Here is a 72,089-nt window from a genome sequence, read left to right as displayed (position 1 = left end):
TGTGAACACAACACAACAAACACACCACAGTGAACACAACACAACAAACACACCACAGTGAACACAACACAAACAAACACAACCACAGTGAACACAGCACTGTGAACACACCACAACAAACACAGCACTGTGAACACAACACAACAAACATACTACAGTGAACACAGCACTGTGAACACAACACAACAACATACTACAGTGAACACAGCACTGTGAACACAACACAACAAACACACTACAGTGAACACACCACAACAAACACACCACAGTGAACACACTACAAGAAATACACCACAATGAACACACCACAACAAACATCACAGTGAACACACCACAACAAACACACCACAGTGAACACAGCACTGTGAACACAGCACTGTGAACACACCACAACAAACATACTACAGTGAACACAACACAACAAACACACTACAGTGAACACACCACAGTGAACACACTACAAGAATACACCACAATGAACACACCACAACAACAATCACAGTGAACCAGTGCACCCTTGTGGATGGGGGAAGAGAGAGAGAACTTGATAACTGCTGTTCGAGAGGACGTTATATTGGGTTTAAAAAATGAAGTGGAAATATGCTTCGTAGAAGAGCCTCTAAAATGACATTTATCACAACAACATGAATCCCATCAGTCACACGAAATCAGTCAGTGAAGGTATCACGACTGATGGTGACACTATGGCCTGTGTAACTGTGCTGCTTATAGGACATGTCACAGGCAAATCAAAACAATTTAGATTTAGGCTGTTAGTGATCATCCGATGATCCTCCAGATCACTTTGTGCACTTACTGCAGAGGTGGTGAAGTGGTTAGTGCACTTAGTCTCAATTTGGAAGGTTCCTGGTTCAAACCCCACCCCTGCCACATTTCTCCATGCATTGTGAAGTTGCGTCAGAAAGGGCAATCCGGCGTAAAACCTGTGCCAATTCGACATGCACATCCGCCTTAGATTTGCTGTGGTGACCCCAAGTGTAAACAAGGAAGCAGCCAAAGAGACTAACTTTTTACTTTGTGCACTTCATGAAAGGTTTCAAAGTGTAGCGGGATGAAAAGTCCCGGGTCCCAATTGAAAAGACGTTCCCGCTAGCTTGGCTAAAGGGAGTTCCCCTTTGGCTGACCTGGTAGAGGAACTGTCTTTTTGGTGCGAGCCGCGTGGGTTCGATCCCCCACCGTCGTCCCGGCCACGAAGGTCCTGCTGCTTCAATCGTATTCAGCATTCACATTTAACAGCTATGGAGACTGCCGAAACAAAGTACTCATGAGTAGTTGTTTTTCCGAGTGTTTCTGACAGCATTTACAAAGCTTTGAGGAAGCGTCCCAGCATGCGCATGAATGGAATGTAGCTGGTAACATTAAAAAAGGATATTCATCAATGTTCTGTCAATGCTTATGGAAGCCCATTTGCGCCACTTGAAAAAGTTTTTTTTGATTAATTGCGAGATAGTATCTCACAATTCTTACTTATTAGCTCACAATTCTGACTTACTATCTCGCAATTCTGAGTTACTATCTCGCAAGTCTGAGTTACTATCTCGCAGATTCAGATCAGGGAGACAGACACCCTCTCTACTTTTAAGATTAGGCTTAAAACTTTCCTTTTTGCTAAAGCTTATAGTTAGGGATGGATCAGGTGACCCTGAACCATCCCTTAGTTATGCTGCTATAGACTTAGACTGCTGGGGGGTTCCCATGATGCACTGTTTCTTTCTCTTTTTGCTCTGTATGCACCACTCTGCATTTAATCATTAGTGATTGATCTCTGCTCCCCTCCACAGCATGTCTTTTTCCTGGTTCTCTCCCTCAGCCCCAACCAGTCCCAGCAGAAGACTGCCCCTCCCTGAGCCTGGTTCTGCTGGAGGTTTCTTCCTGTTAAAAGGGAGTTTTTCCTTCCCACTGTGGCCAAGTGCTTGCTCACAGGGGGTCGTTTTGACCGTTGGGGTTTACATAATTATTGTATGGCCTTGCCCTTACAATATAAAGCGCCTTGGGGCAACTGTTTGTTGTGATTTGGCGCTATATAAAAAAAAAATTGATTGATTGATTGATATATGTATACATTCTTTATTTTTTATGGTATAAGGGGAGGGTATTTATAAGCTTTGCTTCTCCCTTCACCGCTTCAGCCACACGGGTTCACTGTACATTGTTCTTTTTATGTGTTTTGATCATCTGTGTGCTGAAAAATAAATTAATTAATTAATTCCATATTCCTGCAGCACCTCCCACAGTATCTCCCGGGGTACCCGATCATACACTTTCTCCAAGTCCAATAAAGCACATGTAGACTGGATGGGTATACTCCCAGGACCCATCCAGGATCCTTGTGAGAGTGAAAAGCTGCATGGTCTGTTGTTCCACAACCAGACAGAACTCACATTGTTCCTCTTCAATAAGAAGTTAGACTATCGACCAAACCCTTCTTTCCAGCACCTTGGAGTAGACTTTACCAGGGAGGCTGAGTAGTGTGATGCCCTGTAATTGGCACACACTCTTTGGTGTGTGTCCTGTGAGCGGTGCGCTGCAGGTGACAAGCCAACAGTGCAACAAATACACCACTTTCAGTCATGTATCAGCAAAAATACACCATAACAAACGGTGTTTGGTCAGATATTGTGGAGCTTTTTTCACCATAATTAAATATGACAAAAACACCTCTTCTATACATTGTCTTTAGGCTTTTTACACTCCCCATTATAAGACAGCAATTGTAGCGGAGTGGTAAAGTTTCCGTCTGTTCATCAGAGCTTTTGTAAAGTGCAGGTTCGAATCCTGTGAATGGCATTTATTTTTTATTTAACCAGGGTTATTTAACCACAGGGTTCTGTATTGCATCCTCTTTTATTTATATCAACCCAGTGATTTTCACTAATTATACACCAATATCTACTCTATCAGTGTCCGGTGATTGCAGTAATTATTTATATACCCAGCTGGACATAATAAGACATAATGAGAGCGCATTGCTTCATTCATGTCATTTCATGACTGTACGTCTGTGACCATGGGTCATATACAGAGGCACAGACGGGTCATACTTGTATTGTCCTCTTGATAAGAGGGATTCAATAATTGCGGTGTTTTTATGGTGTGTGGTTTAATTTTTTCCTACACAGCAGCAGTGAGATGTGGTTTCACATGTTCCAGCTGCTCAACACTGTTTGTGCGTGCGCACAAGTGTGCACGAGCCTTCGCCAGTGTATCGTGCACACCTGTCCGAACGTGCATCCCTCCCAAAAGCAGGTGGAATGTTTCATGATGCCCCATTTCGTTCTTGGTTTGTGGATTGTCTTCTGGTTTCTACATCTTTTTGTGTTATGTGTGCTGTAGACTTAGACTGCTGGGGGGTTCCCATGATGCACTGAGTGTTTTCTTTCTCTTTTTGCTCTGTATGCACCACTCTGCATTTAATCATTAGTGATTGATCTCTGCTCCCCTCCACAGCATGTCTTTTTCCTGATTCTCTCCCCTCAGCCCCAACCAGTCCCAGCAGAAGACTGCCCCTCCCTGAGCCTGGTTCTGCTGGAGGTTTCTTCCTGTTAAAAGGGAGTTTTTACTTCCCACTGTCGCCAAGTGCTTGCTCACAGGGGGTCGTTTTGACCATTGGGGTTTTTCTGTAATTATTGTATGGCTTTTGCCTTACAATATAAAGGGCCTTGGGGCAGCTGTTTGTTGTGATTTGGCGCTATATAAAAAAAATTGATTTGATGTGTGAAGAGGCCCTTAATAGCGTGGTTCGTTTAAGTGGTGTATTGTAGTCTGAATTCATCTGAGCCCTGAGGACCATGGCGACCTGCTAAGAACGTGGTTGATGACCACTCTAATGAACCCAACACCGACCAAGAGGCGGTACAATGAACTCCATACCCACACTCAGCTGTGGAGAGAGCAGTCAGCCTGCTGAAGGGACGGTGTTGATGCCTGGACAGGTCGGGGGGTGCTGCTGCTGTACTGACCTGAGAAGGTGTACTGCATTGTGATGGCTTATGACGTTCTCCACAATGTGGCACAGCATCACGGTATACCACTGCCAGAGGAACCTGATTCCAGACCCGTCAACTTCAACCCACCCTTGTAAACCATACGGGCCCGGGATGTGATTTCAACCATGGAAAGAGGCATGGACAGAATTCACTTCTTCACAAGTTTATTGCTTTACTGTGGTATCACTAAAGGAATTAATCATTTGATCCAGATGATCATTGATATCATCATTTGCTCTCATGGTGTCCTCTTGTGGACTTTGCTAACTTCATATCATAATAATAATAATAATAATAATAACTTCATATCTCCTTATATAAATACTACTGCTACTAATAATAACTTCATATTTCCTCTGGAGTGACAGGCAGGTTGGTCAAAAACATTGGACACAAATGCAAGGCTCACCCAAACAGCCCTGGTTGGCATAAGACTTCAGTGAGGTGGATAGCTATGGTCAGGACACAGAAAGGCAGTCCAAAAACACAGCAGAAGTACAAAATCAGGCAATGGCGAGGACGGAAAAACAGGCAGGAGGTTGAAAAACACAGTGAGGCACGCGGGACTATGGAACATGAGAGCTGGAGAGAAGGCACAAGGCACATCAATCTGACGAGGACTAAACACGCCCAGTGATCTTATATAACCCAGGTGATGAGCTGCAAATTAGGAACAGGTGTGTGTGGAAAACACCAGAACAAGGGCGTGGCTAGAGAAAGAGAAAAACGCCCACCACCAAGAACCCAGGGACAGATAAGAGATAGAGACAGACAGACCCAAGCAGAAAAACCTATCAAGAGAATAAACACACAGAAAACCAATGAATCAATGAAATAACAAAACAGACCAGACAAAATAAAACAGACAAGCAAGCATAGACTCAAACCGAGATGCCATGATGTTCTTCTGCTTACCACGCTACACGGACAAAACACAGTTTTACTTGTACACATACCGTTTAATACAACGCGAGCAATCACTGCATATAAAGGTAAAAATGCAACAACTTTCAAAACATCACATAGCTTTACACATCGAGGACAAACGGCCCGCCCATCTGGGGGCGGTGCTGGAGAGCAGGAACAAAGGCAGGGAGAATGCTGTGGGGGCATCAGTCTGCAACTGAAAGAGCGATTACCTGTTTAGTGAAGGCGTCTGTTCAGTATAACATCTAAATTGAAGTCTGTTTCCTATTGGTTTTGATAACTGGGACAAATCGGGAATTACAAACCAACAGACATGGAAGACGTGGGCTTTGAGCAAGATTCTGCAAAAATCCACAGCAGTTTTAACAAATCTTATGGGTGGTTTCACTTAAGCTTGTAAATTGGAGTCCAGAGTTTGATGGAGGCAATCTTAAGGTTCTGGGTGTGAAAATTAATGGACTGATATTGATGAGGTTTTCCTAATAGAACCTTCATTGAACAGGGAGTTGCTACTGTTTATGTTGGTTATGCTGGTGGTGGTGCATGTTTACACCATCAGCGGTTTGTGTTAAATAATGAGCTGTTTGAGAATAAAAACAGTCTGCAAACCATGTGGGCTATTTAACAGTGCATGTGACGTTATTAGACCCCAGGGATGAAGAGAAGGTCGGTGTAGCGAAATTCTAAATCGCCTCACACGTGGGCACCATTATACATGTAGCAAAATTACATGCCTCGCAACAGAGGGACCAATAAATACGTAGTGAAAGTATGCTAAAGTCCCAAATTGAATTAGATTGGCCTAGACCTCATTTAATGCGTCACCAAAATAATTAACAATTTGAGGGTTTATAATTATTATTGATTAGATGTTATTCTAATGTCCTTGGGGGCTCCACCTATTTGAAGCATAGGTACTTTTATTTAAACATTCATTAATTTATCAGTCTCAAATTAGTCATCAGTCTCAATTTAATTAATCAGTCTCAGGTGTGAAAGTCTGAATTCTATAATATGATTGACCAAGGGTTTCCTTCTGAACACATTTACATTATACAGAATGAACAGTTTACTGGCATTTTTGTGGACAGTGATTAAATAAGTTCATTTATAGAACCAATTTGCTTACTCATGAGACGTTGAAAAGAAAGTAGTGAGATAAAGCTTAAGACTTTAAGTAAATAAATCTGATTATAATTTAGTGATAAAATTTGAAGCCAATTAATTTTAAGAAAATTATTAGACAAACATATGAATATGTTAAATAGAAACCACTTTGCATCCGTTGACAGCAAAAACCTTTTTCTGGAACCTTTAACTGGGTCACTTAGCTGATTTGTTGAAGAGGTGGTTCGGATGACCCGTCCGTCCATCGTTGAATGTAGGCTCTTGCAGTGTGCTCACTTGGGTCAGGGGTTAACTCAGTGGTCTCCCTTGTGATCCCAAAGGCTTGTGTCGGCTGACTCTACCAACAGGATGGCTGCTTGCAGTCAGGTCGTCAGCTTGTTGGACCCCAGAGGTGGAAGGCTTTGTTGAAAATGGTTTCTGGTAGCTTTTAAAAGTTTGTTGGAGCCAGATTAAAAGTCTTTGTGAATTTAGAAAAAAGTCAAAACTTTAAAAACAGCGTTGTAAATTAGCCTACAGAAAAAGAAAGTCACTTTTCTGTAAATTCGCTATTATTTTGAAAAATTCAGCTCGGAAGTTCTCTTAAAAATTCGAAAGACGATGCACCTTAAAGCGTCAGGCTATTACTTTGTTAAAAGTTTGTCAAAGAATAACAATGAATCAATGAAGCCCTGTGGTAGTTTTAGCTTAGTTAGCATGGGCCTTGTTGACCCAAAATGAAATTAAGCATTTTAAAGAAAGGAAGAGAAAGGGTTGCAGAGAGCTCCAAGAGCAGGAGACGAGAGAGAGTCCAAGAGAGAGTCGTTAGAGAGCAGGCAGAAATCTATTCTCACTTTTTAAAGGGGACTTATGTCATTAAACTGCGCCCATTTAGGGTGTGTAATTTCACAGAAAACTTCATGTGTTAGACAGGCAGATTATTTAAACACATTACTATTTTGCATACTATTTGTTCTAAGACACTCGAATGGATACACATTATTAATAGTCACTTAAACACATCCTTGGATACAGAATATTTCACCATCAACATATTGATAATGCAGAAAGATCACACTTAAACACAATCAGTTACAAGGAACACATGTAATAAAATAGAATGATTATATGCAAAGCATTTTGTTTGATTAATCAATACAAACACATTAGAAGTTTTTATATATGAATAAAAGAATACTGATGCAATTCTTTTTTATTTTAAGCAAATGTCTTTCCTTTCACTTAGACCTAAAGATAATAGCTGGTTGTCAAATCAAATCAAATCAATTTTATTTATATAGAACCAAATCACAACAAACAGTTGCCCCAAGGTGCTTTATATTGTAAGGCAAAAGCCATACAATAATTACAGAAAAACCCCACGGTCAAAACGACCCCCTATGAGCAAGCACTTGGCAACAGTGGGAAGGAAAAACTCCCTTTTAACAGGAAGAAACCTCCAGCAGAACCAGGCTCAGGGAGGGGCAGTCTTCTGCTGGGACTGGTTGGGGCTGAGGGAGAGAACCAGGAAAAAGACATGCTGTGGAGGGGAGCAGAGATCGATCACTAATGATTAAATGCAGAGTGGTGCATACAGAGCAAAAAGAGAAAGAAACACTCAGTGCATCATGGGAACCCCCCAGCAGTCTACGTCTATAGCAGCATAACTAAGGGATGGTTCAGGGTCACCTGATCCAGCCCTAACTATAAGCTTTAGCAAAAAGGAAAGTTTAAGACTAATCTTAAAAGTAGAGAGGGTGTCTGTCTCCCTGATCTGAATTGGGAGCTGGTTCCACAGGAGAGGAGCCTGAAAGCTGAAGGCTCTGCCTCCCATTCTACTCTTACTCTTATGGGTGAAATATGCTCTCTCCTTCTAGTCCCCGTCAGTACTCTAGCTGCAGCATTTTGAATTAACTGAAGGATTTTCAGGGAACTTTTAGGACAACCTGATAATAATGAATTACAATAGTCCAGCCTAGAGGAAATAATGCATGAATTAGTTTTTCAGCATCACTCTGAGACAAGACCTTCTAATTTTAGAGATATTGCGCAAATGTAAAAAAGCAGACCTACATATTTGTTTAATATATAATGCTGTTTCTGTACTATGATGAATTCTAAAACCTGACTGAAACTCTTCAATAGACCATTCCTCTGCAGATGATCAGTTAGCTGTTTTACAACTACCCTTTCAAGAATTTTTGAGAGAAAAGGAAGGTTGGAGATTGGCCTATAATTAGCTAAGACAGCTGGGACAAGTGATGGCTTTTTAAGTAATGGTTTAATTACTGCCACCTTAAAAGCCTGTGGTACATAGCCAACTAATAAAGATAGATTGATCATATTTAAGATCGAAGCATTAATTAATGGTAGGGCTTCCTTGAGCAGCCTGGTAGGAATGGGGTCTAAATTCTTCAATTAGTGATGAGTAGTAAGATGTCCTAGCTTTATGGAGGGCTTTTTTTATAGAGCAACAGACTCTTTTTCCAGGCTAAGTGAAGATCTTCTAAATTAGTGAGATGCCATTTCCTCTCCAAGTTACGGGTTACCTGCTTTAAGCTGTGAGTTTGTGAGTTATACCACGGAGTCAGGCACTTCTGATTAAGGCTCTCTTTTTCAGAGGAGCTACAGCATCCAAAGTTGTGCTCAATGAGGATGTAAAACTATTGACGAGATAATCTATCTCACTCACAGAGTTTAGGTAGCTACTCTGCACTATGTTGGTATATGGCATTGGAGAACATAACAAAGAAGGAATCATATCCTTAAACCAAGTCCAGGCCCAAAGTTTATGACCATGTCTTATCATGGGGGGAGATCTTCCTGCAGTCTGGAGAGGTTCTGGCCTTGGCGTGAGGCCATAAAAGATTGGTTCTTTGGGCCTGGGGAAGTTCATTTTCTGACGTGAAGCAATTATGTCATGTAATTCATAGTGACCAAAGTTTAACCGATAAAAGGGCTCCTTTGAAGAACTTTGAGTTACAGGCCTTTTGTGGAGCAAGAGTTGGGGCCCTTGGGGGGTAGGTGTCCAAAGCTTGTCTTCCAGATGGGCAACAGGAATTTCTCAGTTGAGAGTGAAAACACAGTCTCTGTCCTCAGTTCAAACCTCAGGATTTTGTTGAAAAAGCATTAATGTATTTATTTAATTAGGGCGAATCAAGGCCATGCAGTGAACCGTTTGGGGTGGTGACGGTGCATCTGACGTCATCAGATGGCCAGCAAGCCGTGGGCTTGGTAAACGGTGCAGGAGACGTTGCCAGGGCGCTCCCAGGAATAAAGAGAAGTTTGTAATAACAGAGATAAGAGAATAAGAGATAAAGGAACAAGGGAATAAGTGTGTGTGTGTGTGTGGGGGGGGGGGGTCCACAGTGCATGAAGACGGGCACACATATCCACAGATATGTATCTATATTTTTAATTGTGGTCTATGCATTGAGGCTGGAATGATTAAGTGGAGGTGATGGTCTAGTGGTTAAGCGTTGGGCTTAAGACCAGAGGATCCTGGGTTCAAATCCCAGCCTGCCGAGACAATCACTAAGGTGCCCTTGGGCAAGGTCCTTAATCTCCTAGTTGCTCCCGGTGTGTCATTGGCACCTTGTATGGCAGCACTCTGACATCAGGGTGAATGTGAGGCATTACTGTAAAGCGTTTTGAGCATTTGATGTAGATGGAAAAGCACGATATAAATGCAGTCCATTTAAGTGAGTTCTTTGTTCACAAGGCTCCACTTTACGCTGTAATACTATGCCAGGCCTCTGTGCAACACTGTCACATTCTTGTAGAAACTAGAGAACAAGCCGACGGGCATGCGCAGTATGGTGTAAGTGCTAACTGTTGTAGCCATTGACGCTACTTTCTTACAACCCCGCAATATAGACTAAAATAAAGTCTTTAAGACAACGAGGGGTCTACGTGGGTCAGGGCTGGATCCAGACTGAAAATCTGACATGCATTTTTGCCCAATGATAAAATAAAAATCGTACTCATCTTGTTATTCAATAATCATTCTTTTATTCTGCTTTTTCTTATCATGCATCCGCTCTGTGGAACGGTCTTCCTGCGACCGTGAGACAGTCAGAGTCCGTGGACATTTTTAAGTCAAGCCTTAAAGCCTATTTTTATTCTCTTATGAATAATTTTTATTTTTTATGTTTTATTCTTTTACTTCTGTTTTTAATTATGTATTTTAATTTTTAATTTTTATTTATTTATTTTCATTTTTTATGTTGAACTGTTCTATGTGAGGCGCCTTGAGATGGATTTTGTTGTGATTTGGCACTTTATAAGCCAATGAAATTGAAACTGAACAACATTTTATTGAGTCTTAAAGTAAATAAATATGAAATTGGTTACTGGATCCTTAAACTTTGGACATAATAAACTCTACATGGTGGATAGAAATAAACAAAATCTGTAGTTTTTGTCAAAAGCATTTCCTTTCAGACATTATTGCCATGAATGTCTTTCCATATCTGAGCTGAACTTGGCTAGAGGAAAAAACGTTTTACTCAATTGTAGTTTCTTGTCTGTATTACAACGTTTGTAATGCTGCGTTTACACATAACGACAAGTCACGAATGCCACGAAGTCACATTCTTGGCCGTTGATCACGAATGTGATGATTCGGGGCAGAGGCGTCAGGTGTCCTCAGGAACTGCTGCAACCTGTTACCACACGTTATGATTAATGGCACCTGTTGCTGGAAAATTATCAGGAACCATTACGCACGGTCAAGAATAGTGTTCCGCGTTGTTGCGTGCTATTTCCGCGCTATTGTGCGTAACAGCGCATCGTTAAGTTCTGTCACGTTGTGAACGAGGTGAATTGTCTCCACACACACACCCATATTCATGCACTCATTCACTTTGTGACTGCATGCGTAGTTGGGCTCTGTGCCATGGAGTGGCGCAGAGAGGAGGAGGAGGAGGACAGAGCCAGATGTGTGGCTTCATGCGGCTCTCGTCTTGTGCATTTTCCCAAACATCAGGCACATGCAGCAGGTGGAACACCTGCAGGAGCGCGCTGAAGAGCACTGAAATTAGATTTTTAGCCGACTTGGTGTCAGCAATCAAACTGAATGCGGTGCAGCAGGGTTTAATTATGCGCGCGCTTCTTCCTCCGACGGACTGGAGGAAGTGCAGAGATGTCTGGCTGCACGTGAGTCTCCTCTCACTCCTCTGGCTCAGACTCGTTCTCCCGCTCATCGGTTACAACAGCAGGTGGAACACCTGCAGGAGCATCCTGAGGAGCTTCAGCAGGAACTGTGGAATGACATTTGGAGCCGAGTTTAACTGTGTGCACGTGACAGAAAACTGATTCGTCGTGGCGCGCAATGAAATGTGACGCCGCGTTACAAGTCGTGTCAAACTTGACAGTTTCTGTGTCACTTCATAATAACGCGTGACAGTTTGGGCTCCAAGAACCATCACAGGAACCACTGCAAACGTTGTCACGTTCTATTAAGGATTAATACTCATCAAGACAGATCAATACGCTCAGTTGCGACCTCCACGACGTGAGACCAAATGAGGGTGGTGTGTGACATTCGTGGAAGATTTTTTCACAGACAAAAACATGCTCCACGAATATCAAGACTATCACGCAACCAACACGCACTATTAAGAAACCTATTCAGATGCGTTAAGTCACATTAAGAATGTCAGGAATGTGTCACGAATGACAGAAAAATGACATTCGGAACACGTCTTGGTTATGTGTAAAACGCACCTTACGAGGTGTCATTTTATTAAAGCAGAAAATGACTCTGTCTCAGCAGAGAGCCGTGCAGTGTTTGGAGCTGTGCCAACTGAACGGAGGGTGATTCTCGTTTGCTGACTGCAACAAGACAAGAGTCCCAGTTAGTGACTTTACACAAAACTGACTCATGATATTTTAATGGCTTTGAGAGGAGTTAAGAAGCGAACTTGCTGTTTCTGAAGAGCAGAGAATCAAAAAACCAACAAACTAGTGGATCGAAGCATTGCTTTAATGGTTCACGCTTCAAAGTGGAGTCACGCTGCAGAAACGGTTGATTACAGATCCGCTGCAGACCAAACCCTGAATATCCAACTTTATTTGTACGTCCATATGACTCTTAAACTTGGAAAAATCCATATAATTTACATACAATCCGTATAGGTTGACATGTATGGTCAGAAAACTACCAAAATGTAATGTCAGTCATCATAGAATGCCTTTCAAACACACTATTGTCTGAAAACTATTTATAAACTGCTCACGGTTTCTTGCTGAAATAAGCGCCCAATTTTCCTTGCACAACTTTTTTCCTGGATGCTATGATCATCGACTCGACTGGACTGACGCTATGTTTGTTTCATCCGGTTTGAATTTTCCTGTGTACACCTGCGTGGTGCATTGTGGGATCAAATCAAAAGCTGTGTTCACCACGGGGACGCGTTCGGCACTATTCAGGATTATTTGAGTTTTTTTTTTTAACCGATGATGAACGATGCGTAAAAAATCTGACCGATGCAACTGCATCGGTCCAAACTGGTCTGGATCCGGTCCTGTGGGTTATCTAATCTGATATGGAAATTAATGTGTACTTTTTTAAGTTAAGTTATTATGAATGCAATAGGGGATGGTTTTACAATGACAAAACCAGATTTTCTCACTGTAACATAAACCTCACGGTGAAATCATTGCTTTGGGGTCATTTCAACTTGTAAGCAGGTCAGAGCATGTCATTGCCTTTAATGTTGTGATCAGGGTAGAATAATTTCTGAAATATGTATTTAATTAGTGATTATGGATGTTTTAAAATGCACAACAGGGGCAGGCTTCTGCGACCTCATGGACATGTTTAGTGGTTCATTCAATGTTAAAATGTAAATGAAAACAGTTTCTTTAAGGGAAAAAATTAATAATAAAATATGTTGTGGTTTAAAAAAGCTTAAAAAGCCTTTAATTTATTTTGCTGGACTCTCAGGACATTTGACTAGATGACAGTCTCTGTCAGCTTTGGCCTCTGGTGACCCGGCTGGACTCCAGATGTGTCACTGGGAGTTTTTGAAGTGTGTGTGGGTTTAGGTCGTCTGTACAGTAGGGTTGCACCGATCCACAATTTTTCCCTTCCAATCAGATCCCGATACCTGAGTTTGGACATCTGTCCATACCGATACTTTTCTGATCTGATACCAGATCTCTGTTTGCTTTAATATTATTATCATTATTGTTGATTTTATATGAGGATTTTCTTAAAAGGAGACCTGAAAGTTCAGTTACAATTTACCAGAAGGTGTATCTATACTCAACAAAATATAAACGCAACACTTTTGGTTTTGCTCCCATTTTGTATGAGATGAACTCAAAGATCTAAAACTTTTTCCACATACACAATATCACCATTTCTCTCAAATATTGTTCACAAACCAGTCTAAATCTGTGAGAGTGAGCACTTCTCCTTTGCTGAGATAATCCATCCCACCTCACAGGTGTGCCATACCAAGATGCTGATTAGACACCATGATTAGTGCACAGGTGTGCCTTAGACTGCCCACAATAAAGGCCACTCTGAAAGGTGCAGTTTTATCACACAGCACAATGCCACAGATGTCGCAAGATTTGAGGGAGCGTGCAATTGGCATGCTGACAGCAGGAATGTCAACCAGAGCTGTTGCTCGCGTATTGAATGTTCATTTCTCTACCATAAGCCGTCTCCAAAGTCATTTCAGAGAATATGGCAGTACATCCAACCAGCCTCACAACCGCAGACCACGTGTAACCACACCAGCCCAGGACCTCCACATCCAGCATGTTCACCTCCAAGATCGTCTGTGACCAGCCACTCGGACAGCTGCTGAAACAATCGGTTTGCATAACCAAAGAATTTCTGCACAAACTGTCAGAAACCGTCTCAGGGAAGCTCATCTGCATGCTAGTCGTCCTCATCGGGGTCTCGACCTGACTCCAGTTCGTCGTCGTAACCGACTTGAGTGGGCAAATGCTCACATTCGCTGGCGTTTGGCACGTTGGAGAGGTGTTCTCTTCACGGATGATGTGAAGGAGATGTGTTGCACTGCATGAGGCAAATGGTGGTCACACCAGATACTGACTGGTATCCCCCCCCAATAAAACAAAACTGCACCTTTCAGAGTGGCCTTTTATTGTGGACAGTCTAAGGCACACCTGTGCACTAATCATGGTGTCTAATCAGCATCTTGATATGGCACACCTGTGAGGTGGGATGGATTATCTCAGCAAAGGAGAAGTGCTCACTATCACAGATTTAGACTGGTTTGTGAACAATATTTGAGGGAAATGGTGATATTGTGTATGTGGAAAAAGTTTTAGATCTTTGAGTTCATCTCATACAAAATGGGAGCAAAACCAAAAGTGTTGCGTTTATATTTTTGTTGAGTATAGAATCAGAATCACCATATTCTCATTGTAATTTGCATTGCAACGAGATTTGAGTGCAACTCCAAAAGGTGCTTTTCCGAGGTACAAGTAATTGTTAGCCAAATAAAGATAATGAATTTTAACAATAAATTATTTAAATATATGCACAACTAAATAAAATGTGGACCAAAGTAAAATGTAAAACGAGAATTATTTACAACTGTGGAATCATATTGCACAGGAATATTGCACATGGTTTACAGATATTGCACAAGAAACTTGAAGGTGCGGATTAGAGTGATTTGTTATTGTTCAGTGCAGTGATCGCTCTGGGGAGAAAGCTGTCCCTGAGTCTGTTTGTCCTAGTTTTGATTGACCTATACCATCGACCGGAGGGTAGTAGGTCAAACAGGTGGTTGCTGGGGTGGGATGTGTCTTTGCTGATGCTGGCAGCTCTGCTAATGTAGCGATGTCTTCCAGGCTGGACAAAGAGCAGCCAGTGATCCCCTGGGCCGTTTTGATCACCCTTTACAGCGCTCTCCTGTCTGCTGCTGAGCACCCCCCGTACCACACTGTGATGCAGTACGTCAGGATGCTCTCGATGGTGGCTCTGTAGAACAACACCAGCAGCTTCTCCTCCAGATTGTTTCTTCTGAGCACCCTCAGGAAGTGGAGTCGCTGCTGGGCTTTCTTCACCACCACTGTGGTGTTGATGGTCCAGGAGAGGCTATCAGAGAGCTGCACTCCCAGGAACCTGATGGAGCTGACCCTTTCCACACAGTCACCTTGGATGTAGAGCGGGGCTGGGTCAGCCCTGTTCTTCCTGAAGTCCAGGATTATTTCTTTTGTTTTTGTGGTGTTCAGCGGCAGGCTGTTAGCTGAACACCACGCTGTCAGTCGGTTGACCTCATCTCTGTAATCAAACTCATCCCCTCCTGAGATGAGCCCAACCACGGTGGTGTCATCTGCAAACTTTATGATTGTGTTTGAGAGATGGGTCGGAGAGCAGTCGTGAGTGTAAAGTGTGAACAGGAAAGGGCTCAGCACACAGCCTTGAGGGGAACCGGTTGTGGCTGGAAAATAAATCCCATACACTTTGTGAGACGCAGTCTAGTAGCTGGGAGAGTGCTCCCTCAGGCCAGGTTTGGATTGTCTTTCGTTGTGGCTTTGTTCGCCTCAGCAGGGGGGTGTAGGTGGGGGTGAGGGACAGGCAGAGATGGTCTGATCCAGTGAGATGGGGGAGGGGAGTGACTTTGTACGCATGTTTTATATTTGAGTAAACATGGTCCAAATTATTTTCCCCTCTGGTGGCACACTTCACATACGGGATGAACTTAGGGAGCACAGTCTTTAAACACGCTTGGTTGAAGTCACCAGCAACAATACAAATGCCATCCGGGTGGGCCAGCTGCTGTTTATTTACACAGGCAAGCAAGAGGCTAAGGGTCGTGCTAACATTAACATTGGGTGGGATGTAAACAGCAAACACGACGACTACTGTGAACTCCCTGGGGAGATAAAAAGGTCTGCACGACCCTGCTAGCACCTCTAAATCAGGAGAACAGTGAGAGTCAATGACGCTGATGCTACAGCACCACTCGCGGTTCACATAAACATAGAACCCTCCACCTCTGCTCTTACCCGAATCACTGGTTCTGTCCTGCCGGTGTAGCGTGTGGCTACACTGGCTCGACTGCAGCATTGGGGATCAGCGGGTGAAGCCACGTCTCCGTGATGAAAATAATGCTGCAGTTCTGCACAAAGCTGTTTGTAGCCATCTGTAGCTCCAATTCGTCCATTTTGTGGGTGATGGATCTGGTGTTTGAGAGGAAGAGGCTCGGTAATGCTGGCCTGTGACGTTGTTTATGTAGCCTAGCATCGGTGCCGGACCGACATCCTTGCTTCTGCTTCCTGTCTCTGCGCTGCCTTCTTCGCCTGCTGGGCAGGCTGGAATTAGCTTGTAACTGACAATTTGTACCTCAGACCGAGGTCAATAAAGTTCTGACGGCTGAAACTGTGGGTCGCTTTACAAAACTCAAAGGATATATGTGAAAAAAGTAACAAAAACAAGCACCAAATTGGAGAGCTAAAAGCTGCTGCACCTGTGCGCGCCGCCATCTTGATCTCTAAGCCTAGATTTGATGTTTTGGTGAAAGAATTAAGTACTTTTATTTTTTATATAGACGTTTATAGCCTTATTTTTCTAGACTTAAAAAGAAAAGATGCCCCCCCCCCTCTCTCTCTCTCTCTCTCTTGCTTGCATGCTCTCTTTCACTCATTTTCTCTCTCCTTCAGTCTCTTTTTCTTCCTCTCGAAAACAGCAGTTTTTGTACTGCGCAAACCTCTGACTTTTTGGAAATATGAAGTCTTTCAGCTGTAAACGCTGTTGACGCTCACGTGCAGGATTTTAATGGAGACTTTTTTCCTTTTCAGCAGACAGAATCTCTGTTTGCTGTCCTCCTCGACTGCACGCTGGATAACTTTTTAGCACACATTTTCAGCAACAATTCAGTTCATTTTTCAGAAGATCCGTGCCTGAAAAACAGACAATTTGAACCCAAGATCCAGGCAGAAACTTGCCGCTAAGTGCAGCTAGAACACTGCGGAAGAGAGTTCTCTGAAACAGCCCGGCTTCAGAAACACCCGGCTCGGCAGTAAACAAGCAAAACAACAACAGATGAGAAGATTCACAGTAGCTCTTCTCCACAATTGGAAAATGTCGCGAGTTGGATCTGTATTTTCCACTACGTGAATTACATCGGTATCAGAACCTGATACTGATCCAGGATCGGATCGGTCCCAACCCTACTGTACAGCAGATGTTCCTGAGACAAATACAAAAATAATAATAATAATACTTACATATCTTTCTTACTTAGATTTCTTACACTAAACAGTTACAAAACACATAGTAACAAACTGGAAAAAACAAACAAAAAAAGGAAAAGAAATGGAAGAAGCTCTAAGTTATTCAAAGTTGAGTTTTTGTGGCTTCAGACTTCAGCTTGACACAAGCTGGTCTTAGTTGGTAAAAATAAATATAGACTGCAAGTCTACCAAGACCCATTTACTAATTAAAGCGTTCACCAGCTCAGCTAATTGAGCTGCTAACAAGCTAAGCTAAAGTTAGTCGAACATTAAACTATCAGCGGTGTCACGGTTTATTAACTTCAACCAAATAAGGAGGTCAATGACAGATCAAGCGGCTATGATGTTCTTGCACTGTATGATCTTTTCTCGTGTAGGTTCCTGTATAACCAGCTGGTCTCTAACCGGAGTGACAATTCTAAAACCGATTGAAAGGCTTCACAAAAGACCACTGAAAATTATAAAAACCATTTTCATATCATCATGGTAAAATTTTAACAAAGTATACCTTATTTAGTTTTGAAAATTTTATAAAATTTAAAAATGCATGTCTGATATATAAAACTCCTCCAACTCTTGCAAATTATATTAAATATAGAACGGTTGGTCCGAGGGTCACCAGGGCCGTGAGTAGAGGGGACTGTGAGGTGTCTGTGAGAAAAAACAGCTTTTACACAGAATGTTCTGTCCTACAAAAGCGGCGTCCAATGCAACGCTTTGCGAACGTCAGTGAGGGAGGCCCCAAGCTTTAAAGCTTTCAAGTCACTTAAATGAGGGGCTCAGATCGAATTAGAAAATGTGAACATTATGAACTCAATTGTAGAAACTAAGAAGAACCGTAGGGAATGTGCAATGCACTACAGCAATTTATAAGTTATTGTTCTTAAAGCTATTTTTAAACTCTTTTATTTATTTAACCTTCATTTAGCCAGAGGACAATCCTTTGACAGCTTGTTGCTGCACCCAAATGCTGCACAAAATGGACGGCATCACGCTGTCTCCGGCTCCAGGAACAAATAATAAAGAAAAATAAAAACACTGACATCAAACTTGTAAACATTTTGTCCAGCTTACTTCTGTGTATAACTGACACTGATCACTAACCCTAATGCATCGTTTAACGATTTTAATTATTTTAAAACAAATTAAGCTGGTACAATCCTCATTCTGATTGGAAATTAATCAATCAATCAATTTTATTTATATAGCACCAAATCACAACAAACAGTTGCCCCAAGGCGCTTTATATTGTAAGGCAAGGCCATACAATAATTATGTAAAACCCCAACGGTCAAAACGACCCCCTGTGAGCAAGCACTTGGCTACAGTGGGAAGGAAAAACTCCCTTTTAACAGGAAGAAACCTCCAGCAGAACCAGGCTCAGGGAGGGGCAGTCTTCTGCTGGGACTGGTTGGGGCTGAGGGAGAGAACCAGGAAAAAGACATGCTGTGGAGGGGAGCAGAGATCAATCACTAATGATTAAATGCAGAGTGGTGCATACAGAGCAAAAAGAGAAAGAAACACTCAGTGCATCATGGGAACCCCCCAGCAGTCTACGTCTATAGCAGCATAACTAAGGGATGGTTCAGGGTCACCTGATCCAGCCCTAACTATAAGCTTTAGCAAAAAGGAAAGTTTTAAGACTAATCTTAAAAGTAGAGAGGGTGTCTGTCTCCCTGATCTGAATTGGGAGCTGGTTCCACAGGAGAGGAGCCTGAAAGCTGAAGGCTCTGCCTCCCATTCTACTCTTACTCTTATGGGTGAGATATGCTCTCTCCTTCTAGTCCCCGTCAGTACTCTAGCTGCAGCATTTTGAATTAACTGAAGGCTTTTTAGGGAACTTTTAGGACAACCTGATAATAATGAATTACAATAGTCCAGCCTAGAGGAAATAAATGCATGAATTAGTTTTTCAGCATCACTCTGAGACAAGACCTTTCTGATTTTAGAGATATTGCGTAAATGCAAAAAAGCAGTCCTACATATTTGTTTAATATGCGCTTTGAATGACATATCCTGATCAAAAATGACTCCAAGATTTCTCACAGTATTACTAGAGGTCAGGGTAATGCCATCCAGAGTAAGGATCTGGTTAGACACCATGTTTCTAAGATTTGTGGGGCCAAGTACAATAACTTCAGTTTTATCTGAGTTTAAAAGCAGGAAATTAGAGGTCATCCATGTCTTTATGTCTGTAAGACAATCCTGCAGTTTAGCTAATTGGTGTGTGTCCTCTGGCTTCATGGATAGATAAAGCTGGGTATCATCTGCGTAACAATGAAAATTTAAGCAATGCTGTCTAATAATACTGCCTAAGGGAAGCATGTATAAAGTGAATAAATATACCTGTTTAATGATTTACTCCTTCACTTTAATAAATGTGAGGATACACATCTCTAAATCCACTTCATTTGTACTGTTCCCTTACCGGTATAATATCACAGTTGACTTTTCCAAATTATTTCTGTTTGAGTGTTGCTTTTTGGATATCTCCAATTAAAGGAAACACTCCTTAATTTCCTTTACTGATTTTAACCATTTTTCTTAAAACAGGTTGGACAGTAACTTCAGAGTAAATCAGAATCTTTGTATGCACCTGTCACTGGTATTTTTGTGCATAATTGTGTATTATGTATTAATTTTGTTTCATCAAAGAAGCAAGGAGGTTGCGTGTGCGAGTGGCTCTGACCACACGTACTTAGATGAATCATTCAAGCAGGTGTTAGTCTGACTACAGAGTTCATGCTGAGGACAGTGCTGAAGAAAGTGTGTGCAGGAATCACGACCTCATGTATACAAATGATAATGGGACTAGACTTTGTGATACCGGCCTTCACGAAACTAATGAATTAGGTTTTAATGGCTAAACTGTGGGACGCCAGGCCACAGTAAGTGACAAACACACGTGCATAGCGAGGGCTTACAGACTGCAGGTACAGAGACAGATCTTTGTTATAAGCAAATATATGTAAAACAAAAAAGAACAACAAAGAAAAGGAAAATAGTACAGAAACACAATAACTTTTGAATTGAGAATTCAGACGGATTACAGTTATGATACACATTAAAAAAAAGATAAAAGCTACATTAACTTAATTAGTTTTAAATGAGTTCAACACACTGGAAGAGGGTTATTAAGGGCTGCACTAACGAGTTCTTTCAGAGAACAGACCTATAACGGATTGTTTCAATGGGTACATTGAAACTGTGGGAAAAAACTTTATGCCAGTTTCATTGCATCTTCTAAAACGATTTCCAACAATGATGACAATACAATCATTATAACTTTGGACTCAGTGGTTATTACTGAAAGGGTTGGAACCAACATTATTGACATAGTTCATGAATTGAAAATTGTAATAAATCAGCGTATATTTGTAGTTTGTCGCTAATGATTAGGGACTTTCCTTCATAGATAAAACTGGCTGCAGGTGATAGCGGACCTCTCCTTCAACCTGTAGGCCGGTCTCACTGTTACCACAGCTTTCAACAGAGGCAGAGACTTGGGTACGGTATTTGCATAGGAAGTTGCATGACTTCATGGCAGCACAACAAAATACTCTGTGGACAGCGTTTTGGTTTGATACATGCAAATTTTCACTTTAAGACGATATGACAGGGCTTCTATTGGGAAAACACCCAAGTTTTCAGCTAGTAGTTTACCAATACTTGATGGTGCCAACGCACTTGAGGGAGGTGGTGCCATAAAATGGTTTGCAAGTTGGACTGGGATGCCAGCGATCTGCGTTCGCTTCAAGACTGCAGCCATACTCCCAACTGCCACTCTCAACAACAGTGCTGGGAGGAGTGAGAGACACGTGCCGTGGGCCCTTCTGGAAACAAGCTTCTCGCTTTCATTGGCTACCCATGTTAAATATGATTCTCTTCTTCTTTGTCACTGACCCGAAAATTAGGCTGGAATTATGCTAACTCCAAGATGTCCAAAATCAGTTGCGGGGGGATTTCAGGCACAGTGTACAGCCCCTGATTTCCTCTCTTATTGATCACTAATCTCTTTAAATTACTTTATTTTTAATTATATTGTTATTTACAGTGGGGTAAAAAAGTATTCAGTCAGTCCCTGATTGTACAAGTTCTCCTACTTAGAAAGATGAGAGAGGTCTGTAATTTTCATCATAGGTACACTTCAACTGTGAGAGACAAAATGAGAAGAAAAAAAAAAAAAATCAAGGAAATCACATTGTAGGATTTTTAAAGAATTTATTTGTAAATTATAGTGGAAAATAAGTATTTGGTCACCTACAAACAAGCAACATTTCTGGCTCTCACAGACCTGTAACTTCTTTAAGAAGCTCTTCTGTCCTCCACCTGTTACCTGTATTAATGGCACCTGTTGGAACTCGTTATCTGTATAAAATACACCTGTCCACAGCCTCAAACAGTCAGACTCCAAACTCAACCATGGCCAAGACCAAAGAGCCTTTGAAGGACACCAGGGAGAACATTGTGAATCTACAATAGTCAAGCAGGTTGGTGTGAATAAATCAACTGTGGTAGCAATTGTAAGAAAATGGAAGACATACAAGACCATTGATAATCTCCCTCGATCTCACGCAAGAGGTCATCCCGTGGGGTCTAAATGATCATGAGAACAGTGAACAAAAATCCCAGAACTACACGGAGGGACCTGATGAATGACCTGCAGAGAGCTGGGACCAAAGTAACAAAGGCTACACACTACGCACAGAGGGACTCAACAGCATACAGCAAGTGTCTGTGCATACATGTGTGAATCAGCACTTACAGTGCACCCTTATGTACACGTCAGGATGGTGTTGGTGCGCAAGTTCTTATGAGCTCATCTCCCCAAACTGATACTGGTAGCTATCTGAGAATGACTTCATCTGAAGAAGATGTTTTTTGTCTCAAGGCTTCAGTTAGGCGTGATCAAAACGGATTCAGAACACACTCTGTGTCCCTTTGAGTAAGCTGCATGAACAGTCTCTGGATTAAGCAAGGACATTTCACAGTGCATTCCCACAGTGATGCATACATGTCAACCTATACGGATTGTCCATAAATGATACAGATTTTTCCAAGTTTCAGAGTCATACGGACGTACAAATAAAGACTTATGGATATTCAGGGTCTGGTCTGCAGCGGCTCTGTAATCAACCGTTTCTGCAGCGCGACTCCACTTTGAAGCGTCACGTGAGTCATTGAAGCAATGCTTTGATCCACTAGTTCGTTGGTTCTTTGATTCGCTGCTCTTCAGAAACGGCAAGTCCGCTTCTTAACCCCCCTCAAAGCCATTAAAATACTGTGAGTCACTTTTGTGTGGATTGAAGTCACTAACTGGGAGTCAAGAAATGAGAATCATCCTCCGTTCCGTTGGGACAGCTCCAAACGCTGCGCCGCTCGCTGAGACAGAGTCTGGTCGGAATTAATAACTTCAAAATGAATCGCCGCTTTAAATAAAATGACACCTCTTACAAACGTTGTATTACGGACAAGAAACTACAGTCAACTAAAACTTTTTTTTTCCTCCCAAAATGAGACGTCCTGCATTCTTTATAAATCCTGACGTGCAGCACAGCAGCTGTAAAAGCTCAGCTCAGATATGGAAAGACATTCATACCAATAATGTCTGAAAGGAAATGCTTTTGACAAAAACTACAGATTTTGTTTATTCCTATATTTATGTCCAGAGATCAAGGAGCCACCATGTAGAGTTTATTATGTCCAAAGTTTAAGGATCCAGTAACCAATTTCATATTTATTTACTTTAAGACTCAATAAAATGTTGTTCAATTCAATTTCAATTTAATCGGCTTATAAAGCGCCAAATCACAACAAAAGGCGTCTCAAGGCGCCTCACATAGAACAGTTCAACATAAAAAATTAAAATAAATAAATAAAATTTTAAAAAATCAAATACATAAATTAAAAACAGAAGTAAAATAATAAAACGGATAAAAAATAAAAAATATTCATAAGAAAAAATAAAAATAGGCTTTAAGTCTTGACTTAAAAATGTCCACAGACTCCAACTGCCTCACGGTTGCAGGGAGACCGTTTCACAGAGCGGGTGTACAATAAGAAAAAGCTGTTTGACCCGCTGACATAGAAAACCTGTAAAGCCTATTTTTAGTACACAAAAAATTCACAAGAGGTATCGATAAGGAATTGGATCGATAAGCGGAATCGATAGATAAAATCTTATCGATACCCATCCCTAATAAACACACAGGGTGAAGTCAAGGATCATTGACATGCCAGTGTCCAGCATAGGCACTGGCGAGGCGATTTTCGATACACTTGATGAAGTTCTTGTTATGTGGGCCGCTGAAGAGGAAGTACTGCTGGCCTACCACCACCAGAGGGCGCCCTGCTTGGAGTGCGGGCTCCAAGCACGAGAGGGCGCCAGACCCAGAAGAAGTGACAGCTGTCACTCATCCTCTGCTCCAGCTGTCACTCATTCCTCATCATCACCATCACCATAAAGGCCGGACTGCAACTCCACCTCCTCGCTGAGGAAATCAACTACCGAAGAGGTAATTTTCTCTGCTGACTCGAACGTCGAAGAATAATCTGAACTTCTTTTGCAGCCGTTTTCCTGGTGTTTACCTTATCTGTGGGATTGGCGTTTGGTGTGACAGCGACGGCTTCGCCTCACACCCCAAACCAGATAAGTGGTTAAAACAGGAGCTGCACAAGTGTGTGATTGGAGGTGGAGGTGCTCCCTCCTAACTGAGTGCAGACTGTGGATTACTGAGTGTGCGAATTCACACTCATTCATCTTGTCTTTGCTTTCTGCCAGCAGTACCAGGGTCGACAGCCGAAGACAGAGGCCACCTGGGGACTCGGGACTTGGCGGCTCCGGTGTTCTTCAGACCGTTGGTGGTGGAAGCCGTGTGGGACGCGGCTCCTCTCTCGTCGGGGGTCTTCTATCTTCGAGCCTGCCCACACGTCACCTGGTGTTAATTGACTTTACTGATCTTGTGTGTTTAGTTGTGTGTTGTCACAACATTAAATTGTTACTTTTTGGCTTATTCATTGTCCGTTCTTTTGCGCCCCCTGTTGTGGGTCCGTGCTACGACACCTTCCCAACAGTTCTGAGGTACGTTTTATTGTGTTCATTATATTTTATTTATTTTTCATTTTATGAATGTATTTCCACTAGTGACACAGTTCTTGTTTCTGTGAAAAATAACTAAATTTGACACATTCATTTCTATAAAATTCAGCTTGATGCATGAATACTAGATCTCTATTGTTTGGCACCTCATATGTGGACAAAAACCCAGTTATGTGACGCTGCTATGCGGTTGTGTGTACTGTAATAAAACAGATTTTGGTGCGATTTGGAGGTTATAAGGATTTTGTGCTGATTTTATGGATTTTCTCACTTGGTTATATAGGTGAACCCTCAAAGGGGTTGACATGTATGGTGAGGAACACAATATGAAATAATATAATATGAAGTAAACATGGCATCACAAGGAGACAATTATTTTGCTTTCACACAGGCCTCTCACAGCTCTCAGTAATTTAAATCTGTTGCATCTTTTTATTGTCTTATTTTATTTTTGTTTTATTCTATTCTGGTGACTGTTTTTACTTTAAGATTTCCTGTTTTTATTCTCTTATTTATCCTTGGTGAGATTTTTATTAATGATTTCAAAAATGAAACTTATGACACTGTTGAACATAATGTCATTGAACATCACATTACAGTCATTTTGTGTAAAACAGTCAGTTCTGTTGACGAATATTTATCTAATCACATAAATCTGAAAATGCCATAATCAATCAATCAATTTTTTTATATAGCGCCAAATCACAACAAACAGTTGCCCCAAGGCGCTTTATATTGTAAGGCAAGACCATACAATAATTATGGAAAACCCCAACGGTCATTGGGGTGATATGGTACTACGAGGTCCCTAAGATAAGATGGGACCTGATTATTCAAAACCTTATAAGTAAGAAGAAGAATTTTAAATTCTATTCTAGAATTAACAGGAAGCCAATGAAGAGAGGCCAATATGGGTGAGATATGCTCTCTCCTTCTAGTCCCCGTCAGTACTCTAGCTGCAGCATTTTGAATTAACTGAAGGCTTTTTAGGGAACTTTAGTCTGTGAAGAAGATTCCCCATTTACATGAACAAATTGTAATCTATTAGACAAATATGATTCAAACCACCGCAGCGCCTTTAATACCTATGGCATGCTCTAATCTCTGTAATAAAATTTTATGGTCAACAGTATCAAAAGCAGCACTGAGGTCTAACAGAACAAGCACAGAGATGAGTCCACTGTCCGAGGCCATAAGAAGATCATTTGTAACCTTCACTAATGCTGTTTCTGTACTATGATGAATTCTAAAACCTGACTGAAACTCTTCAAATAGACCATTCCTCTGCAGATGATCAGTTAGCTGTTTTACAACTACCCTTTCAAGAATTTTTGAGAGAAAAGGAAGGTTGGAGATTGGCCTATAATTAGCTAAGATAGCTGGGTCAAGTGATGGCTTTTTAAGTAATGGTTTAATTACTGCCACCTTAAAAGCCTGTGGTACATAGCCAACTAACAAAGATAGATTGATCATATTTAAGATTGAAGCATTAAATAATGGTAGGGCTTCCTTGAGCAGCCTGGTAGGAATGGGGTCTAATAAACATGTTGATGGTTTGGATGAAGTAACTAATGAAAATAACTCAGACAGAACAATCGGAGAGAAAGAGTCTAACCAAATACCGGCATCACTGAAAGCAGCCAAAGATAACGATACGTCTTTGGGATGGTTATGAGTAATTTTTTCTCTAATAGTTAAAATTTTGTTAGCAAAGAAAGTCATTAAGTCATTACTAGTTAAAGTTAATGGAAGACTCAGCTCAATAGAGCTCTGACTCTTTGTCAGCCTGGCTACAGTGCTGAAAAGAAACCTGGGGTTGTTCTTATTCAATTAGTGATGAGTAGAAAGATGTCCTAGCTTTACGGAGGGCTTTTTTATAGAGCAACAGACTCTTTTTCCAGGCTAAGTGAAGATCTTCTAAATTAGTGAGACGCCATTTCCTCTCCAACTTACGGGTTATCTGCTTTAAGCTACGAGTTTGTGAGTTATACCACGGAGTCAGACACTTCTGATTTAAAGCTCTCTTTTTCAGAGGAGCTACAGCATCCAAAGTTGTCTTCAATGAGGATGTAAAACTATTGACGAGATACTCTATCTCACTTACAGAGTTTAGGTAGCTACTCTGCACTGTGTTGGTATATGGCATTAGAGAACATAAAGAAGGAATCATATCCTTAAACCTAGTTACAGCGCTTTCTGAAAGACTTCTAGTGTAATGAAACTTATTCCCCACTGCTGGGTAGTCCATCAGAGTAAATGTAAATGTTATTAAGAAATGATCAGACAGAAGGGAGTTTTCAGGGAATACTGTTAAGTCTTCTATTTCCATACCATAAGTCAGAACAAGATCTAAGATATGATTAAAGTGGTGGGTGGACTCATTTACTTTTTGAGCAAAGCCAATAGAGTCTAATAATAGATTAAATGCAGTGTTGAGGCTGTCATTCTCAGCATCTGTGTGGATGTTAAAATCGCCCACTATAATTATCTTATCTGAGCTAAGCACTAAGTCAGACAAAAGGTCTGAAAATTCACAGAGAAACTCACAGTAACGACCAGGTGGACGATAGATAATAACAAATAAAACTGGTTTTTGGGACTTCCAATTTGGATGGACAAGACTAAGAGACAAGCTTTCAAATGAATTAAAGCTCTGTCTGGGTTTTTGATTAATTAATAAGCTGGAATGGAAGATTGCTGCTAATCCTCCGCCTCGGCCCGTGCTACGAGCATTCTGACAGTTAGTGTGACTCGGGGGTGTTGACTCATTTAAACTAACATATTCATCCTGCTGTAACCAGGTTTCTGTAAGGCAGAATAAATCAATATGTTGATCAATTATTATATCATTTACCAACAGGGACTTAGAAGAGAGAGACCTAATGTTTAATAGACCACATTTAACTGTTTTAGTCTGTGGTGCAGTTGAAGGTGCTATATTATTTTTTCTTTTTGAATTTTTATGCTTAAATAGATTTTTGCTGGTTATTGGTGGTCTGGGAGCAGGCACCGTCTCTACGGGGATGGGGTAATGAGGGGATGGCAGGGGGGAGAGAAGCTGCAGAGAGGTGTGTAAGACTACAACTCTGCTTCCTGGTCCCAACCCTGGATAGTCACGGTTTGGAGGATTTAAGAAAATTGGCCAGATTTCTAGAAATGAGAGCTGCTCCATGTTAAGGATTTTATATATATATATATATATATATATATATATATGTTATCACTGTTAAACATTTGTACCTTCGTCTTCTTTCTTATGAAAACGGTGTTGTGCTGTTTGCACTTCACCCTGAGAATGTATGTGTTATTCAACCTTGTTTTAGCTTTGTCTTCTTTCTCATGAGAACGGTGTTGTGCTGTTTTGCACCTGTCTTAACCAAGCCTGAGAATTCAATTTTGTTTTAGCACTCTGGGGTCAATCTGAGCTGGGAATGAAGGGCTGGATGTACTTATTATTATAATATAACTTTGTTTTCGCAGCCTCTTAACGACTGGGAGTAAGAGAACGTTTTGACTGTTGTGATGTGGTGCTTAGTGTGAAGGAGTGTGAAGGACAGGACACTTCAGGCAGATGCAGAACAGCTGATAACTGCAACAGACGAACGAGATGTGCTGACCTGTGTAAAAGAAAGTGTCCTTCCTTACAGCTGCACTTATTGACGTATGCGTTTATGTTACGGGAAGAAACTTGTCTTGCGTCATCACCCCCACCCTTAGGACAAGTTTTTTGTTTATGTGATGAGGGCGTCTCTTAATAAAAAGAGCGGAAAAGCAGGCCAGACTTTAGTGTAGCCTTGGTGTACAGCCTGGCCGCACTCCGCGCGTAAAATTTGACTTTCTGTCTCACTGGTGTTTCTTGACTCTGTTTGTCTTGTTAAAGGTTTTAAAAATGTTTGGAGGAGAAAATACCCAACACTCCATCCAAAGTGGGATGGATGCCGTCTCTCCTAACAAGACCAGGTTTTCCCCAGAAGCTTTGCCAATTATCTATGAAGCCCACCTCATTTTTTGGACACCACTCAGACAGCCAGCAATTCAAGGAGAACATGCGGCTAAACATGTCACTCCCGGTCCGATTGGGGAGGGGCCCAGAGAAAACTACAGAGTCCGACATTGTTTTTGCAAAGTTACACACCGATTTAATGTTAATTTTAGTGACCTCCGATTGGCGTAACTGGGTGTCATTACTGCCGACGTGAATTACAATCTTACCAAATTTACGCTTAGCTTTAGCCAGCAGTTTCAAATTTCCTTCAATGTCGCCTGCGGCCCCCGGAAGACAATTGACTGGTTGCTGGTGTCGCTAATTTCACATTTCGCAAAACAGTCGCCAATAACCAGAGTTTGATCCTCGGCGGGTGTGTCGTCGAGTGGGGAAAAATGGTTAGAAATGTGAATGGGTTGGCGGTGTACACGGGACTTCTGTTTAGGGCTACGCTTCCTCCTCACAGTCACCCAGTCGGCCTGCTTTCCCGGCTGCTCGGGATCTGCCAGGGGGGAACTAACGGCGGCTAAGCTACCTTGGTCCGCACCGACTACAGGGGCCTGGCTAGCTGTAGAATTTTCCACGATGCGGAGCCGAGTCTCCAATTCGCCCAGCCTGGCCTCCAAAGCTACGAATAAGCTACACTTATTACAAGTACCGTTACTGCTAAAGGAGGCCGAGGAATAACTAAACATTTCACACCCAGAGCAGAAAAGTGCGGGAGAGACAGGAGAAGACGCCATGCTAAATCGGCTAAGCGCTAGTAGCTACGCTAACCTAGCGGATTCCTAAAAACACGCAAAGTGAATAATGTGTAAATAATTTAGAGGTGATTCAGCAGAAGGAGTGCTTTAGTTAAGGCACGTAAAGATTACACTGGGAAACAAATCATAATCTAGATAACTAGGTCAATCTAACTGCGCAGATTAAACAGCTAACAGATACAGAAAAACACCGCTGTGCTCCGGAACAGGAAGTGATACAATACCGCAGTGAGAGCCAACCACCAGTAGAGGCAAGCAAGAGAGAGTAAGTGTCTTAGTGCGGAAAACTGAAAGGATGATGTCATCGCCCTGCCTCTGTAACATGTTAACAGTCTAATTGTGCATATTTTGTTTTTTCCCTTCTTGTTGGTGGTGGGACAAAGTGCTGGCGTCCTCCAGCTCAGTCTGAGAAACTCACCCAGAGCAGACAAACACCGAGGGACCGCTTTAAAAACTCTTTAAAAAAAAAAAAACCCTTAACAAGTAACTTCCATCATAAGGAATTAACGCATTTCCAGACTTTAGCTTCCAAAACAAAGGTCAATCAATCAATCAATTTTTTTTTTTATATAGCGTTAAATCACAACAAACAGTTGCCCCAAGGCGCTTTATATTGTAAGGCAAGGCCATACAATAATTATGTAAAACCCCAACGGTCAAAACGACCCCCTGTGAGCAAGCACTTGGCTACAGTGGGAAGGAAAAACTCCCTTTTAACAGGAAGAAACCTCCAGCAGAACCAGGCTCAGGGAGGGGCAGTCTTCTGCTGGGACTGGTTGGGGCTGAGGGAAAGAACCAGGAAAAAGACATGCTGTGGAGGGGAGCAGAGATCAATCACTAATGATTAAATGCAGAGTGGTGCATACAGAGCAAAAAGAGAAAGAAACACTCAGTGCATCACGGGAACCCCCCAGCAGTCTACGTCTATAGCAGCATAACTAAGGGATGGGTCAGGTCACCTGATCCAGCCCCAAATATAAGCTTTAGCAAAAAGGAAAGTTTTAAGCCTAATCTTAAAAGTAGAGAGGGTGTCTGTCTCCCTGATCTGAATTGGGAGCTGGTTCCACAGGAGAGGAGCCTGAAAGCTGATTTAGCATGCCGATTTAGCATGGCGGCTTCTCCTGTCTCTCCTGCACTTTTCTGCTCTGGGTGTGAAATGTTTAGTTATTCCTCGGCCTCCTTTAGCAGTAACGGTACTTGTAATAAGTGTAGCTTATTCGTAGCTTTGGAGGCCAGGCTGGGCGAATTGGAGACTCGGCTCCGCACCGTGGAAAATTCTACAGCTAGCCAGGCCCCTGTAGTCGGTGCAGACCAAGGTAGCTTAGCCGCCGTTAGTTACCCCCTGGCAGATCCCGAGCAGCCGGGAAAGCAGGCCGACTGGGTGACTGTGAGGAGGAAGCGTAGTCCTAAACAGAAGCCCTGTGTACACCGCCAACCCATTCGCATTTCTAACTGTTTTTCCCCACTCGACGACACACCCGCCGAGGATCAAACTCTGGTTATTGGCGACTGTTTTGCGAAATGTGAAGTTAGCGACACCAGCAACCATAGTCAATTGTCTTCCGGGGGCCAGAGCAGGCGACATTGAAGGAAATTTGAAACTGCTGGCTAAGGCTAAGCGTAAATTTGGTAAGACTGTAATTCACGTCGGCAGTAATGACACCCGGTTACGCCAATCGGAGGTCACTAAAATTAACACTGAATCAGTGTGTAACTTTGCAAAAACAATGTCGGACTCTGTAGTTTTCTCTGGGCCCCTCCCCAATCAGACCGGGAGTGATGTTTAGCCGCATGTTCTCCTTGAATTGCTGGCTGTCTGAGTGGTGTCCAAAAAATGAGGTGGGCTTCATAGATAACTGGCAAAGCTTCTGGGGAAAACCTGGTCTTGTTAGGAGAGACGGCATCCATCCCACTTTGGATGGAGCAGCTCTCATTTCTAGAAATCTGGCCAATTTTCTTAAATCCTCCAAACTGTGACTATCCAGGGTTGGGACCAGGAAGCAGAGTTGTAGTCTTACACACCTCTCTGCAGCTTCTCTCCCCCTGCCATCCCCTCATTACCCCATCCCCGTAGAGACGGTGCCTGCTCCCAGACTACCAATTACCAGCAAAAATCTATTTAAGCATAAAACTTCAAAAAGAAAAAATAATATAGCACCTTCAACTGCACCACAGACTAAAACAGTTAAATGTGGTCTATTAAACATTAGGTCTCTCTCTTCTAAGTCCCTGTTGGTAAATGATATAATAATTGATCAACATATTGATTTATTCTGCCTTACAGAAACCTGGTTACAGCAGGATGAATATGTTAGTTTAAATGAGTCAACACCCCCGAGTCACACTAACTGTCAGAATGCTCGTAGCACGGGCCGAGGCGGAGGATTAGCAGCAATCTTCCATTCCAGCTTATTAATTAATCAAAAACCCAGACAGAGCTTTAATTCATTTGAAAGCTTGACTCTTAGTCTTGTCCATCCAAATTGGAAGTCCCAAAAGCCAGTTTTATTTGTTATTATCTATCGTCCACCTGGTCGTTACTGTGAGTTTCTCTGTGAATTTTCAGACCTTTTGTCTGACTTAGTGCTTAGCTCAGATAAGATAATTATAGTGGGCGATTTTAACATCCACACAGATGCTGAGAATGACAGCCTCAACACTGCATTTAATCTATTATTAGACTCTATTGGCTTTGCTCAAAAAGTAAATGAGTCCACCCACCACTTTAATCATATCTTAGATCTTGTTCTGACTTATGGTATGGAAATAGAAGACTTAACAGTATTCCCTGAAAACTCCCTTCTGTCTGATCATTTCTTAATAACATTTACATTTACTCTGATGGACTACCCAGCAGTGGGGAATAAGTTTCATTACACTAGAAGTCTTTCAGAAAGCGCTGTAACTAGGTTTAAGGATATGATTCCTTCTTTATGTTCTCTAATGCCATATACCAACACAGTGCAGAGTAGCTACCTAAACTCTGTAAGTGAGATAGAGTATCTCGTCAATAGTTTTACATCCTCATCACTTTGGATGCTGTAGCTCCTCTAAAAAAGAGAGCTTTAAATCAGAAGTGCCTGACTCCGTGGTATAACTCACAAACTCGTAGCTTAAAGCAGATAACCCGTAAGTTGGAGAGGAAATGGCGTCTCACTAATTTAGAAGATCTTCACTTAGCCTGGAAAAAGAGTCTGTTGCTCTATAAAAAAGCCCTCCGTAAAGCTAGGACATCTTTCTACTCATCACTAATTGAAGAAAATAAGAACAACCCCAGGTTTCTTTTCAGCACTGTAGCCAGGCTGACAAAGAGTCAGAGCTCTATTGAGCTGAGTATTCCATTAACTTTAACTAGTAATGACTTCATGACTTTCTTTGCTAACAAAATTTTAACTATTAGAGAAAAAATTACTCATAACCATCCCAAAGACGTATCGTTATCTTTGGCTGCTTTCAGTGATGCCGGTATTTGGTTAGACTCTTTCTCTCAGATTGTTCTGTCTGAGTTATTTTCATTAGTTACTTCATCCAAACCATCAACATGTTTATTAGACCCCATTCCTACCAGGCTGCTCAAGGAAGCCCTACCATTATTTAATGCTTCGATCTTAAATATGATCAATCTATCTTTGTTAGTTGGCTATGTACCACAGGCTTTTAAGGTGGCAGTAATTAAACCATTACTTAAAAAGCCATCACTTGACCCAGCTATCTTAGCTAATTATAGGCCAATCTCCAACCTTCCTTTTCTCTCAAAAATTCTTGAAAGGGTAGTTGTAAAACAGCTAACTGATCATCTGCAGAGGAATGGTCTATTTGAAGAGTTTCAGTCAGGTTTTAGAATTCATCATAGTACAGAAACAGCATTAGTGAAGGTTACAAATGATCTTCTTATGGCCTCGGACAGTGGACTCATCTCTCTGCTTGTTCTGTTAGACCTCAGTGCTGCTTTTGATACTGTTGACCATAAAATTTTATTACAGAGATTAGAGCATGCCATAGGTATTAAAGGCACTGCGCTGCGGTGGTTTGAATCATATTTGTCTAATAGATTACAATTTGTTCATGTAAATAGGGAATCTTCTTCACAGACTAAAGTTAATTATGGAGTTCCACAAGGTTCTGTGCTAGGACCAATTTTATTCACTTTATACATGCTTCCCTTAGGCAGTATTATTAGACGGTATTGCTTAAATTTTCATTGTTACGCAGATGATACCCAGCTTTATCTATCCATGAAGCCAGAGGACACACACCAATTAGCTAAACTGCAGGATTGTCTTACAGACATAAAGACATGGATGACCTCTAATTTCCTGCTTTTAAACTCAGATAAAACTGAAGTTATTGTACTTGGCCCCACAAATCTTAGAAACATGGTGTCTAACCAGATCCTTACTCTGGATGGCATTACCCTGACCTCTAGTAATACTGTGAGAAATCTTGGAGTCATTTTTGATCAGGATATGTCATTCAAAGCGCATATTAAACAAATATGTAGGACTGCTTTTTTGCATTTACGCAATATCTCTAAAATCAGAAAGGTCTTGTCTCAGAGTGATGCTGAAAAACTAATTCATGCATTTATTTCCTCTAGGCTGGACTATTGTAATTCATTATCAGGTTGTCCTAAAAGTTCCCTAAAAAGCCTTCAGTTAATTCAAAATGCTGCAGCTAGAGTACTGACGGGGACTAGAAGGAGAGAGCATATCACACCCATATTGGCCTCTCTTCATTGGCTTCCTGTTAATTCTAGAATAGAATTTAAAATTCTTCTTCTTACTTATAAGGTTTTGAATAATCAGGTCCCATCTTATCTTAGAGACCTCGTAGTACCATATCACCCCAATAGAGCGCTTCGCTCTCAGACTGCAGGCTTACTTGTAGTTCCTAGGGTTTGTAAGAGTAGAATGGGAGGCAGAGCCTTCAGCTTTCAGGCTCCTCTCCTGTGGAACCAGCTCCCAATTCAGATCAGGGAGACAGACACCCTCTCTACTTTTAAGATTAGGCTTAAAACTTTCCTTTTGCTAAAGCTTATAGTTAGGGCTGGATCAGGTGACCCTGAACCATCCCTTAGTTATGCTGCTATAGACGTAGACTGCTGGGGGGTTCCCATGATGCACTGTTTCTTTCTCTTTTTGCTCTGTATGCACCACTCTGCATTTAATCATTAGTGATCGATCTCTGCTCCCCTCCACAGCATGTCTTTTTCCTGGTTCTCTCCCTCAGCCCCAACCAGTCCCAGCAGAAGACTGCCCCTCCCTGAGCCTGGTTCTGCTGGAGGTTTCTTCTTGTTAAAGGAGTTTTTCCTTCCCACTGTAGCCAAGTGCTTGCTCACAGGGGGTCGTTTTGACCGTTGGGGTTTTACATAATTATTGTATGGCCTTGCCTTACAATATAAAGCGCCTTGGGGCAACTGTTTGTTGTGATTTTGCGCTATATAAAAAAATTGATTGATTGAAAGCTGAAGGCTCTGTCTCCCATTCTACTCTTACAAAGTTAATGGAATACTCAGCTCAATAGAGCTCTGACTCTTTGTCAGCCTGGCTACAGTGCTGAAAATAAACCTGGGGTTGTTCTTATTTTCTTCAATTAGTGATGAGTAGAAAGATGTCCTAGCTTTACGGAGGGCTTTTTTATAGAGCAACAGACTCTTTTTCCAGGCTAAGTTAAGATCTTCTAAATTAGTGAGACACCATTTCCTCGGCGTCGGTTTGAGAGAGGTGTCAAGGAAGTATTCTTTGAAAACCGTTGAAACCCAGCCTTAACCGGGGGGCGGGTCCAAGACACGCTTTGTCCCCTGTTTACAATGGGGTACTCAGGTCAAAGCAGTTTCAGTCTTTTGTTCCTGGTAATGAGTCATTCACGTCATCAGGAGAGTCGTCAAGGGAGCCATCAGGAGAGGCTTCCATCCCATCATTAGGAGAGTGGTAACTAGAGCACAATAGGTGCTAATTAGAGCTATTGTTTAGTCACTAGCCTATAGCAGTCGGCCCCTCGGTAGGAGGAGTCTGGTTAGGTTAAAAAAATCTCCAGCTTTTGTTGGCTTCTGGTTTATTCTTCTCTACAAGAATCAAGACAGAAGTCAGACTACCAGAGCAAGAATTTTAGCTGAGGAAGCTTCTGTGATTGGAAGCAAAACTTCCTCACGTCAAGCAACCCAGTCCAGTCGAAGATTCAAGCTTCTCTACTATGGAAACCACCTGGACAACTGAGAGCCTACATAGAAACATTTCATTGCTACATTAATTAGCCCACATCGTGTTATTCATTTTTTGTAGAAACGTTACAGTGCCACATACAGGCCTGGCATATGTACTACAGCATTTTCAATTTCAATTTATTTTCATTTATATACCGCCAAGTCACAACAGTTGCCTCAAAGTGCTTCACACAAGTAAGGTCTAACCTTACTAACCCCCAGAGCAACAGTGGTAAGGAAAAACTCCCTCTGAGGAAGAAACCTCAAGCAGACCAGACTCAAAGGGGTGACCCTCTGCATGGGCCATGATACAGATACAAATTATAGAACAATTCATGGACAAATATACAAGAAATGCTATTGGCGCACAGGAGGATCACCAACACAAATATTTTCACTTGGTTTCATAGGATCTGTGAGAACGGAGATAGTTGTTGAATGGAACACTTTTCAAAAATGACAAAGAAAAAGACTGTATTGGGGAAGTTCAGTTTCAGTGTAGACACAGCCTTTACAGGATAAAATCAAATTAAAATAATAATGGCCGTGGCTATTCGCACGGCGGCCGTGTCCGTAACTCTCATTTGGCTATTCGCACAGCAAGACTCTGGTGGCAAAGCTTGGAACTACTTGTATAAACAAACATACTGCATTCAAGATGTCATAACTCCTTTAATATTTTTCGACTGATTTTTTTTTTAATTATTATTCAGCCGTGTCCATAACTTTCACTATTTGCACGGCAGACTCTGGTGGCAAAAGGCCGACCCTATTCGAACAGCGGCCGTGTCCGTAACTCTCATTAATGCAGTATGTTTGTGTGACCTCAACAGCGGTGGGACAGAACCCAGACGGCTCGCACTAAATACCATTCCTTTAGCAGGTCAGCCAAAGGGGAATTCTTTCTCTTTTCTATCAGGATCCAGGACCTTCATCCCGCTACATTTGTTTACACAAGTAGTTCCAAGTTTTACCACCAGTCTTGCCGTGTGAATATCCAATTGAGTTATGGACACGTCAGCCGTGCGAATAGCCACTTCCAAAAATAAATGAATTATTTTCTTGAGGGTGCTGTGACAAGAGTTCTAGCGCCGCCCATTATGATAAATCTGACTTCAGAAATTGAATCTACGTATCTGAATTGCCTATACCCAAGTTTTCATGTTTTAAATATAAGTAACGGTGGAGAAACCAGCCAGAGAATCAAGTCTTTACAAGCACGGCGCATGCATTTTCCACTGACAGCGCGAGACCACCGCAGAGCTTCAACCTTTCAAGATGGCTGGGCCGTGACCCGCTAGGGGCAGACTTGACCCCATCAAGTAAATCTGTGGCGGATCACTTAGCTTCTGCTAAAGTTAGCTCCACTAACTTTTTTTTTTTTTTTTTTGCTGGCAGTGAATCAAAATCATACATTTTACTACTTACCTGTTGTGTTTTCTCTAATAGACAGCTGTGAGCTCAGTCCTCTCTCAGCATTAGACAGCGGAGCAGGACAACTGCTGTTACCCCAAAGTGGGGGGGGTCACTTTCAACATGCAAAAAAAAAAAAAAATTTCACTCATGGTTTTTTTTTTTTTTTACTCATAAATAACTAATTCCAGACAGTTTGTCAATATTAATGGTACCTCTCGTTTTTACAAAGAGAAAGTGTCACACATGACATCTTTTGAAGGAATGCACCAAGTTCTGAAGGTTTGAGCTTTAACACACTTGCTGAAAAGTACTATGGAAAAATGAGTCTCCTTCACTGGTTGGTTTAGCTATTTGTAAAAACCAACACACAATACTGTGTGTTGGTGTATAAATACGTCATTTTTTTTTCTCTCCCATCCAGTAGAGTGTTCAATGCATTTTGACAGTGGGGTGGGGGATGATCAAAAAGACATGAATTTCCCATAATGCCTTTTTATCACGTCTGGTAGAGCTCCAACCTTCAGAATTTAGCACATTCCTCTAAAAGATATGTCACATGTGTCATATTTTCTCTCTGTAAAAATGAGTTACTGTTAATGTCGACAAACTGTTTGGAATTAGTTGCTTATGAGTAAAACTATTGCACTTCATGTCTCCTCCATGCTGTCTTTTTGCATGTTTAAAATAAATGACTTTCCCCCTCCTTTTGGGCAACAGCAGCCGAGCCGCTTCACTCTCTTCTGCGGCGGGAGGACTGAGCTCACAGCTGCCTGACTACGTAAGACGGAACGCTCTGGCTCGTCGTTGTATGTATAAATGTGTATATTGTAACAACCTAAAGAATTTCTAAATACATTGAGTAAATTAAGATTAAAAATTACATAATAGGAAATAAAAGGGTTACATTCCTCTTCTACAAGTGTTGTGGTTTAAGGTTCTAAGAACATTCTGGACTCAGAAACGCCACTCAGCACTTGGGGGGGGATTGTCTACTAAAAATGAGCTGATCAAAAACAATAAGTATTTCAATGAGTACAGAGACGGTGACCATATAAAGGCTTTTTATTTGTGTAAATGTACAGGGGGGCATGGGAGGCTCTAACGGTAGCGGTGCAGCTGCAGAGTGTTTCTCCTCTTCCAGGCAGCGCGGCGGGAGCCTCCGATGGTCAGGTGGAACTTGTGGCCCTTGCCCAGGCCGCGGCTCTTCTTTCCTGCAGACGTCAAGCCGCGCATTTCTCTGTGCTTGTGCACAGCCTTGGTGATCCACTGGGTGTCAGGGTTGCGCCGAATGGCTTTGTGGAAGGGGTCGATCAGAATCACTTCGTAGAACTTGTAGGTGGAGTCCTCGCCCACCCAGTAGGAGTTCATCACTCGCAGAGCTCCACAGTGACGGCCAGCACGCTCCTGGAACACAAGACAACGGGACTCAGGATTATACATAGAAGAAGAAGAAAAAGCTAAATGACTGACAAGACGCATCATGAACAGAGAATGTTGATGAACGGTGGGTCTCCTTCATGGACTCGCTGGTGCAGAACAAGTCTCCTTTTCGGGTAGTTGTAAAACAGCTAACTGATCACCTGCAGAGGAATGGTCTATTTGAAGAGTTTCAGTCAGGTTTTAGAATTCATCATAGTACAGAAACAGCATTAGTGAAGGTTACAAATGATCTTCTTATGGCCTCAGACAGTGGACTCATCTCTGTGCTTGTCCTGTTAGACCTCAGTGCTGCTTTTGATACTGTTGACCATAAAATTTTATTACAGAGATTAGAGCATGCCATAGGTATTAAAGGCACTGCGCTGCGGTGGTTTGAATCATATTCATCTAATAGATTACAATTTGTTCATGTAGATGGGGAATCTTCTTCACAGACTAAGGTTAATTAATTATGGCGTTCCACAAGGTTCTGTGCTAGGACCAATTTTATTCACTTTATACATGCTTCCCTTAGGCAGTATTATTAGACAGCATTGCTTAAATTTTCATTGTTACGCAGATGATACCCAGCTTTATCTATTCATGAAGCCAGAGGACACACACCAATTAGCCCTGACCTCTAGTAATACTGTGAGAAATCTTGGAGTCATTTTTGATCAGGATATGTCCTTCAATGCGCATATTAAGCAAATATGTAGGACTGCTTTTTTGCATTTGCATAATATCTCTAAAATTAGAAAGGTCTTGTCTCAGAGTGATGCTGAAAAACTAATTCATGCATTTATTTCCTCTAGGCTGGACTATTGTAATTCATTATTATCAGGTTGTCCTAAAAGTTCCCTGAAAAGCCTTCAGTTAATTCAAAATGCTGCAGCTAGAGTACTGACAGGGACTAGAAGGAGAGAGCATATCTCACCCATATTGGCCTCTCTTCATTGGCTTCCTGTTAATTCTAGAATAGAATTTAAAATTCTTCTTCTTACTTATAAGGTTTTGAATAATCAGGTCCCATCTTATCTTAGGGACCTCATAGTACCATATCACCCCAATAGAGCGCTTCGCTCTCAGACTGCAGGCTTACTTGTAGTTCCTAGGGTTTGTAAGAGTAGAATGGGAGGCAGAGCCTTCAGCTTTCAGGCTCCTCTCCTGTGGAACCAGCTCCCAATTCGGATCAGGGAGACAGACACTCTATCTACTTTTAAGATTAAGCTTAAAACTTTCCTTTTTGCTAAAGCTTATAGTTAGGGCTGGATCAGGTGACCCTGAACCATCCCTTAGTTATGCTGCTATAGACTTAGACTGCTGGGGGGTTCCCATGATGCACTGAGTGTTTCTTTCTCTTTTTGCTCTGTATGCACCACTCTGCATTTAATCATTAGTGATTGATCTCTGCTCTCTTCCACAGCATGTCTTTTTCCTGGTTCTCTCCCTCAGCCCCAGCCAGTCCCAGCAGAAGCCTGCCCCTCCCTGAGCCTGGTTCTGCTGGAGGTTTCTTCCTGTTAAAAGGGAGTTTTTCCTTCCCACTGTTGCCAAGTGCTTGCTCACAGGGGGTTGTTTTGACCGTTGGGGTTTTTCTGTAATTATTTTATGGCTTTTGCCTTACAATATAAAGCGCCTTGTGATTTGGCGCTATATAAATAAAACTGATTTGATTTTCTAAAAGTGCAAATGTCCTGCAGATACCTGGGCCAAAACAACAAAGAAGCATATATTGGGGCAAAGATCCACAAACCATTTGATAATAAAAAAAAGTAAGGTTATGAATGATAGGGTGAACATGGGGCTGCCTGACCTCAGAGAGCCGGACCAACACGTCTGGTGAGGTGGTCTGCTGTGGACCTTCTGTTTCACTCATCTATATATAAAGCAAGAAGAGTCTGTGTGTGTGTGTGTGTGTGGCTCTCTGACTGTTTATCAGATCGACCTCAGCTTTCAGATATGGCTTGTGCATGGCACAGTGATGTGCATCCTTTATCTTGAAAATTTGGGGGAATTCATTTTCAATCCCTTTATTTTGACATTGCAATGTTAGTACTTCCAAGATGGCGCCCTCTGTGGCGCCTTGTCAGCTAACTCTGAATCTGACTGTCAGATAACTCTGACCAAGAGGTGCAACTTCAGTGTCAGAGTAAAGAGAGAAAACGACAGAGCGGCTGCAGGAGAATGACCTTTGACAGCAGCAGTCAGTTAAACGTGTTCTTTACATGTTTGCCTGCAAATAATATCAAATGTGTCTCGCTGATGTTACTGGTAGCAAAGATAAACATCAGACAGTAGGGCTGTCATGATTAGGAATTTCTGGAGACAATTAATTGTCAGACAAATAATTGTGATTCACAAATATATCGTCTATTTTTTCTTTTTTCTCCTTTATATTCCACTATCGTAGTATAATTACACAACTCTGGAAGAACGTTTGGCTTCTGTGAGTGGAGGAACTGGGAATAGTGTGACATTTTTATCTTCATTTTACATACAGTCCCAAGGGTGAACATTTTGTTGTGTTTTAAAACTTTGTGGAGCAAACACAAACACCAAACTCTTATAAAGAAGGAAAAGGATGTGCAGGAAAACTGATAAATTTAACAGAACTATGCAGTCTGATTTGACTCCCCATATTTTTTTTGTATAAATAAATCAAAATACAATGACAGGCAACTCACTTTGAAATAATTAAAATATATACGTAGCTGCAGCTTAAAAAACATTTTCATTTTAGTGTGATAAAGTCATCCTTTTTTCTCATCAGTCACGTTTTGTGCTTCAACACTACATTAAGCTCAAGATTAAACAAACATCCCTTTGGAAAATAACAGCTGTTAAAGTTCAGCTTTTTGTGATCTGTGCCTCTGAACATCACTGCACAGCTTCTCCACATCAGTGTTTTTTTTTTTAAACCCGTGTATGTGTAATTTTTGCTCAGTTCATTTGTATAATTCATTTTTTAAAGGATATTTGACCATTTATTTCATCTCAAGATCTAAAATTCAGTATACGACGTGCACACGGTGTGAACAGGACGGTGCTGTCGGACCTGCACGGGTAGAGAAAGTGCAGAGAGAAGTAAAGGCACTGCCACAGTTTGGTTTTGTAACATGTTCACTCAGGTTAAAATCCTCTCTCTCTGCTCCGCGCTAGCTGTCTCACGTGCACTGATGGTTCTCAGCAGAATGTAACGTCTCGTGCCTCTGTTCGGGAACCCCACCCTCGCAGTCTGCAGCCAGTTGACTCGGCACACACGGCATGCACGCACAGTTCCTTCGGTAAACTGCACATTTTAGACGGCTTTGAACAAGACAGTCAGTTTAAATTGCCCGTCTTTTTCAAAATTTGAATGTCCAAATGACGGCAGGACGGCTCACTGCCTAAAACTATGAATTGAGAGAAAAACAAAGACTTACATAAAATAACTCGTCAACCACTAAATTAGTTGTTGACTATTTCAATAGTCGATGTAGTTGTGACTAGTCAACTAGACGTGGCGGCCCTACTTAAAACCAAAATGCATCCACAGTGGTGCTGTGGTACGTGGCTTTGGAACCAGAACCTGCTCACCTTCCATGTTATTATCACAGCCTCGCTAACCATCCGACCAAGACGAGAGGGAAGCAGAGCGAGTGAGGCAGCAAGGCTGCGACGCTGCGTGCAGCTGCAACACGATGACACCAGATTCTGAGTCATTTTATGCAACTTTGTGGATAAAACAAATAATTCACGGTAATCACGAATATGAAAAATATTCGCAAATATGAAAAATATTTTGTGATTGATGAATATTGTAATAATTGTGATTGCCCTATCAGACAGTTCATGCTGCTCGCACCATTTCACAATAAAACACTTAATGCCAGCATCCCAACAAATACTTTTACTGTGAAAGGCATTGTGTCAATGTTCCTTGCGACTGAGTTTAACTTGACAACACTGAAGAGATGTTAGCTCTAAAGTTGTTTGTTATAAATGACAAATTTCCCATAATTTCGACAAAATTTCACTAAATACATAAGCTGAATAAAATCTTAGATTTGCTGTGAGTTCAACTTTAAATCAACTGTGTTCAGGAGGTGGGGGTACTCAGGATTTACAGTTTCAAATATTCTAAATGTTCTGTTTAATTTTGTCCGACTCTCTTCCAATAACCTGTTTAATAGGAGTCCTTTTATTTTCATATAATTGATAAAACTGATTTTTGAAAACAATATGAAATACTAATATTCAAATAATATAATGTAACATATCAAAACAGAGACCTAAATGACATAGAAAGTGCTTATTATCAACTCCACATGTCAATTATCTTTTATTTGTGCCAAGTGGCTTTTGAATGTTTGAGTTCCATCAAAATGTATATTATTTCTCCCTCAAATGTTAGAATGTAAGTTGTCGGCTCACATATCAATCCACACATTTCACAACAAACCTAAATGTCCCTGACTCACATTATCAACACTCCTGTATTCACATCCACGTGTCTGTGCTTCATGTACACCTGGCATGCCCGACCGGTCGATTGCGATCGACAGGTCGCTGGCTGAGTTCCAGTCGATCACATGAATAAAAAAAAAAAAAAAAAAAAATCTTGTCACTGGACTCGAGAGGATGCAGTGCTGCTAGAACAGACTGATGCAGCAGGTGGCAGCAATGCACCAATAAGGATGCTGGCTGCTGTTAAACACCAGAGAAGAAGAGCTGCTCTTCTATGGTGGAAGATAAGAAAAGAAAATTGACTGGTCACCCCCCCCCACAAACTGGATCACCCTGACAGTGGATTAACCTTTGAGCACCAGATTGACCAGGTATGTAAGAAAGCTCACCAGCGCATGCATTTATACCGTAAACTCAGGCATTTTAATGTGACAGTACTTTTATGAAGATGTTTTATTCCTGTTTTATTGAATCTGTTCTTACCTTTTATCTGTTGGTATAGGTTTTTAAATATGAAAAACAAAAACCATCTGGATCGTATTGTAATTGAGTGCAACAAGATTGCTGGCGTTTCCTTAAATGACCTGCCATCTATATATAAAAACAGATCAATTAAGAAGGTGAGGTTGATCATGGACGATTCCAGTCACCCCCTGTACCCTGAGTTCGCAATGCTTCCATCTGGTCGTAGATTTATGTCTAAGAAATGTAAGACCAATAGGTATAAGAACTCCTTTATTCCTATTGTTATTAGATTTTTAAACACTATCACATGAGTGGTTTTTAACTCGGTTTTCTTATTACTGAGTTATTATGTTTACTGTGTGGTGAGTTTTCATGGTGAGTTTTTATGCTATATTTTAGATCATGTTATGTCTATGTATGTCCGAATGTGTTCTACTGCTGGCTGCACAACGAATTGCCCCTGGGGGCTAATAAAGTCTACTTAATTTGATTTGATTGTTTATTTAGTCCCCATGGGGGCAATTCAGGTGCAGTCAGCAGTAAAAACTGCATTCATAAAAACACATCATACAAGTTCATAAAAACACAGCAGAATAAATATACAAAACAAAAACCAAGAAACAAGGTGCAAGTCAGTGTAGACTTAAGTGATACTTGATACTGCCTGCACTGTGCATGCGTCCGAGTCTGACTCCCTACACCCAAAGCGATCAAAGGGAATAATGTGATTATTAACCATCAGATGACAAAGTAAAACCTCTTAAAACACTCTAAAGTCAGTTTTAAGCAGAAACGCGGCCGTTTTAAGCAGAAATGAGGCAATAATCGGTGAACTGACAGTGACGCTCTGAAATGTCGTAGGTGCAGCAACACGTCAAACTCAGACTAAGGCGCTCTGATCGGTCCCCCATCTCTTATTATGAAATAATGCTGAATTCATGTGGAACTGATTGTTGTACAAAAGCTTCAAAATCTGTCACTGAGACGGATGATGCCTGGAGGCAGTTTGAAGCAGAAGCGAGGCAATAATCAGTGAATCGCTGCTGACACTCAGAAACGACACATGCGCAGTGAAGGCAAGGGGACGGATTTTTAGTCGGTGACCCTGGATTTTTAAAAATGTCTTCACCGTTTTAAGGGCAGGTGATGTCCAGGAGCAGGGTTGGGGACAACTGCTTTGGAGTCATTTTCACACTTGACTGATTAAAGGTTTCCTTCACTACTGATCATCTCAGGAGGTGATTTCTTTGATGATCTGGGCCCGTATCCGCGAAGCAACTCAAACCCTCTCAAAGAACCCCTAAATTAGCCTAAAATGTCCTGCAAGGAATCTTAACGTAAGAGTGAGGGAGCAGGGAGCAGGTGTCCGAGAGCAACTCGGAGCAAAGAGGGGACAGAAACTGCTGTCTTTGTGAGGAGGCGGGGTTGACCCCGTTGCTAGGCATGACGCAGTCCTCTAAGAGCTGTGATTGGTTGTCAGGGAAAGGGGAGGAGAAATAAAGATATTAATGCGCTCCGCGTTTCTAGTCACAAATGGACAGTAAAAATCAACCGATTATATAACCTGAACTGTATTAAGACGTGTAATTATAAGAATAACTTTGTTACGATGATGAAACTCAGCAAAATTAACTGTTATACAGCTTGAAAATATTTGAACGTACCTCATTCACACACTGAATAACTATATATTAAAAGCGTGTGTGAGTTTTAGTACGTTTATTGTGAGTACATAATTGTAAATGTTAAAATACATGTATGACAAGAATGTGAAAACACTTATTTCCATTGTGATCCATTTAAAATCAAATTAAAATAGATGCAATGATAAAGAAAACAATAGCTGTACAAGCATTGTGTTCTTTATAATTTGCTGTTTAATTATTAAGATCCTATTGTCTTACATACTTTTTGTACATGTTCAATAAAGCCCCTCTATCAATCAAAAACAATATTTACATTTTAACGGCATTTGCAGGAGGCCTTGTGTGCACGTATATGAGCTTTTGACAAGAGTGGAAGTTGTACAAATCAAGGAATATTTATAGATCACTCATCTGTGCATTTGCAAGAATTAATGAGACAAATTTAACTCCATAGCAGTTAGCATGCATGCTAACATCCGCATAACTTGTATCAGTCCAAATGTTAGGTTCCAAAACCAGCATTTCCAGGTAAAGAAGTGTTGATTTCTCGCAAACTTTTACATAATATACGAGAAAGGTGTTATTTCTAGCCAAAAATGTAGCGAAGTTAAGGCCCCCTGACACTTGCACAACTAGGATCTGCGCACTTGCACACACTCTGCTGTGCTCATTGTAAACTGTGCACAGCTTCGTGAAAGTGCGCAAAGTTTTGAAATGTTCAAAATCGCCATCACAGTTATGACACGAACTTCATGTGAACGTTACGCAAACAATTCAAAAACAGTGCGTGTGAGTGCGAGTGATTGCATCAGCGCACTGCATCAGAGCGCAGCTCGTCTGAACGATTCTGAGATGTTAAATCTGTCATAAACATACTTTTACAGCTGCCCACAAGAAAGAAAGAAAATGCAACTGTTTTACCAAGTCATTACAATGTAAACATGACAAACAATTACCTTTTTAGCCGGCCCCAAATGCTCGCGCCACCTCGTTCAGCACGTGCAAAAAAAAGCTGCAGCTGGAACAGCCCCCTATGATACTGCAAATGATTAGAGGCGTTTTCAACAGTCAACGTGGAAAGAAAATGATTAATCCGCTATGAAATAATTATTTTATATATGCAGCGCCCAGCACACAACGCGTGGCAGCCATGGAACAAAGCACGGCATCCAGCTGGGGACACAGCAGCTGGGATCGTCACGACAATGTGCGTGCAAGTGTGCGGATCAAAGTCATGCAAGTGTCAGGGGGCCTTTAGCACATGGGTTAAAGCAATAAATTTTTCCTGGCAAAAATCAATGCCAGCAATTCCCTAAAATGTGGCGAAGTGGGGGCACACACACTTTTTTCCCCTCAATGAATACAGCATACAAATCTATTCTAAATAGCCTCTAAGGAGAGAGAGAGACAAAGCATAAAAAGAATGCAAAACCTGAACATAAAGGTACATAAAAGGGTGGTGGGGTGGAGGTGTAGTCTTGATTCTAGGGGGTCTGGGGGTGCTTCTCCCAGAACATTTTTTAAAAAGCAAGTCAAATTTTGTGTATTCTGGTGAATTTTAATGGGTATGAAGTCCTCTGAAACCTAAAAGTCACTCAAACTGTCAAGTAAAAACAGTATTTATTCTGGGGGGGCTCTTTAAAAGAGCAAGTCAAATTTTGCATGAGCACTGAGAAACTTGAAACTGGCTTATTCACACGGTAAAATGCTCTCACTCGTAAAACAAACGCAGCGCACCGCAACTTAAACTTCATCAAAGCCATTTAAAGATATCAATCGTGACTCACCTTTTTTGTGGATTAAAGTCACTAACCAGGACTTTGGTGCGATCAATAAACGAGGCTCGCCCACTGTGCCCCACCGGAGTTTTTATTCATTTCTCATTAACGTGGCTTTTCCGAGGAGCAGCCAACCCTCAGACCCAAACTGGATCATTAATATCTGACACTTCAACTGAAGTTAAAGATAATTTCCTCCCTCACTTGAAACATGACTCGTTCCTTCAAATGTGCGCGGTGTTACCGGTGTCACGTGGGCTCACCGACAAGCAGAAGTTACGGCCCCTCGTGTAAAAAAGGAAAGAAAAAAATATACATCCATGTGTGTTTTTTTGTGGAACTTCACTGACTAAGCGCTTTTCTTCCAAGTGACTCGTTCTCTGCTGCTTCCACCGTCTGTTAGCAGCTGGGTGTTGGTCCTCCGGGCTGCAGGTCCAACTGATTAAAAAAAAAAACAAAACAAAAAAACCTCACTCTCTCTCTCTCCCCCCACCCCCCACTGGACAGGGAGGAGAAGGACCGTGGCTCATGGCAAACAGTAAACAGAGCGGAGAGGAGTGAAAATTCACACAGTCCCTTCCTCCACAGTTCACGCTGACATTGCTGCTGCTTTGATTAACGCAGAATGAGATGTTGCTTTGACAGTGAGACTATCATATTTCGGCCCCAAAACACGCATGACACAACGTGTGCGCTCATATGTGTCATTCAATTTTCCAAATGACGGAAATCCGTCGTGGTGACGGAGAACTTTAACCCATGCTTTAGCAGCGATTGAAACGAGGAAGTGACATGACCACACTAACGTCCGCTAAATGTTTTGTAAATCCTTCCAGAGCCGTTATCAGGTTACAAACAGCATTTTCAGTTTTTCTCGCCATCTTATACGTAATATATGAAAAAGGTGTTATTCTGAACCAAAAAATTAAGCCAAATTACAAGCTAGCGACATCACCACGTTAACGTCTGTGAGATCATGCCATAAAATTAGGTAGAGAATGTGACTTTTTAACCTCTCAAAATATGTCAAGGTTAGCCATCTTCAAACTTGTCCAAGGTCTGTGTCCCAAGCATGTTCCCTGTGAATTTGAAGACTGTAATAGAACTGGACTTATGCTGTACACAGACAGACAGACGGACGCCAGGTCTTCGCAAAACCCGATGGCCATATGTTAGCCATCGAGTAATAATGATATTAACAGTGTGTATATGATAACAAGAACCTAAACAATTTATAAATACATTAAGACAGTAAATTAATATAAAATAATTATGTAGATTAAGCGGGTAGCGTATTACTGACTCACTGTCATTCTACATACAATATCTCTGAGAGACAACATCTCTGCTTTCTCTGTCTTTTCTGCGGTCTTCTCTGCTTAAAACACTCGTAGGCTTCTTAAAAGTCCTCCCTACTCTTAAGGCCCCCTGAAACTTGCACGAATTTGATGCACACACGGTGTCATGCAGGAGAGTTAAAATTATTAACGGGTGTAGACTGAAAGAGGGGCGCTGGCACATGCAATCGCACAAAGAATTTCAAAATGTTCCAAAAAATCTTTCACGCATAAATGTCGTGCCAACAAACATGAAGTGGTAGAGAAGGTTGAGCGATCTATGCGCCAACACTACGTGCAGCTCGTCAAGTCAAGTAAAGAAGTGAACAGTACGAGTGTTTGCATCAGCGCACCGCATCAGAGTCCAGCTCGAATGAACAATTGTAATGACTAGGGCTGTCACGATTAGGAATTTCTGGAGACGATTAATTGTCAGGCAAATAATTGCGATTGACGATTATATCGTCTATTTTTTTTCTTTTTTCCCTTCTTTATATACTACTATCATAGTATGATTACACAACTCTGGAAGAACGTTTGGCTTTTGTGAGTGGAGAAACTGGGAATAGTCCAACATTTTTATCTTCATTTTACTTATAGTCCCAACCTTTTCTGATTTGTGGTTGTTTCTGTTGAATTTCTGAAATTACAGAACTGCTATAAAGAAAAGTGTGAACATTTTATTGTGTTTTAAAACTTTGTGGAGCAAACATCAAACTCTTATAAAGAAGGAAAAACACCTGGACATGTTCAGGAAAACTGATATAAACTTAACAGAACAATGCAGGCTGATTACACGCCCCATGTTTTTTTTTTTTTGTATAAATAAATCAGAATACAATAAGAGGCAACTCACTTTGAAATAATTAAAACACATAGCTGCAGCTTAATAACAACAGAAATCAGCAGCTTGTATTTTTATTCTGACTCCAGTTCATTTTAGTGTGATGAAGTCATCCTTTTTTTCCCCTCATCTGTCACGTTTTGTGGTTGAACACTACATTAAGCTCAAGACTGAACAAATACATACCTTTGGAAAATAACAGCTGTTAAAGTTCAGCTTTTTGTGATGTGTGCCTCTGAACGTCACTGCACAGCTTCTCCACAGCAGAGTTTTTTTAAACCCGTCTGTGTAATTTTTGCTCAGTTCATTTATATATTCTCATTTTGTAAGGATTTTTTTAAGGATATTTGACCGTTTATTTCATCTTGTGATCTCATAAATTCAGTATACGACGCGCACATGGTGTGAACAGGTCAGTGCCATGAGAACCACACGTGTAGAGAAAGTACAGAGAGTAAAGGCAGCCCCAAGGTTTGTTTTTTTTTTAGTTTTTTTTTTTTAAACATGTTCACTCGAGTTAAAATCCTCTCTCTCTGCTCCGCGCTCGCTGTCTTAAGTGCACTGATGGTTCACAGCAGAACGTAACATCTCGTGCCTCCGTTCAGGAATCTCACTCCCTCACCTGCTCCCTCCCTCGCAGTCCGTAGCGAGTTGACTCCGCACGCGCACATGCACATACACACAGCTCCTTCGGTAAACTACCCATTTTAAATGGCTTTGAACAAGATGGCCACTGTTTTAATCGGCCGTCTTATTCAAAATTTGAAAGTCCAAATGACGACAGGACAGCTGCCTAAAACTATGAATTGAGAGGAAAAACAAAGACTTAAAAATAAATAAAATAAATGACTCGTCAACTACTAAATTAGTTGTTAATGATTTCAATCGTAGACGTAGTCGTGACTAGTCGACTACTCGTGGCAACCCTACTTAAAACCAAAACGCATCCACAGCGGTGCCGTGGTACGTGGCTTTGGAACCAGAACCAGCTCACGCTCCGTGTTATTATCCGAGCCTCGCTAACCATCCGACCAAGACGAGACGGAAACAGAGTGAGGCAGCGAGGCTGCGTGTGGCTGCTGCTGCAGCACGATGACGTCACATTCTGAGTCGTTTTATGCAACTATGTGGATAAAATAAGTAAATCACGATTATGAAAAATACAACCCCTGGCAAAAATTATGGAATCACCGGCCTCGGAGGATGTTCATTCAGCTGTTTAATTTTGTAGAAAAAAAAAGCAGATCACAGACATGACACAAAACTAAAGTCATTTCAAATGGCAACTTTCTGGCTTTAAGAAACACTATAAGAAATCAAGAAAAAAAGACTCAATTCTGAGGAACAAATTATGGAATCACCCTGTAAATTTTCATCCCCAAAACTAACACCTGCATCATATCAGATCTGCTCGTTAGTCTGCATCTAAAAAGGAGTGAACACACCTTGGAGAGCTGTTGCACCAAGTGTACTGACATGAATCATGGCTCCAACATGAGAGATGTCAATTGAAACAAAGGAGAGGATTATCAAACTCTTAAAAGAGAGTAAATCATCACGCAATGTTGCAAAAGATGTTGGTTGTTCACAGTCAGCTGTGTCTAAACTCTGGACCAAATACAAACAACATGGGAAGGTTGTTAAAGGCAAACATACTGGTAGACCAAGGAAGACATCAAAGCGTCAAGACAGAAAACTTAAAGCAATATGTCTCAAAAATCGAAAAATGTACAACAAAACAAATGAGGAACGAATGGGAGGAAACTGGAGTCAACGTCTGTGACCGAACTGTAAGAAACCGCCTAAAGGAAATGGGATTTACATACAGAAAAGCTAAACGAAAGGCATCATTAACACTTAAACAGAAAAAACAAGGTTACAATGGGCTAAGGAAAAGCAATTGTGGACTGTGGATGACTGGATGAAAGTCATATTCAGTGATGAATCTCAAATCTGCATTGGGCAAGGTGATGATGCTGGAACCTTTGTTTGGTGCCTTTCCAATGAGATTTATAAAGATGACTGCCTGAAGAGAACATGTAAATTTCCACAGTCATTGATGATATGGGGCAGCATGTCAGGTAAAGGCACTGGGGAGATGGCTGTCATTACATCATCAATAAATGCACAAGTTTATGTTGATATTTTGGACAATTGAAAGGATGTTTGGGGGATGATAATGCATCTTGCCATAGAGCAAAAACTGCAAAAACATTCCTTGCAAAAAGACACATAGGGTCAATGTCATGGCATAGGGTCAATGTCAATGAGCAGATCTGATTTGATGCAGGTGTTAATTTGGGGGATGAAAATTTACAGGGTGAATCCATAATTCTTTCCTCAGAATTGAGTGATTCCATATTTTTTTCCTCTGCTTGGTCTAAAAAAGTAACCGTTACTGACTGCCACAACCTTTTTTTCTTGATTTCTTATAGTGTTTCTTAAAGCCAGAAAGTTGCCATTTGAAATGACTTTAGTTTTGTGTCATGTCTGTGATCTGCTTTTTTTCCTACAAAATTAAACAACCGAATGAACATCCTCTGAGGCCGGTGATTCCATAATTTTTGCCAGGGGTTGTATTTGCGAATATGAAAAATAATCGTGATTGGCGAATATTGTAATAATTGTGACTGCCCTAATAACGACATATTAAATCTGTCAAACATACTTTTACAGCTGCACACAAGAAGGAATGCACATGCAACTGTTTTACGAAGCCATTACAATATAAACATGACAAATGATTACCTTTTTAGATGGCTCCAAATGCTTTCTCCACCTCATTCAGTGCACGCAAGAAAAGCAGCAGCTGGAGCACTCCCCTGTGATTCCGGAAGGGATTAGAGGCATTTTCAACAGTCAACTCAACAGCTAACCATTCTAACAACTAACCCCTGCTGCGCACAACTGACACAGACTGACACAGAGCTGCTTCATGCATCGTCATGATGCCACATGAAGCAACTCAAAGCAGGCTCGGTGTGAAAGGGGCTTCAGAAGCTCTCTTAAGACCTAAGGTGCTTTGCGGACAACTTTCATTTTACCAAAGGAAAATTTAAAGAAATGTCTCAGAATTCGAGGAATTCTAAGATTTTTCTTAGAATAACGTCACTGGAAGCTATTTTTACCTTAGGCTGCTTCGTGGATACGGGCCCTGGTGTTTAACTTGGAGTGAGAAGATGACAGTAAACTCACCAGCTAAGGGAAACCGGTCTTGTCTTGGCCCTGCTTGCAGATGATTAATGTAGTAAAAATGACTATTGATCCCTGCTGTGGCCGATTAAGTAAAAATAATTGTCTGGTGTATTGGGTACTGAATGAATTTATTAAAAAAACAAAAACAAAGTGAGACTAGTACTCGGTCCACAGTGTGGGGGGATTGTTTGGTACAGTTTCGACAGTCCACATTTGCACAAAATGGCGCTATCAAGGGTTGTTCCTGTTGGAACGCTCTATAAACTATAGTTAGAGAAAGCAACACGTATATTTTATTTAAGAGGGGACTTAAAGAATGGCTCCTTGGTCAGCAAAACTGTGAGCATTAGTTCAGATTTTAGATTAAGAAGAGGGTACAGAGGAGTGTGTAAAATATTTTCCTTTTTTGTTTATGATCAGCACTTTAGCAATAGTGTTGATTTTGTGTTATCTTGTTTGTATTGTCATGTTAATTTGTTTATTGTCGCATTTGTCTCATAATGTGTTATGTTGTATTTAGGGATGTCCCGATCAGGTTTTTGGCCCCGATCCGATTTAGAGTCATCGGATTTTGAGTATCTGCTGATACCGAGTCCCGATCCGATACTTTAAAAAACTGAATGAACAATGAACAAATGCTAAATATAAAATATTTTCATTTTAATCACCTTATTTATCACTTTAACAGTGCACTTGCACTCCTTGAGGTAGCTTGATCAAGTAATAATCTACCAGACTTAAAAAATGTACAAATTTCCATTTTATTTGTCTAAAAATAAATGTCCAAGGTTCCTTATGTTAAACAAGAAATGAAATAACGTGAAATAACAGGTGGTTTTAATTTACAAATGAAAGGTTTCTAAAGAACCATTTACTGATTTAGCTATTTTAATTACAAGTGTTCTAAACTTTTTTTAAAACAGTAATCAGAAATTCTGAGGTAACAAACAACAACAACAAACATTTCCAAGGATTTTTCTCTATTTCTCTATTTCTCTATAAATGAGCAGTCCTGTCAGTTGTTTCTGCACCAATCTGTTTTGTACAGATCTGTGGTTTCTGCCACTAGTCTTCCGTGTTGGACAGCGTGAAGCTATGTCACAGCTCAGAGCATCAAAAGTTGGATTGGGTTGAACTTATGTTTTTTCTTTTGTTCAAAAAATAAAAGATTGGGTTGAACTTTGACAGCGTCAGTCTGCCGACAAGCAGCAATGCGCGCTCCCGTCAGACGCATTGCTTTAGTTCGGCTTTTGACGCGACATTTCTAACGCTTCTAAAAAGCTACCCGTCTCACTGAAAATAATGCCTTTTAGACCGATTCCTGATGCCTCTGACGCGTGAAACGCCCATTAATCTGCAATAATGATCTTGAAATAGCGCTGATCAAAATAATGAGGATAAAATCTATATCAGATTCCTGATCGGGATGCAACGTCCGATTTCGATCAAGTCTGAAACCACGTGATCGGATCGGGACATCCCTAGTTGTATTATATTATATTCCTTTGTATGGGTCATGTATGTTTTGTGTTGGTGGTATTTGGATGGAAAATAGCCTTGAGCTAAATCCAGCATATTTACAGTGCTTATTTTCTGTTCATTAATATGCACTGTCCCATTCAAATAAATTAAGAAATGAAAAACGTATTTACACTGATATCAGAAATGGCCCCAAAACTCTGAAATCTGTGGATAATTCTCATCTATGTATACAGTGATGAAAGTGGGCCATGGAAAAAACCTCCTGAAAATTCTTGGCAAGGGCCAATGGCCCGAAGCCCCTGTCGGAGGGTCTGGGGGTTCTACCCCAGAAAAATCTGAGATCTCAGATGGTGCATTTTCAGGTCTATTCACCAACCAAAATGTAATGCAATGTAAAATGTAAATAGAACAGGAGTATTTATAGCACATTAATGCATCAACCTGTTCCATTTTCACTCACTTCTGAGTTTTCCTAGTTTTGGCAGGAGCTCCAATGCTATTGATAATCTTTGTTTTCCAATTCTTAGCCACTTTAAAATCCTTAAATGTCCTAAATGTGCTTTTACTTCAAGATTAATTTCTGATTACTGTAAATTTGAAGTCCTTCTTACATTAGAATACCTTATTTTTAAACAAATAAAATAGCATGAAAAGTAATGTGTACATGTAGTAATGGAAGATTCATTCATTCATTCAGCAAATGCTTAAAGTTTCTGATGTGGGATAAGAAATATATTTCTTAAAATATAAAGATATATGAAATGGCACTATGCTTTTTTTTGATTACTTGATAGTAAAAAAAAAAAAAAACTAAGTTATTTAAACTGGAGACATTTCTTGCGCTTAAGGCAGTAAGAAAATCTGTGTAGATTTATTTGGTGAAAATAAAAATAGGTCGAACACTCAGCTCGGCCGCGATTGATTCAACATCCTGCAGCTAAAAGCTAACTTTAGCTGATAAACTTCAGCCGAGCACTAACGTCACAAATTTTCACTCACTCAACTCAAATTTTTATCTGTTGCTCAAACTCACAGACACAGTTAAACTCTTGTCTAAAAATGCTAAAGGCGTTAGTATTTTTAGCAGCTGAGAGCTTTACCCGTTAGCTCCACTTAATGTATGATTACAGGAGGAAAAACGCAGCTCATAAGTTTTAATGTCCATAATAAAGTAAACCGTTAGAACCACCACGCAGTCCCCAAAAAACATAATGTAATAAGTGAGTTCAGCATCACCAGTACACATGCATGGTTCTGGCTGGCGGCTATCGGGACAAACAAAGCAATGTGCGCAGCTGTCAGTGCTCGAGTCAGTACACATATTATCTGACTTCACTCTAAACACATAGGTTTGCGGGACATTGTACAGCTGGTGCTTCCTCATCACAAGTGGGGCAGGCATCTGCGAGGTCACCCACTCTAACATTTATTCTGCTTACTTTTGATGAGAAAGCCATTTACCGCATGCAGTAGTGAGCGATTTTACATTGATTACATGTCCGCCGCTAAGCACGTGCATTTGCTTATCCCGATGCCTTCCCATGAGCCCCTGTGCACCCGAGATGCTGAAAATGTTTATACTAAACTCCCAAAAACCAAGACAAAAATAACCCTTCTTTTTTGGAGATTATGGATGGCTTGCAAACCAACACGGTGCATTAATGCCACCAACTGTTTGGGCGTGGAACTTAGTGAATGGATTCTGATGTATGTCGTCAAATCAAACCCAGAAACATTCACCACGTGAGTAAAAACCCTGATTTCCAGAAGGCTTTCATCACTCTATGTGGTGCAGATCTGCACTCACTAACCATAACGCATGGAATGCTGCAGACAGCAGAAGTAGCTGAGTCCATCTGCAGATTACCTGTATTTTTAAATATTCCATTGTACAATGCCTGTTGTTGTTGTTCAAGACACTTTAAGTTGACATAAAAAAAAACAAAAAAAAAAAACAACGATGACAAACTTAACCCCAACCTCTTGTTTATTCTGGTACTGCAGCCACAGACTCAACAGCAGACGTAAACGTACCTCAGCAATGGACTGCAAACTGCGGGCAAACTTGAGCTGGTTGACGCCATGGTGCACTGGCTTGCCATAGGTAGCACCCTTGGGCACAGGACGTTTACGACCTCCACGGCGCACACGGACACGGTAGATTACATAACCTGTGAGGCAGACAAACATCTTTCATGGTGTCACTGTTCAACAGCTGAGTACACAAAGCATAAACATTTTATCTCTACCATTAGAGATACCATCTCTGTGCTTGTTCTGTTAGACCTCAGTGCTGCTTTTGATACTGTTGACCATAAAATTTTATTACAGAGATTAGAGCATGCCATAGGTATTAAAGGCACTGCGCTGCGGTGGTTTGAATCATATTTGTCTAATAGATTACAATTTGTTCATGTAAATGGGGAATCTTCTTCACAGACTAAAGTTAATTATGGAGTTCCACAAGGTTCTGTGCTAGGACCAATTTTATTCACTTTATACATGCTTCCCTTAGGCAGTATTAGACGGTATTGCTTAAATTTTCATTGTTACGCAGATGATACCCAGCTTTATCTATCCATGAAGCCAGAGGACACACACCAATTAGCTAAACTGCAGGATTGTCTTACAGACATAAAGACATGGATGACCTCTAATTTCCTGCTTTTAAACTCAGATAAAACTGAAGTTATTGTACTTGGCCCCACAAATCTTAGAAACATGGTGTCTAACCAGATCCTTACTCTGGATGGCATTACCCTGACCTCTAGTAATACTGTGAGAAATCTTGGAGTCATTTTTGATCAGGATATGTCATTCAAAGCGCATATTAAACAAATATGTAGGACTGCTTTTTTGCATTTACGCAATATCTCTAAAATCAGAAAGGTCTTGTCTCAGAGTGATGCTGAAAAACTAATTCATGCATTTATTTCCTCTAGGCTGGACTATTGTAATTCATTATTATCAGGTTGTCCTAAAAGTTCCCTAAAAAGCCTTCAGTTAATTCAAAATGCTGCAGCTAGAGTACTGACGGGGACTAGAAGGAGAGAGCATATCTCACCCATATTGGCCTCTCTTCATTGGCTTCCTGTTAATTCTAGAATAGAATTTAAAATTCTTCTTCTTACTTATAAGGTTTTGAATAATCAGGTCCCATCTTATCTTAGGGACCTCGTAGTACCATATCACCCCAATAGAGCGCTTCGCTCTCAGACTGCAGGCTTACTTGTAGTTCCTAGGGTTTGTAAGAGTAGAATGGGAGGCAGAGCCTTCAGCTTTCAGGCTCCTCTCCTGTGGAACCAGCTCCCAATTCAGATCAGGGAGACAGACACCCTCTCTACTTTTAAGATTAGGCTTAAAACTTTCCTTTTTGCTAAAGCTTATAGTTAGGGCTGGATCAGGTGACCCTGAACCATCCCTTAGTTATGCTGCTATAGACGTAGACTGCTGGGGGATTCCCATGATGCACTGTTTCTTTCTCTTTTTGCTCTGTATGCACCACTCTGCATTTAATCATTAGTGATCGATCTCTGCTCCCCTCCACAGCATGTCTTTTTCCTGGTTCTCTCCCTCAGCCCCAACCAGTCCCAGCAGAAGACTGCCCCTCCCTGAGCCTGGTTCTGCTGGAGGTTTCTTCCTGTTAAAAGGGAGTTTTTCCTTCCCACTGTAGCCAAGTGCTTGCTCACAGGGGGTCGTTTTGACCGTTGGGGTTTTACATAATTATTGTATGGCCTTGCCTTACAATATAAAGCGCCTTGGGGCAACTGTTTGTTGTGATTTGGCGCTATATAAAAAAATTGATTGATTGATTGATTAGAATTAACACTAACTTCTTACAGTGAATCTACAGCATGATCCAGGTGTACACTGTCTAACCACAAGACCTTAAGCATATATGCACCCAACTCCTGATATGTCTGAAAACTCACTGTAACAGTGATTATTTATATTAAACATAATCTCAATATGTAGTTTGTCCAATTACTTTATATACTTATATAGATTTTTTTTTTTTAACAGGTTTGGTTACAAGATGGGACAGTTTACACACGCAACAAGCTGCCCCTGCATTCTGAATGAGGCAGTTCACAGTCTGGAGCAGAAGGTGGGAGTAACACACAAACTGGATGCCAACCAACACAGACAATAATAAGAAGCAGGAGAAGTCTTCAAGAACAAATTTAATCACATTCTCAAACTGAAAGTCCACACGAGAGAATACGAGTATACCAAGTTCATTCAAGATGGACAAAGATGGATCAAGAAGTAAGCATGATGCTTCAAAATGCACCCTGATTTGCTATTTGGATGAAATGGGAAAAAAAACACTAACTGATTAATTATTGGAAGTATAGTGAGAGCTCATTTTAACTTCTTGACCTCGGCTCACCTCACGACCCTCTTGGCACAGCCAAGGTACATCTCCAGACAGGTGAGGAGACAAGAAAGAAAGAAAAAACAAACAAACCCCACTATGCTAAATGATAACTGCTACATTACGCAAAAACACAGTTTTAGGCTTTAAGTGAGCTGCTCAAATATTTATACTGATATGGCCTAAAAACGCAATCTCAGGGGAAAAAAAATAAAATTGAAGTTTAGATTTTTTTCCTACTTTTTGAAGAAAATGACAGCGACAACTCAAAACAAGTTTCGTGTTTATTTTTACCAAAAATTTTAACCTCTACTTACCTGCTGGAATTGAAGTTCCAGCTGTTTTGTTTTAAAAAAAAATACATGTGGGTAAATGATTCCACCACAGTAGGCTGCATTTTAGCAGGAGTTTCTTTGTTGTAGCGGTCTTGTTCCCCTCACAGTCTGTCGCCACAAACTCAAACCAGTTCCAAACCACAGAACAAACTTCACACTCTCGTTAGCAGTAGCCATGTTGTCGTGTGAAGGAAATGGAGGGTGAAGCTATGGAAGCTCCTGGGGATAAGAAGTGCACCGTATCAAGAGGAGAAAATCCTCGATTTTAAAATTTTTTTTAACTCATGCGCAACAAAAAACTCAAATTAATCAATAAAATCAATTAATCACCCAACGTGCACCAGGAAAATAAAAATAACCCTTCTTCTTTCTAGTTTAACAGCAGTTTGCAAACCAACACAGTGCACTGTGTTGGTTTGAGTTAAATTTTTTTTTTTTTTTTTTAAATCTAGGATTTTCTCCTCTTGCCACGGTGCACTTCTTATCCCGGGCAGAGAGAGACAGCAGCCGGCCGAACTGTGGGTACATGGCTCCCAGGTATAACAGTCACTCCCCACGTAGAGCAGGCAGTGGACCAAACATAAAAATAGGCAAACACACCATTTTGCTTTAAATGTGCAGTAAGCTATTTCAGATGATCAATGCGGAGCATCTTTCTCTTAAAAGGCTTTATTTTGCGCCGTGTGTCGTGCTGGAAAGATGTAGCTTTTGGTGCTACATTAATTAGTTCTTACATGGCTTATACTCATGCTCTAGTCTTCTGGTTTTTGTTTTTTCCTGGGGATGTTACAGCGCCACACACAGGCCTGGCAGATGTACAACATTAAACTGATCTTCAAGGAACAGAATTTGCCTCCAACATTTTGTGTAATCAAATTACTTGACTAAACGTTTCAGCCCTAGTGACCATGAAGGGTTGCAGATGAAGCGGAGGCAGGCGATGACAGTGAATGGCTCTGTTCACTACTCGAGAGCTGTGGTGTTGTCACGGGACCTTGAAAACAATAAGCAATGCTTTGTGATAGCGACATCTGTGCTAACCTGCTTTTTGACTGTGGTTGCAGAAAAAAAAGAAAAAAAAGAATCAAGAAACACAAATGAGATGACTGGCATTAAACATCCGGTGGTTAGTCACGTCAAAACAACCACTGCAGCACAAATGTGAGATTACAGCCAGAAATGTGACATGGAGAAGAACAAATGTTCAGCCCAGCACTCACCCTGTTTGGCCTTGTAGCCCAGCCTACGGGCCTTATCAGGTCTAGTGGGCCTAGGAGCACGGTGGAGGTTGGACAGTTGGCGGTACTGCCAGCAGCGAACACGCAGCAGAAAACGCATCACATCCGACTGCTTCTTGCGCCATAACTCCTGCATATACCTATATGCTCCCATCCTGAATCATCTGAAAGAACAGAAACATTTATAAGTCAACACATCTCATAGGCTTGTCAAAGATCTTCATAATGCGGCTGTAAGAAGAGAAATACTAAATGTGTATAAGTAAAAGTCGAATAATTGGCTTGTTTTCTACACTACTTATTTATTTTCTAGTTTCTACTTCTGTCAGTGCATTACTTGCATTATTAACACAGCTGCTTTTGTACAATACTTTCATGAGCATTCATGTTGATTTTGTAACGTTACTTGTAACAGACTGGAGAATACGCTCTGTTCAAGTTCAGTGAACATAGTGGCTGCTGGGTAATGTCAGTGATCATGGCATGTAAAGAAACTCCCAATGCAGCATGACGGCAACATAAAAAGTTTTCACACAGAAAGGAAACTTCAGCAGTTCCACTGTGACAGAGTTAAAGAGCCGAGAAGAATCATTTATGGGGCACAGGTTCTTCATACGCTGCTGAAAATAACGGCTACAGAAGAGGCCCAGGCTGGAACACAGCAACACCCAAACTAAGTCAAAGGACACGCATTACAACTTATTTCTCTGATATTTGTGTGTAAGGCACTTGAAGTCCATGAATCTCTTCACAATGCCAAAAACCTACCTCCATACTTTATTTATTTTCCTTTATATAGCGCCAAATCACAACAGAGTTGCCTCAAGGCGCTTTACACAGGTAAGGTCTAACCTTACCAACCCCCAGAGCAACAGTGGTAAGGAAAAACTCCCTCTGAGGAAGAAACCTCAAGCAGACCAGACTCAAAGGGGTGACCCTCTGCCTGGGCCATGCTATAAACAAATTACAGAAACAATTCACGGACGAATATACAAGAATTGCTGTTGGTGCACAGGACAGGAGGATCACACAAACAACTCCCATCTTTGGATGGAGCTGCACCTTAAACAGAGAAAAAACAGAATCAGGCATCAGAAAGACAAAAAATAGTGTATAATTTGTCAGCATTAATCAACAAGAAAAACAGAAGAAATACTAAGGTGATCGCCGGCCACTAGCCCTAAACTTCACTAAAAGACCCAGAATTTAGGTGAAGTTGAGGCCGCGGCCCGCTCCAATTACTAATAACATGAATTAAAAGAGTAAAAAGCGTAAAACAAAACTGTACCAGTATGCTAACCATATGAAAGGGAAAATAAGTGCGCCTTAAGTCTGGACTTGAAAATCTCCACAGAATCTGATTGTTTTATTGACGCAGGGAGATCATTCCACAGGACAGGGGCACGAAAAGAGAAAGCTCTGTGACCCGCAGACTTCTTATTCACCCTAGGGACACAAAGTAGTCCTGCACCCTGAGAACATAAAGCCTGGGCCGGTACGTAAGGTTTAATAAGGTCAGCTAGGTAGGGAGGTGCCAGTCCATGAATAATTTTATAGGTTAGTAGCAGAACCTTAAAATCTGATCTCACTGGGACAGGAAGCCAGTGAAGAGACGCCAAAATGGGTGTAATGTGGTCAAACTTTCTGCTTCGTGTCAAAAGTCTGGCTGCAGCATTTTGAACCAATTGGAGACCCCTAATGCTAGACTGCGGTAAACCAGAAAATAGAACATTGCAGTAGTCCAATCTAGAAGAGATGAATGCATGGATCAGGGTCTCAGCGTCAGCCATAGACAACCCTAACCCACAGACAGGATGGGACAAATCTTTGCTATATTTCACAGGTGGAAGAAAGCAGTCTTAGTAATATTTCTAACATAGAGGCTAAAGGACAACGAAGGATCAAAAATTACCCCAAGGTTTCTCACTTTGTCAGTGTGATGTATGACACACGAGCCTAGGCTGAGTGTTAACTGGTCAAATTGATGCCGATGTCTCACTGGACCAAGAGCCATCTTTTCAGTCTTTTCAGAGTTTAAAAGTAGGAAGTTTCTAGACATCCAACTTCTCACTGCTGCAAGGCAATCTTCTAAGGATTTTATGTGAATGAGATTACCAGCAGTTATCAGCATATATAACTGAGTATCATCTGCATAGCAGTGAGAGGTAATCCCAAAATGCCACAATATGTGCCCAAGGGGTGCTATATAAAAGGGGGAAAAGCAGGGGGCCAAAGACAGACCCCTGAGGAACTCCAAACTTCATGTCACTAATGTTAGAGGTAGTGTTACTGTACAAAACACAGTGAGAACAACTGGTCAAGTATGACGTCAGCCATGCAAGGGCACTCCCAGTAATCCCAAAAGGATTTTCCAGCCTATCAAGTAGAATATGATGATCCACGGTATCAAATGCAGCACTGAGATCTAACAGCAACAGAACCATAGTGGTGTCTGAATCCATTGCATGCAGAAGATCATTCACCACTTTAGTGAGAGCTGTCTCTGTGGAATGAAATTTTCTAATAGTTAGTTTCCCTCTGGCAGATCCCGAGCAGCCGGGAAAGCAGGCCGACTGGGTGACTGTGAGGAGGAAGCGTAGTCCTAAACAGAAGCCCCGTGTACACCGCCAACCCGTTCACATCTCTAACCGTTTTTCCCCACTCAGCGACACACCCGCCGAGGATCAAACTCTGGTTATTGGCGACTCTGTTTTGAGAAATGTGAAGTTAGCGACACCAGCAACCATAGTCAATTGTCTTCCGGGGGCCAGAGCAGGCGACATTGAAGGAAATTTGAAACTGCTGGCTAAGGCTAAGCGTAAATTTGGTAAGATTGTAATTCACGTCGGCAGTAATGACACCCGGTTACGCCAATCGGAGGTCACTAAAATTAACATTGAATCGGTGTGTAACTTTGCAAAAATAATGTCGGACTCTGTAGTTTTCTCTGGGCCCCTCCCCAATTGGACCGGGAGTGACATGTTTAGCCGCATGTTCTCCTTGAATTGCTGGCTGTCTGAGTGGTGTCCAAAAAATGAGGTGGGCTTCATAGATAATTGGCAAAGCTTCTGGGGAAAACCTGGTCTTGTTAGGAGAGATGGCATCCATCCCACTTTGGATGGAGCAGCTCTCATTTCTAGAAATCTGGCCAATTTTCTTAAATCCTCCAAACCGTGACTATCCAGGGTTGGGACCAGGAAGCAGAGTTGTAGTCTTACACACCTCTCTGCAGCTTCTCTCCCCCTGCCATGCCCTCATTACCCCATCCCCGTAGAGACGGTGCCTGCTCCCAGACCACCAATAACCAGCAAAAATCTATTTAAGCATAAAAATTCAAAAAGAAAAAATAATATAGCACCTTCAACTGCACCACAGACTAAAACAGTTAAATGTGGTCTATTAAACATTAGGTCTCTCTCTTCTAAGTCCCTGTTAGTAAATGATATAATAATTGATCAACATATTGATTTATTCTGCCTTACAGATACCTGGTTACAGCAGGATGAATGTTAGTTTAAATGAGTCAACACCCCCGAGTCACACTAACTGCCAGAATGCTCGTAGCACGGGCCGAGGCGGAGGATTAGCAGCAATCTTCCATTCCAGCTTATTAATGAATCAAAAACCCAGACAGAGCTTTAATTCATTTGAAAGCTTGACTCTTAGTCTTGTCCATCCAAATTGGAAGTCCCAAAAACCAGTTTTATTTGTTATTATCTATCGTCCACCTGGTCGTTACTGTGAGTTTCTCTGTGAATTTTCAGACCTTTTGTCTGACTTAGTGCTTAGCTCAGATAAGATAATTATAGTGGGCGATTTTAACATCCACACAGATGCTGAGAATGACAGCCTCAACACTGCATTTAATCTATTATTAGACTCAATTGGCTTTGCTCAAAATGTAAATGAGTCCACCCACCACTTTAATCATATCTTAGATCTTGTTCTGACTTATGGTATGGAAAGTGAAGACTTAACAGTATTCCCTGAAAACTCCCTTCTGTCTGATCATTTCTTAATAACATTTACATTTACTCTGATGGACTACCCAGCAGTGGGGAATAAGTTTCATTACACTAGAAGTCTTTCAGAAAGCGCTGTAACTAGGTTTAAGGATATGATTCCTTCTTTATGTTCTCTAATGCTATATACCAACACAGTGCAGAGTAGCTACCTAAACTCTGTAAGTGAGATAGAGTATCTCGTCAATAGTTTTACATCCTCACTGAAGACAACTTTGGATGCTGTAGCTCCTCTGAAAAAGAGAGCTTTAAATCAGAAGTGCCTGACTCCGTGGTATAACTCACAAACCCGCAGCTTAAAGCAGATAACCCGTAAGTTGGAGACGAAATGGCGTCTCACTAATTTAGAAGATCTTCACTTAGCCTGGAAAAAGAGTCTGTTGCTCTATAAAAAGCCCTCTGTAAAGCTAGGACATCTTACTACTCATCACTAATTGAAGAAAATAAGAACAACCCCAGGTTTCTTCTCAGCACTGTAGCCAGGCTGACAGTCAGAGCTCTATTGAGCCGAGTATTCCTTTAACTTTAACTAGTAATGACTTCATGACTTTCTTTGCTAATAAAATTTTAACTATTAGAGAAAAAATTACTCATAACCATCCCAAAGACGTATCGTTATCTTTGGCTGCTTTCAGTGATGCCGGTATTTGGTTAGACTCTTTCTCTCACATTGTTCTGTCCGAGTTATTTTCATTAGTTACTTCATCCAAACCATCAACATGTCTATTAGACCCCATTCCTACCAGGCTGCTCAACGAAGCCCTACCATTATTTAATGCTTCGATCTTAAATATGATCAATCTATCTTTATTAGTTGGCTATGTACCACAGGCCTTTAAGGTGGCAGTAATTAAACCATTACTTAAAAAGCCATCACTTGACCCAGCTATCTTAGCTAATTATAGGCCAATCTCCAACCTTCCTTTTCTCTCAAAAATTCTTCAAAGGGTAGTTGTAAAACAGCTAACTGATCATCTGCAGAGGAATGGTCTATTTGAAGAGTTTCAGTCAGGTTTTAGAATTCATCATAGTACAGAAACAGCATTAGTGAAGGTTACAAATGATCATCTTATGGCCTCAGACAGTGGACTCATCTCTGTGCTTGTTCTGTTAGACCTCAGTGCTGCTTTTGATACTGTTGACCATAAAATTTTATTACAGAGATTAGAGCATGGCATAGGTATTAAAGGCACTGCACTGCAGTGGTTTGAATCATATTTATCTATTTATCTTATTGCATTTATTTCCTCTAGGCTGGACTATTGTAATTCATTATTATCAGGTTGTCCTAAAAGTTCCCTGAAAAGCCTTCAGTTAATTCAAAATGCTGCAGCTAGAGTACTAACGGGGACTAGAAGGAGAGAGCATATCTCACCCATATTGGCCTCTCTTCATTCGCTTCCTGTTAATTCTAGAATAGAATTTAAAATTCTTCTTCTTACTTATAAGGTTTTGAATAATCAGGTCCCTTCTTATTTTAGGGACCTCATAGTACCATATCACCCCAATAGAGCGCTTCGCTCTCAGACTGCAGGCTTACTTGTAGTTCCTAGGGTTTGTAAAAGTAGAATGGGAGGCAGAGCCTTCAGCTTTCAGGCTCCTCTCCTGTGGAACCAGCTCCCAATTCGGATCAGGGAGACAGACACCCTCTCTACTTTTAAGATTAGGCTTAAAACTTTCCTTTTTGCTAAAGCTTAGTTAGGGCTGGATCAGGTGACCCTGAACCATCCCTTAGTTATGCTGCTATAGACTTAGACTGCTGGGGGGTTCCCATGATGCACTGAGTGTTTCTTTCTCTTTTTGCTCTGTATGCACCACTCTGCATTTAATCATTAGTGATTGATCTCTGCTCCCCTCCACAGCATGTCTTTTTCTTGGTTCTCTCCCTCAGCCCCAACGAGTCCCAGCAGAAGACTGCCCCTCCCTGAGCCTGGTTCTGCTGGAGGTTTCTTCCTGTTAAAAGGGAGTTTTTCCTTCCCACTGTCGCCAAGTGCTTGCTCACAGGGGGTCGTTTTGACCGTTGGGGTTTTTACGTAATTATTGTATGGCCTTGCCTTACAATATAAAGCACCTTGGGGCAACTGTTTGTTGTGATTTGGTGCTATATAAATAAATAAAATAAATAATAAAAATAAAAGCAGACTACAGTGGCTCAAACAGATTATTCTCAGTAAAATAGTCTACGAGCTGCCGTGACACCACTTTTTCCAGAATTTTAGAGCAAAATGATAGATTTGATATCGGCCGATAGCTTTTCAATACACTACAAGGATCTGGTTAGACACCATGTTTCTAAGATTTGTGGGGCCAAGTACAATAACTTCAGTTTTATCTGAGTTTAAAAGCAGGAAATTAGAGATCATCCATGTCCTTATGTCTGTAAGACAATCCTGCAGTTTAGCTAATTGGTGTGTGTTCTCTGGCTTCATGGATAGATAAAGCTGGGTATCTGCGTAACAATGAAAATTTAAGCAATGCCGTCTAATAATACTGCCTAAGGGAAGCATGTATAAAGTGAATAAAATTGGTCCTAGCACAGAACCTTGTGGAACTCCATAATTAACCTTAGTCTGTGAAGAAGATTCCCCATTTACATGAACAAATTGTAATCTATTAGATAAATATGATTCAAACCACCGCAGCGCAGTGCCTTTAATACCTATGGCATGCTCTAATCTCTGTAATAAAATTTTATGGTCAACAGTATCAAAAGCAGCACTGAGGTCTAACAGAACAAGTTGCACAATAGCGTGCAACAACGCGGAACACTATTCTTGACCGTTGGTAATGGTTCCTGATAGTTCTCCAGCAACATGTGCCATTAATCGTAACGTGTGGTAACAGGTTGCAGCAGTTCCTGAGGACACCTGACGCCTCTGCCACGAATCATCACATTTGTGATCAGCAGCCAAGAATGTGTACTTCGTGGCATTCGTGACTTGTCGTCGTCATGTGTAAACGCAGCATTAAACCAATTCTGGACCTAGAAAATGAACCCGGAGCTGTTATTAACTCACCATTCAAAGCAGCAACAGTAGTAGAACTAAAAAGATGATTAAAGTGCAGAAATGCAAGTTTAAAGGGCAAGAAAAAGGATGTGACAAGGTAAGTTCTGACTAACTTCCTTCTTGGAGTAATTACCTTGCGAGTGATGGAGCAAAATACACATATTATAATAAGTTTTATATCAAATGTTCATAAAATGCCGAAAATTTGCCCGGCACCCTTAAAAAATGTGGACACTTCACGAATTTGCATGTCATCCTTGCACAGGGGAGAATAATTGGTGTAATGGAAATCATATTTGCTCCACATCTTTGAGCTCAATCACATCAGCAAGTGCGCTGCATCGTCTCTGTGCTGAGCCAAGCACCTGCATTCCTCAGTGGATGGAACACCAAAAGAAAGAAAGGACATAAGGACGCATCAGGAGAAAGCTGCTCAGGGGGGTGGGGTTCACCAAGGGAGATGGTGGTGTAATGGTTTGCATTTTGGACTGGGATGCCAGCGATCTGGGTTCAATCCTGGTTGCAGCCATGCTCCCAACTGGCACTCTAACCAACAGTGCTGGGGAGGAGTGAGAGACATGTGCCGTGGGCCCTTCTGGAAACAAGCTTTGCGCTTTTGTTGGCTACCCACAATAAAGATGATCCTCTTCTTCTTCAGAAATTTACATGTCAAATGGAAATCTTGATGCAGAATCAGGATCACCTCCAAAATTTAATGGAGCCTTCCATGCCACAATATCCCCCTGTGGCAAAAACCCGTTTTGACATAATCATGCCAACAGACAAATACCAATGATTTTATTACATCCTTGGCAGTTTATCCCTCAGATGGGTATTGAAGCAGCCATGGATCCAACAAGCAATCAACTGCATTCTGAGCCTTTTTTTTTTGCTTTCTGAGAGTCTGTGTCTGCAGCAGACATACATTTCCCACAATATATGAGCGAACAAAGCGCATTATGGAATGTATGCAATCCCCCAACTGAGCCTCTGCACAGGAGGATTCAAAACATCTTCACCAACACGCATCTTGATTTCAAATCGTCCATTTCCTTCACACGACATCAATTCTTTGAAATACAACTCAGTTAATGACAAAGGGAGTTATGGATGCTGGAAGCCTAAGTTATTCAAGAAGTATGTGTGTCGGTATTGGTAATAGCACTGTTTGTTAGCATGTCTGTTTTTACCATACAGATGCCAGTTCTGTGGATGGCCACGGTCAAACACACAACGTCACTTTCAGGATCTCTGAATTTTCCTTTTGAGATGGTGGATTATGTGCCTCAAACCCATAACCCTGAAGTGTTAGGAATCACTATTGACACAAGCGCGCACACACACAAACAAAAAGTGTGAAGAGTTTTTAGAATATTTTCATTTGGGGTTTGGCTCATGAGAACTTTGGCAGAGCAGCGAGACAATAACACTTATTTACAGAGAATAAAGAACCAGCTACAACAGCTAAAACATCCAGAAAACCTTCTGCTCTGCTGGCCATCAACTAATGTGCTGTGTTGCCAAATTGTGCGGAAAATATAATAACCTGGCAACACAGTTCAAATCGACGGCGGCACACACAATGAGAACATAACGAACATGATTTATTCGAGTATCCTTCAAACTCTAACAAGCTAATAAGAGCATAATTTTACAACTACATAGCGAAGTCTGAGTCTTTGTACATTGTATATACTAACAATCGACAGCGTTAGCATGCTAACATCAGAAGAACACCCTTCCTCTGCACTTGACCAACATTTTGCTTAAAATGGCATATAGCGTGCTGAACACAGAGGCCTTTATTTGAAGAAACAAACACGTAAGTAACTCAATTAAAACGTCCACTGAGCTAACACGTTAGCTTGGGGCTGCGGCCCCACGGCAGGATGTCAGCGGCGGTTTAAATTCAGGTATAACCAATGATTTTAACACAGACCACAAAATAACCACAGCGTACCCGCCACCACTAAGTGTGCAAACAAGGACCTCGCTTAAACACTCAGATGGAAATGTAAGACAAATGATTGCAGCGGATAGAATTTTCTTTAAAATCAGAAAAATGAGCTTACATGATGGCGTACCAGCCGGAAAGAAAGAGCGTACGTACGTGCTTTGCATGCAACGTTAAACGACGATGACGCATTTCCTTTAATGCGCTCATGGGAAATGTAGTATCGTCATGAATCTACGGTCAGAGGGCTCAAAAAGGCTTTTTGGTTTTACATTTCAAATTTTCAATTATTAGTATTATTATTTATTATTATTATTAACAATAATAATAACAAATAATGGTAATGATAATGATAATAAGAGAATATTATGTCAAATAGAATCTGGAAAAGTTGAGTCAAAATGTTAGATAGAAGCTATAATTTGACACAGGATTCTGAAGCAGAGGTCTTTCTTTTGAACCTGGAAAAATAACTAACTGAAAAACATAAATAAATAAATACGTGAGCTTTTTGCTGCAGTGCTTAATACTGACATCTACTGGTCAAAATGATAAAGCGCAGCGGTTACTTTGTGGAAAATGTATTTCAGAAGTTATTTCAGAAGCTATCAATGAAAGAAAAAATATATGAATGGAATCCATTTTAACTGTATTTGTATATTTTATATGAAGTCATAAATTATATGCTTTGTTTAATGTTGGCTGAGCTTTGAACTGGTCCAGGACTTTTGGGCAAAAAAAACAAAACAAAACAAAACAACATTTCTGTGTACAGAACATTTCATACAGTGAAGCAAATAAGTATTTGATCCACTGTCGATTTAGTAAGTTTTCCCACCTACACAGAATGCACAGGTCTGTAGTTTTTATTGTCGGTCCACTTCAATTTTGAGAGACAAAATCTTAAAAAAAAAAAAAAATCAGAAAATCACAATGTATGATTTTTAAATAATGAATTAGCATTTTATTGCATGAATTAAGTATTTGAGCACCGACCAACCAGCAAGAATTCTGTCTCTCACACACCTGTTAGTTTGTCTTTACGAAGTCCTCCTGTTCTGCACTCTTTACCTGTGTTAATGGCACCTGATTGAACAGGTTACCTGTATAAAGGACACCTGTCCACACACTCAGAGAACCATATTTATATACAAGAAAAATGGTCAAATCAATGCTTCAGATGCTCATGCACCTTCTGGAAAACTGCAGCTGATATTTCATATTTTTGTTTGAAGAAAGCCCTTCTGTATTCACCATGAAGGTGAACCTCGGAATCGAGGTCTGTCTGCTGGATCGTGCACAGAGAAACGGGCCACGTGCACACAGTGGCTCGTTTCTCGCCCACCCTGCCCGTCATCCTCCTCATCTTATTCTCTCCAAGTAACCGCTCGTTTGATGCAAAGTCCTTCCAGCGGTACTTGATTTTTATTGGTATAAAAGGTAAACGTGTAAGATAATACAGTATAAAATGTATCAAATAAACATGGATACATAAATATACAGGGTAACACAAAAAAACATAAAGTGCTTGTTTCCACTGTGGATCGTCCACAGAGACCTGGTGCCAAAAGCATTTTATTTGTTGGAGTTGTTGTACTCTTGGTGTCCGTCACTAGGGGGAGCCCTCGCCTCTCATATCACCGTCACAGTGTTTTTGGATATGTGATATTGTTGATGGTGAATTGTGTTGTGCCTTTATTGCGCTGCCCTAAGGTTGACCTCTTCAGGCCTCTCCCTGAGCTCCTCTCCAAACTCTGATGGATGACAGCTGGTGATGGAGATTAGAAATTGTACGCAGCAACCACCAGAAACGAGATGTGGCCTCTTCTGCAAAAAACCTTGGAACAAACCCACTGAGGAACGTCATCAGCCTGCTGGGAGAAGCTCAGGACAATCCAGAGCCTGTGGGTGTGTTTGTGTTCCAGGCTTCATGAACTTTGATGAACCTTCACTGTCTGTGTTCTCACCTGTTCCCGATAAATGTCCTGTGATGACTTCGAGGTACTTTTGGTGATGCTGCGGACAGATGGACAGGTCTTTCTCTCCTAATTGGTCTTGTGGTTGACCCACACAGACACTCAAGAGGATTTGATCACATGACCAATGAGGCCGCGATGGCCGCTGGTTTGGTGGAGGCTTTAAGCCCAACCTCAGTGTTCTCCAGCTTCTTCAGTCTAAAACTGCTCGGCCTCCATCATGACTATGATGGATGTTACTCCCTTGTGTTGGGTCCCATTAATGCTGAGCTAATCTTTTAGTTTGTGATATTGTCACAAAATTAATTTGTGATGGTATCACAAAATTAAGGGTGACACAGGGGGGAGGGGTAAATAGTGAACTAAAGGTGACTGCGCTTTGTGACAGTATCACAAATAAATAAATAAAAGAATAATTAAAAGCGTGAGACTGGGCTGGACTTAATGACCCAAAGCTGTGAGACCTCTGTGGGGAGGTTTGAAAATGATGGAGACCAGGACCTGGTTTCATAAAGCCATCTAATCTAGTTTAGACAAATAAACTCACCTAGTTGACTAGTTTTTTTTTAATGTTAGTTGTTGCACAAAGCGGTTAGTCAGCTGAAGTTTCATGTTACTGACTAAACTTTTTAGCCTCTCTCCACCACTTGATGGAACATCAAAAGCAGCCCTACATCACTCGTATTCCTTCAAAAGGAGACCTTCCTCTGCTATTGGCCTTTGCTGTCATGTGTTTGTGACAGTTCTTACATTAGCCACCAGGCGTCGCTGTTACGCTGAGCAGTGTTTTGTGCACATCAAGTCTTGATGGAAGTGTAGAAGAACTGCTAGGTTAATAAAGTGTTAACAAATGTTAATAAAGCCAGTTAACAAAACAAAGGATGAATAGTTCAGGACAACGACCAACCCGGAAGTAAACAAAACTGTCGCATATTGGAAGCATTTCTTGTCAACAGCGTTTGTAAGACCGCTATGCCTGCAAAAATCATCAACTAATATAAGACAGCTAATCTACAAGTTTAGCTGTCGATGTGAAACAGTGATTAGACGGATAATGTTGGGCGACTAACTGTAGTCGACTAAGTGTGTTTAGTAGACTTAAAAATTAGACCACTTTATGAAACGGAGCCCAAGAGATGAACAGAGCTGATCATTAAAACCAGCTGTAGAAGTGACTGGAACCACCATCGGAGTTGGGCGGAGGTTCTTTTTAAGTAAAAAAAAGAAAAAAGAAATCTTTGACGTTCATCTATAAATTATGAGATGATTTCTTCATTAACATGATAATGAACCATGAACATTTATTTTTAAACAAATGAAATAGCATGAAAAGTAATGTGTACATTTTTAAGTCTGGTAGATTCATTCATACATTCATTCATATCTACATTTCAAACAGGAAAAAAAAGACAGTACACAAATATAAATGTTTATTATAAAGAGAACATGAGATGATGTAATAATGACTCCAGTGTCTGTTAATTAGGATTTCCAATGTGACATAAACCACATAATGAAATCATTTTTTAATTTAGTCATTTCAACATTTAATTACATCCTCATTGACTATGTGATTGATTTTAATGTGATGAAGACAGAGTTATTGCTAAAATATGAATTTGACCAGTGATTATGAATGCTTTGACATAATGCACAAGAGTGGTGGGGCTTCTTCTACCTGTCCAAGTGTATTATTGACTGAACTTTCACTTCATGGACATGTTTAATGATTCAATCATTTAATTTTAAAATATAAAAGGAAACAGCTTTTTAAAATAATAAAATAGTTTCTCTTTAAAGAGCCATTGTTTTATTTAGAAGAGCAGCAGCAGG

At 41.0% G+C, this 72,089-nt stretch overlaps 1 protein-coding gene across 1 annotated transcript; it reads right to left on the bottom strand.

Moving 5' to 3' along the window:
* Positions 1-37,777: 37,777 nt before the first annotated feature.
* Positions 37,778-68,465, bottom strand: rpl15 (ribosomal protein L15). Its single transcript, XM_034160822.1, has 4 exons — positions 68,399-68,465; positions 59,279-59,460; positions 55,380-55,516; positions 37,778-38,137 (listed from the first exon to the last, which is right to left on the bottom strand). The coding sequence occupies exons 2-4, from the start codon at positions 59,448-59,450 to the stop codon at positions 37,832-37,834; spliced, it is 615 nt and encodes a 204-aa protein (XP_034016713.1). The 5' UTR covers positions 59,451-59,460; positions 68,399-68,465; the 3' UTR covers positions 37,778-37,831.
* Positions 68,466-72,089: the final 3,624 nt, after the last annotated feature.

This window comes from Thalassophryne amazonica, chromosome 20, assembly GCF_902500255.1.
Source record: "Thalassophryne amazonica chromosome 20, fThaAma1.1, whole genome shotgun sequence".
NCBI classification, from domain to species: domain Eukaryota; kingdom Metazoa; phylum Chordata; class Actinopteri; order Batrachoidiformes; family Batrachoididae; genus Thalassophryne; species Thalassophryne amazonica.
Note: the sequence above shows the minus strand (reverse complement) of the source record. Positions and strands in the feature narration are given on the sequence as shown.

What these genes read in the sequence shown, in the direction of transcription:
- rpl15 (XM_034160822.1), bottom strand. Translation starts at nt 59,450, where the DNA reads ATGGGAGCATATAGGTATATGCAGGAGTTATGGCGCAAGAAGCAGTCG. An exon ending in GGGCTACAAGGCCAAACAGG is followed by an intron (nt 55,517 to 59,278) that starts GTGAGTGCTGGG and finishes TCTGCCTCACAG; the next exon opens with GTTATGTAATCTACCGTGTC. An exon ending in GTTTGCAGTCCATTGCTGAG is followed by an intron (nt 38,138 to 55,379) that starts GTACGTTTACGT and finishes CTTGTGTTCCAG; the next exon opens with GAGCGTGCTGGCCGTCACTG.